We start from the raw sequence: 65893 nt of genomic DNA, 5'->3' as shown, positions 1-65893 counted from the left end.
TCAAAATGAATTTGCATGAAATATAACTATGTCATACGAGAAAGATCATCATTCAATGTAGACACCTCATTACTGGTGAGAATATTTAACTTAGTAGCTTCAAACTTAGACAGGAGACCCATCAAGAAACTCATAATTTGTTGTGTTTTTATGTCATCACTGAATGGCATTGGTTTATTAAGAGCTCTGTACATTTTCTTAAAGTCTATATAGTAGACAGTAAAAGTCAAATCATTTCTTGCAAACATCATACATACGACTATACGAGTAATATTCCACTCCACAGAATACAAGTATTCCAAATAATCCATCATTCCTTACTTAAGTCATAGTGATTGATTAGTCTAATATTTTCATCATTAATGGAATTTCATAATTTGTATTTGTAAAAACAAACGTGCATCATCTTGTACCCGAGTTTTATTAGAGACAAAAAACATAAACTCAAACCTGAAGTCGTATGAGATCAAACTAACCTGTCACAGTAGACCTTCACGGGAGAAGTTATGGTCCAAATGAAGTCTAGAACTCATACTACTCGGGAACAGTTAACGGGAAATTTTTTTTTTTTTTTTTCCCGCTGGTAGTTGAACCTCACGTGCTAGTGTTTAAATCGGTAACATCAAGTAGCGATGGCACGTGAGCTTCACATGCGCGTCTGTTGGTGACAAAACTCTCTAGAATGACTCGTTGGCTGCTAGCAACCTCTCTTAGCTCAGTTGAGTGGTGATAACAGGAAATGTATACCCAAGCGAGTTTGAGCATGGTAGCTCGTAGTTCGAAAGAAAAATAGACGAGAGAAAAAATAATCCAAATTGTTGAATAGTAGGGACTCAAAGTTAGGGAATTTATTTTAGGAAAAAAGGAGAGATTGGTGGTGATTTACAGTTTCTCCTACGACTCTGCCTATAATCACCCAAAGAAGAAAAGATAAGGAGTTAGAGCATGGGTTACAACCAACATGTGACCAAGGCATTGACTCAATTTCAAGCCCACCTGAAGAAAACATGGGTTTAGATAGGGTTGGAGAATTACCCAATCCTAGTATAGATGACTCTAACATACCAATTGCATTGAGGAAGGGTGTTAGGAGATGTACAAGTCATCCAATTGGGAATTATGTTACTTATGTGGGGTTGTCACCATCTTACAAAGCATTTGCTATCTCCCTTGATGATATTTAGATTCCCAAAACAATACAAGAGGCATTACGAAATTTAGAATGGAAGAAAGCAATACAAGATGAGATTTATGAACCTGAGAAGAATGGAACATGACTGATTTGCCAGTTGGGAAAAGGCCCATGGGGTGCAAGCGGATTTTCACCATAAAGTATAAACCCCTCAAGGAATGGCATTATTGTTTCTCAAAGGAAATACATTTTAGCTCTTCTTAAGGAGAATGACATGTTTGGATGTAAGCTAGTTGATACTCCTATGGGTTGTCAAAAGAAACTTGGCACTAATTGCTACTGAGAAAGAAAGTACACTTGCAATGACTTGTTGGACGCTTGATTTATCTTCATACACTCAACCAGATATTGGTTTTGCCGTGACTGTTGTGAGTCAATTCATGCACAACCTTAAAGAGAGACACATGGAGGTAGTCTACAAAATTCTTCGATACTTGAAGATGATACCATGGAAAGGCTTATTTTTCAGAAAGACTGAGAATCATGACATTGAGATGTACTCAGATGTTGATTGGGCAGAAGACATCACTTATAAGCGGTTAACTTCTGGGTATTATTCTTTTGTTTGGGGTAATCTTGCTACATGGAGGAGTAAGAAGCAATCAGTGGTAGCTAGAAGTAGTGTATAAGCCGAGTACAGAGTACTAGCACAAGGAATTTGTTTCCTTGTGAAGGGATTTGGATAAAGGGTTCAAGTGAGTTCATCTCCTATTCTAATGATGTGTGACAATTAGGCAACTATTAGCATAACAAAATATACTGTTCATCATGATTGGACTAAGCACGTTGAAATCGATTGACACTTCGTCACCTTTTGGTGAGACTATTAAATTGAACCACATTCCTACCAAGCAACAAATTGCAGACATCCTCACCAAAGCTCTACCAAGAGTCCAAGACCTAACTTTGAAGAATTAATTTGCAAGCTGGGATTACATGATATATATTCTTCAACTTGAGGCTGAGTGTTGAATAGTAGGGAGTCAAAGTTAGGGAATTTATTTTAGGAATAAAGGAGAGATTGGTGGTAATTTTCAGTTTACTGATTTTGATGAAAGAATTAAGCTAATTAGTTCTTTTATTTATTAGAGTAGTTTGTATATATGCTACTGTAATCACCTTTTGTTTTAAGTACGAATTTTAGAACTTCTTCACAAACCCTAGGTCTTTGACTCTGATACCATGTAAACGTAGGATTTGAAAAGATATTTTGTTTTCACAAAGTAAAAGGAGGTCTTATTATATACATGAGAGGATCCCTAAATAAGGTAAAGAAATAAATACGAATTCCTATAATCACGGACATAAGTCCTACGTTACTATATTAGTAACAACATATATATGTATAATGTATGTATGTATGTATTATTTGAGCGAAACAAACCTACCTAATCTTCAATTTTTCACATCAGTCCATCACTTGGCCACATCACGCTTCATTGCTTTAATTGCACAATTGCATTTCATAGCAAGCCAACAATCCTTCCCCCATAGCTTTGTCATTGTTCGCTACTTGTTGCACAATTGTCACCGACTCGCCGATCACCGTCACAACTGTTGCATGATCAGAAAAGTTGTCTTTCCCTTCTTCGAGTTCTCGATCTCACTAGCTTGCAACAGTCGTTTCTCGCTACCTAGCATCTCAGTCTCTCAGTCTTGCCCACCCTAATAGGTAGAGAGTCCTAAACCCTAAATTGAAGAAGACCAAAAGTTTACAAGGAAGAATTGAAGAAAAATGTATTTATGTTTAATTTGTTTATGATTTTTTTTTTTTTGGGTTTTTTTGTGTTTTTTTCTTTGTTTTTTGTTTTTTGTTTTTTGTTTTGTTTTTTTTTGTTTTTTTTTTTTTTTTTTGTTTTTCTAAATAGTGTAAACAAGGTAGGTTTGTTTGTTTTTTTTCTTTTTAAGTTGGTCGCCCATAATCAACACTGGTTTTACCATTGCATATTTGCATCAAATATTAGGCATTTTCATACACTAATTTTCAGTTTTCTAACTGCAATAATGACCTGTAGTAATTATGCGTATTTTGTTATTTTGATACTCATGTCTTTAGTTGAGTAGTTTCATAGAGGAAGAGAAGTTGATGTAAGCCCAAATTGATGACTAAAGGAACAATTTTGGTTGAATAGAAGGCATGCTGACAGCTGATATTAGTTTAATTTTGACCATTTATGAAAGTAATCCAGGATATCCAAAATTGGGGGAATATTAGGGCAAACTATATAGTGAGTGAATTTTAGTTTTACTTTTTAAATTGCTTCTTATTTGTTATGCAAATAGGTTAAGCATCCTTGAAAAAGTTCAGAAACGCTTAGCTAAATTGGATGAACTTCGACAAGCAGCCAAAATTGCAGTAGAAATGCGTTTTGTGAAACAGCGCGATGAGCTGGGTAGTAAAGTTGAGTCACGTGTGCACCAAGCAGAGGTAAATCGGATGCTTCTTCTTAAAGCTCTTTGGCAGCGAAGGGCTGTAAAGAAAGAAAGGACTGCTCAGTTGTTAAGGAAAAGAATAATTAAAGAGAGAAAGTATAAAGAAAGTATCCAGGCTGCTATTTATAGGAAGCGTGCTGCAGCTGAGAAGAAACGATTGGGGTTTTTGGAAGCAGACAGATCTAGGGCACGTGCAAGGGTATTACAAGTTCGGCAAGTGGCACACCATGTTTACAGTCGTCGGGAAATTGAGAGGACCAAGCTGAAAGACCAACTAGCAGTTCGGCTTCGTAAGGTATGTTTACTAAAAAGCAGCTGAACAAAATAACAAGATTTTCCCCTTGCTATCATTGTTCTATTGTTAGTGCATTTGTAATACTGACAGTATTATTTAAAAAGCAGCCAATGAAATAAAGTTCCTGATATGTTTGTTATTACCAGGCTCAATTGCTGAGAGCAGAGTATTTGAAGCACAGGAGAAATATGCATAGTCCAGATCAAGTCTGTTCAAGAATAACTGATCACAGAAAACTTCTGTTCAATAAACTAGCAAGGTAAATAAGCCATTCTTGGAATTTCTGTGATATTTTCATTTCTGTTTGGAGATTTCTTTCTTTAGTAGTACATAATTGAAGATTTTATGAACTATTCTTTTTGGAAAGTAATCTTCTTGAGTTGAACTATGCCATTTTCTGTTTAATGGAGAGAATGGTTTGACAGTCACACATACATGTGTCCTTAGATTTTGGTTAGTTGGTTCACATGAACTTTTTCTGTTGTTTAAGGAGGTTAGTGCTTTAGATCTAATAACATGAAGAGAGTGCTCATATTTAAGTTCATGATTGAATATAAGAGGCTAGCAAGGTATGTAAGCCACCCTCTGGAACTGAAACAATGCCATTTTCCATAAACTACTGGTAGAGAGAAAGATTTGACAGTCACATATATTTTGTTCAAATAAAATTTTTTGTTCATTTACAATTTTTTGCTGCCTAGAAGCTTAGAGCCTTGGGTTCTACAACATGAAGAGAATGTTCATAGTTAATTGCATACATATAATATAATTTGGGATGCATGAAAGCTGTTGCTTGATCTTCAGTCAGACATACCAAGAATTTATTGCAAGATATTATGCCCATCTTTGAGGTTAATTGGATATTCTTATAAAAATCAATGATTTTTTTTTTTAAATTGAAATTTTCCCTCTTTTAGTCCTGGTCTAAAATCTGGTGACCAACAGCCAGAATGTGTCTTTTTCAAGTAAATATGTCCTTTCTTAACCTCCTCTCTCTTCCAGCTTCATTTATTCTAATTCCTTTATATTTATATTTATATGTTTTAAAATAGCCTTGAGCGTATTCTTTAAGAATAAAAGAAAAATTACGACACACCATGGACAAGAAGTGACCACCATGAAGTATTTTACTCATCCAAATTCCCAGATGACCATAAGGCCATAACACAAAGCTACTTGCGTCTCTAATTAATACACAAAATCCTAAGCAATCTCAGGCCTACAATTATCAAAGACTCTTTGTAATTAACTCAATTAAAACCAAATCTGAGATTAAAATAAATAATAGTGTTCCATAAAACCAAATCTACGAAAAAATTCTTTTAATCCTCTTGACAGCCATGGCATATATTTTTTGGTCGGGGTGTGCTGTGTGGGCTCAATTGCAGCTGTCAGTTTTCGGCCATACTAGGTTTCCTGATTTTATTTTTATTTTTTTCTTGAAGTAAAAGATGAAGGGTTTTAACTGGAAAAAATAAATTAAAAAAAGAAAGAAAAAAGAAAGGAAAAGCTGAATGGGGTTAAGAAAGGGTTGTATTTACTACTGAAAAAGACACAATCCTACTGTTGGTCAAAAGAAGAACCAAAAGTGGCAAGAATTTTGAAGTCGTGCACCAAAAGTGGAATAACATTTGTGGAATCAAAATTCAAAAGTAGAATTTTCTTTTGTTTACTATCTTCCAACTCTAGTATAAGATGGTCTTGTTTTGTTGTGAATGTATGTCTTTTGCTTTAGAGGAATGTGTGCTCTTTAAAGTGCCTTTACACACACACACACACACACACACACACACACACACATATAGGCTAATATTCAAGTGCGTCCACTTGTTCCTGTTCACGTAGCTTGGGCAAATTGCACACAATCTAGTTTGTGTGCATTCGTGTGGTAGCTTGTGTGAATTTATGAAGGGTCTCACACTCTCACGGGACTCACGGGAAAAGGTGGTCTCATTTGATTATTTCTCTCTCTCTCTCTCTCTCTATATATATATATATATATATATATATATATATATAGGCTTGCGTTCATATGAGAACCATGCCTTAGGTGAGAACCTGCGAACTACTGCATGTCTGCATGAGACCATGAGTGCACGCAATCTATTACATGAATACACAAAATTTACTCCTAGGCATGCCTGGATGACGGTGGAGACCCTGGAGTAGCCACGAGTGCATTCGTGTAGTAGATTGTGTTCACTCATGCAGTTCTCACATTTTCACCTAAGGCATGGTTCTCATATGATCCTCAATCTATATACGAGGACGATTTACTCCCAAAGAAGTGGACCAAACTGAGAGCCTGCAGCCTTAGCCAGTGCATGGGCTACACGGTTCGCTAATCTCAAAATGTGATGAACAATAATAAAACCCATTGATTGAACTAGAGCAATACAATCTTTCACCGCAAAACCAGCATAAGACAAATCCAATACCTTAAGTTGATACTTTGACACAGATTTAGGTAGTCTGTCTCCAAGAATACGTTGTTTAAGCATCAGTCTTTAATCCAGGATAGAGCCTCCCCACACGCAAGAGCCTTGGCTTGATACTGATCCTGGATAGAACAGAGTAATCCATTCTTTGTGCCAATGAGTTCTCCTTTCTCTGAAAACAAGCAGATAACCTGGGGGAGGGGGATTGGTGGGGGGTGGGGGGGGGGGTGGCAACTACATTTGATGTGTTGGCTTGCAATCCTGTTGCTGGGGATTGGGGAATCACATCTGCAAGCTTCCACCCGATTCTCTAGTTGGACAGTAGCTGACACTGCAATTTTCTCCAATTCCAGGTTTTTACCATCCTACAACAGAGCGTTTCGAGCGTGCCAAAGCTCCCAGAATGAAGACAATCTTTATCACTTTGTCACCTTAATTACCTGTTAAGATCTCTACTAAACCCTGTGCAAACGTAGTCTCAGAGTTTATAAGATTCCCATGACAAAAAAGTTGCCAGACTTGCATTGCTTTTCTGCAGTGTAGAAAAACATAGTTTACTGATTCTTCACTCTCATCACAGTTTATTCCACTCAAAGCTAGACTGATTCTGTTGTTGTGTCCCTAGTTCACCAAGGCTTCTATAACCATTACTTACCGAGTACTGGCCTCCCAAATCTCCCTTCCAATACCAACTATCCTTGTAAAGGGGACTAATAGGGGTTTTGAGAATGAGATTAAGATCTCGGGGCTAAAAAATGTCTCTTAAAAGGTCCTCATCCCATGTGTGATCATCCATGTTTACTAGGGAAGAGACAGTAGAGTTGGTAAGCCCTGGCAGTGGTTCAGTTTCAATGTAGGGGTTGTTGGTATCTGGGAGCCAAGGTTGAGCCCAAATATTTATCTGCTTTCCATCCGTTATTCTTCTTGCTGCTCCCGCACTGAGGATGTTTTGGCTAGCATGGATACCGGGTTGCTGCCTATAGTTGCCTCGAGAAATGAGCATCTTGGAAAATAATGATCTTTAAAAATACGGGTAACCAATGATGTGGGATTGTGATACATACTAGGGCCATGATTATTTAGGAAGTCTTATTTTTTTTACAATTACATTACATAGTTTGGATATTAAGAAACTACTAAATAGTTATTTAGAAACTACTGAATAGTTATTTAACTTATTACTCTTAGTCTTCAAATTACTTTAAGAAGTTTAATTATTTTAAAACTACCAAATAATTAATCATTCTTAGTTTAGGAATCTTTGTGGAGTGCTATTTAGAATAATAGAAAGGAGAAATTCAAACCCAAAAAGGGTCTAAGGGAGTTTTGGGTCTCAAGTAAACCCAGTGTTTTCTTCTTTTCCTTTTCCAACTATTATTCTTTGTTCTTTTTTCCTTATGTTTTTTTGCCCGTGACGTGAGCATATAAAAGATTAGTCAAGAACCGCCAACCCTGTTTGCCCAAGAGGGCTAAGTTGAACTTGTGCACTCGCTTAAAGCCAAGGCCCCCAAACTGCTTTGGGACACTTAGTCTGTCCCAAGCCATCCACCGTATCCCATTCCCGTACTGCCCATCACTACCCCACCAATATTTATTTATTCATGAGTCTTTCTAGCCTAGGTTCTCACAGAAGGTTTTCAGCAGTAAAAAAACACTAATGGAATAAGTTGGCATAGGTTGAGCAACACTCTTCAACAGGACCTCTTTGCCTGCCCATAACAGAGTGAAAACTCTAGCTTGGTTGTATGCAGAGTGGTCCGAATTAATGGTATCCAGAATAGACTTATATTTACTTCTTGTTCTCATACTCCTTTCCTCTAATTTCTCTCTCATATATGCTATGGAGTTAATATGTTGTATGTTTATCAGGTGTTGGATGCAATTTGTCAGACAAAGAGGAACAACATTTGCATTAGCTAAGGCATATGCAGACTTAAAAATCAATGGACAGTTGGTCAAAAGGATGACATTTGAGCAGATTGCCTCAGAGATTGAGTCTGTTTCAATCATTCAAACGACAAAAGCTTTGCTTGATAGACTTGAGAATCGCATCATTATCAGCCAGGAGGTTCATGGTGCCAGTCGAGTGTTTAGTTTAGGAAACATTGATCATCTGCTCAAATGTGTTACCTTTCCAAGTAAAGGGGTCAATGTAGATAAAACAACACAGAAATGCAGCAGGTCTGGAAAAGAGAAGATTGACACAGTCAAGCTACCAAGGTATCCAGTGAGGGTAGTTCTCTGTGCTTACATGATTTTTGGTCATCCAGATATGGTTTTCATTGGAAATGGACAGGATGAGAATGCTCTTGCTGAGTCTGCAGGAATCTTTGTGAAAGAGTTTGATTTATTGATTAAAGTTATTTTGGAATGGTCCATTCAGTCCCAATTCGGGGAGACTGTCCATCCTTCTTCAGACTGTCTAACTTTTAGATCTCAGCTGGAAGCTTTTGATAAAGCATGGTGTTCTTTTCTATATAGCTTTGTGATGTGGAAGGTCAAGGATGCCAAGATTTTAGAAAAAAAATTGGTGAGAGCTACTTGTGAGCTGGAGCATTCAATGTTACAAGCTTGCAAGCAGTCTGGTGATCATATGCCTGAAATGAAGGCTTTGCAAAAACAGGTGTGCTGTACAAAATCTTTTTTTTTTTTTTTTTTGTAACCATATTGAATAATTTATATGGTGGTTAATATTTTTGTGGATTACCTTTTCTTGTTAGGTTGCTGAAAACCAAAAAGTTCTGCGGGGAAAATTGCAGCAACTTGCTGGTGAGGGTGGAATCAAGCGTTTAGAACACGCACTTCATGAGACACGGTCAAGATTTGCTGACAAAACTGAATCTAGTAGTTTATTATCCTCTTCATATCCTCATACTCCTAGTTCAGGTGGTTTGATAGACAGCTCTGCATCCAGTGATGCCAAGAAGTGTGATGTTGTAGAAGATTTTCCGAGCGTCCAGCATGATGGTGCCTCTTTATTGAAGCTCCATAGTTCCTCAAGCAATCAAAATGGTTCCTTGACTCCTAAGAGAACTCAAAATTTTTCCAAGACTGCAACAATGCCGACAGAGAATGAAATACTTGTGAATGAAATTTTCCATGAACCTCCTGGCTTCGACATTATTAAGCATGGCTTCGACATTATTAGTCACTACCAGACACACATTAAGGTAACAACTGACATTCTATTCTATAGGTCTTGTATCAGTTTTCTTTTATGTATTCATCAAACCGAATTTCATGCTTCCTTGATATGCAGACAAAAGTGAGGCGCACAATGGACAAGGCTTTCTGGGATGGAGTCATTGACTCAATGAAACAGAATGAGCCTGATTATAGCTGGGTTCTTAAGCTCATCAAAGAAGTTCAAGATGAACTGTGCAAGATGTCTCCTAGTTGGAGACAAGATATTGTTGAAAGAATTGATATTGATATTCTCTCACAGGTACTCACCTTTTAAATCCTATATTTTATAGGTCCGCAACTCTGTTTCTTAGTGATTGACCTGATCTTGTCCTCTTTGTCCCTTCATCAGATGCTAAATGCTGGAATATTAGACATTGATTATCTAGGAAGGATCTTGGAATATTCGTTATTGACGCTGCAGAAACTCTGTGCTCCTGATGATAAGGATGAACTGAAATGTGCTCATCAGAAATTATTACAGGAACTAGCTGATATTCCACAAGCTGCAGATAAATCTAACACTAAATTTGCTCTTGTCGTAGTCCAGGGCCTGCGCTTTGTTTTACAACAAATTCAGGTGGGCATTTGAAGCCTTAATTATTCTCTCTGCTACTTTGAATTCTCATTTTTAAAGTTGACGTAATAGGGGTGTTAAAGTAGTGTAGCTTATAGTTTTTTTAGGAATTCATAGCACTAAGCTATTGGTTTTTCATGGAAAGAAATTTGTCAAACTCCAATCTTGTATGAGCATGTCAACATAGTGAAATAATTGGAGTTATCTGTTTTCTTCCAAAAAGTTTTCTTAAGTTTTCGAATTCTTGGTCTTTCATTAACTATACCATTCATGTCAAGACTTGAAGGAATGAGAAGAAAGGTAGTAAAGTACTCTTATAACAGCAACCTGTACATTGAGATGTGTGCTTGATAGTCATGGATAACACTTGCTTTTATTTGTAAGAAACATAAAAACATTTTGGTATGCAAATTTATCGCATACAGGTTCCTATTTGATTTTGCAGTATGGCTCCCTATATTCATCTTTTTGACAAGGTACAAAATCTTAATGAGAATGTCTGCAAATTTTCAGAGACTCAAGCGAAGTAGAACTAAAACACGCATCAGAGGGTTGGAACCTTATATCAAGGGGCCTGCTGGTGTTGAATACCTCAGAAATGCTTTTTCCAACCGTTATGGACCTCCTTCTAAGGCATCTGCCTCTCTGCCTCTGGTAAAGGAGTTGCTTTCTGCTTTGATTTCAGAGTTCGAGAATGATTGGAATGATCATTTGAATTCTCTATCGGCATTGGGGTTAAGCAATGAGAGGTACTCTCGGGATGAGGCTCCCTCCACCCTTCGTGCTGGAGGTGATATTTTTAGGGAACCAAAAAATAAAGTTATAACCTCAACTACTGCAGGTTAGCTTTTGATAATACTAAAATTAGCCAATTCCCTAAATTTTCATTTTTTTCTTAATTCATTATATAAATTGTCCAATGTCCATTATTGATTTAGGAGTTGAACAGCCGGAATGCAAGGGAGATAAAGTTGATCTCTTGGTGAGGCTTGGGTTATTGAAGCTTGTAACTGAGATTGAGGGTTTAACAGCAGAAAAACTGCCTGAGACTTTGAAGTTAAGTTTCTACAGATTGCAAGCTGCTCAATCTGAGCTCCATAAAATCATTGTCATCTGTATCAGGTGGGTTCATATTCTGGCTCCTCTATACCCTGACTTGTACACAACGTACATATCATTGGGACTCATAGACATTGTTTGTGCTTTGACTCTTTGAGCAAAGATGGTGCTCTATGGAATTAAATGTACATATCACTATATTTCTGGTTGTGCCTTGACCTTTGTTGGTTATTACGTGATTATCGGCTACTTGCTGACCTATTGACTTTAGGTGGTACTAGTAGACTAGTTATGAGGGAAATCCATAAACTGTTTTCTGTGTCATTTAACTGTACCCAGCCTACGTCAAGTAACACGACTGTACCAAGCCTGTATTGGTGGTTGGCATCATAGCGCCTTAAGTTCTAGTATTACTCAACCTTTGGTATTAGTCACTCGAGAATCGGTATTAACCTTTCCTTGTGCAATTGGTATACCTGCCTTCTATAATTTTGGCATTGCATGCTGTGTTGCTTTCTCCAAGCCTGTTTTCAGATAACTAACAATATTAACGGTACTAAGGAAGTATTTGCAAGAAGAATTATAAAAGATTCACAGTTATAGGGTTAGAAAAGGAGAAAACAGGTACTTGTACTGCTTTTGTTTTTAATTATGTGGTGGCTTCTTCTGATGTCTTTGCAGTATATTGGTCCTGCGGCAAACCCTTCTTACTGAGCACCTCGTATCCAGTGCTGAGGACATGGAAACTCTGATAGGCAAATGTGTTACGCAGCTGTATGAGCTGGTGGATAATACTGAGGATGCAGGCATATCAGAACTCGTAGAATCAATGAGCTCTTGTCTGGAATCTGATGAGACAGAGAAGTCCCAAGCAAGGAAGGAGGTAGTGACAAATATGCTGAGGAAGAGCTTGCGAGCTGAAGACACAGTCTTCCAACGGATTTCACATGCTATCCGCTTGGCAACCAGAGGAGTTTTACTAGGCGGAAGTGGTTCCAAGGGTAAGAAACTAGCAGAAAATGCCCTTAAACGAGTTGGCGCCTCTGTTCTTACAGAAAAGTTGGTGGAAACCGGGGAGAAATTGTTAGTCGTTGCAGTTGCTTCTGCCAGTATTCATAGAGCATGGTATGCAGAAGTCCTTAGAAACCTTTGATTCTGGTGATCAGTAACTAATAAAGAAGTGAACCAATGCATTTCTATCTTTGATTTGTAGATTGTTTAAATTCATAGATTGTTTAGTATCCAGTGTGAGGATTCTAATAGTTAAGATCTTTCATGATTAAATGTATTGTATGCTAATCTGAGTCTGAGTTTATTATACTGTTTCATATATGGTTGAATATAGGTAGGGAAATGAATGAATATAGGTACTTGTTCAATTGTTCATCAATGAACTGGAACATGAACATGCCTAAATTACACTCATTTCCTTTCCATTTTATATTTGTTTTTGGTTCAATTACTAATGGTTGATCTTACTTGTTTATAATTTAATTTTTAATATTAAATAATTTAATGTTTAGTGAATAAAAATGTATATATTTAGATTGTTTATAATTTAATTTTTAATATTAAATAATTTAATGTTTAGTGAATAAAAATGTATATATTTAGAAAGAGTAAATTTTTATTTTCATTTGCTTCACACAATTAATCTTCAATTATTGGTATATATATATATTTGGATGATGAGAGTTACTGTTTGCAGTAACTATTTGAGGGTGTACACGAGATAAATTTTGTTTGTGTAATAGATTGTAAATTACATCAAAGAGGTAAATTGAATTATGAAGATCTTGTGCAACGGACTCGATCAAAAAGTGTTGAGTACGAGGCAATTTGAGACAATAGCTTTTATAGTTTTTTTTTTTTTAAAAAAAAAATCTCTTGTGGAGTCGATGTGGGATTATATCATTATTTATTTGTTGAGTTTTTCATTGATACGACATTAACTCCACCACAAAAATTAATTCATGAGTGAAAATTTAACTTCAACTTAAGCACCAATATATAATCTCTTGTGGACCAATGTGAAATTAGTCTCATTTAGAGCTTCACTTTCGAGGGCAATAATTGAAGAGATTATCAAAGATAATCACTTGAAAGGCAATTAATCCATATATATTATATTAGACTTGAACGAGGTTGAGTTAAGTTAATAATGAAAGCTGAAAAACACATACTAAAGACCAAAAGAAGTGCACTAACACAGGTAAGCGAATTACAGTTTAAATGACATTATTATCGCATGCTATAAATTATTAAAATACTAATTAAAACTAATCAATAAATTTTTATTTTAAATATGCTATTCAGCACACTTTAGGGGTGCGTGACAAATAGCTAATAGCTAATTATGTTAGTTGTTTTGACCCACTAATAGTATTAGTTAGTTGTAGAAAATGTGTTTGGTAATTAATTGTTTATTATTTGTTGGTTACATGTAAAATGACTTATAATGAGATGAGGTCGGACATGTATGACTATCCGAGCTTTCATATTGATCTCTCTCATACATATCAAAGTTATTTTATTATAAATTTTTGGAAGCTTGGTTAATATTTGTAAATAGATAATTCTACTTTTTAGCAAAAATTTAAAGTTTAACAAGTTTATCATATTTAGCACCAGCAGTAGTTTTAAGGTTTTTAAAAGGATCTTTAAACTCCCGTAGAAACACCTTTGCTCTGCCTCACATTTAGCATAGATTTGTAAGTTTCTATCCAAACTTAAAATGTTATGAGCCTTGTTTAACTATGCTCAATAGACCCTTTTAAAGTTTCATTCAAGGTTCCGTTTAAGACTTTAAGTATGTCATGTTTCAACCGAACCTTTAAAGTTCCACTCAAAATTCTGTTCAAGTGTGAATATGCTAAGCAGAACCTTTAAAATTTCATTCAAGGTTTCGTTTTAAGTGTGATTATGTTGAACAAAACTTTAAAAGTTTTGTTCAAAGGCTAAAGAAGAGAAATGCAATAAGTTGATGAGGAACGCGGATCAAAGTAGTATTTTGCAAATCAACTGATTGCGCCAATATATTATGTTAATAAACTATTTTACTAAACATCAATTTAAAATTATATTGATTGATAAGCCATTTTCCAAGCATTCCCTTTATAAATTATATTATAGATTATAGTATGAGTAAATGACAGGCTAGCTAAGGTCCTCCGAGTTTGGTAGTTTCGTCACTTTTAGTTCTAAACTTTCAAATCAACCATCCGTGGTCTTTCGAGTTTTGAATTCGACCTGCCGTATTCCTTACGTTAATATATGTCTTCTGCGCCGTGAAAAATAAGGACAAAATAGTCTTTTTATTTTAGCCCCAACCAAAACAATTCATTTCTGTCAAAAATTAAAATTAGCCCTAATCTCCTCCCATCGAACTTTTTCTCCAATAATTCTCAATTACGCAAACACCTTTCTTTGGCGAGCCAAAATCGCAATTTCAATCCGAAAATTTCAAAATTGTGGATTCCTTCCTGACAAATAAAGCTCTTTTTTTAGGGAAATGATTTGTTTTGGCTTGGGTTGAAATAAAAAGACTGTTTTGACCTTACTTTTCACGGCGCAGACGACAACAGTTAATGGAAGGACTACGGCATGTCGAATTCGAAACTTGACAGACCACTTGTGATCGATTTGAAAATTTAGAACTAAATATGACAAAATCACCAAATTCGAAGGACATTGGCTGCCATTTACTCGTTATAGTATAGATGGCATATAGGAGTAAATTAAACCCATTGGAGTTTTTTTTTGTTTTTTAGCTGACAGAATCTCCCTCCCCATCAAAAAATAAAAAAATAAAAAATAAAAAAATCACAAATTAAACCAATAAGTTTGCTCTAGCCTCTAAGTGCATGTCGGCAACAAAATTCAACAAATCTTATTATAGACTGATTGATGGCTGGTGTGAATTTAAAGCAAATTATGTGTTGAACTTGTGACGAGATTTAATTGGATTAAAGCTTAATCTCATCCAGAAATCTGATGGATGGGTTATCCATAACATAATGTTCAATTCTTTCTTCTTTTGTGTCTGCTTTTTAGTGTTGATTGAAAGGTGACTACAAGATAAACTACTCATGCCAAATTAGAAATGAATTAACGGTGAATACTCCTAAGTCCTAAAGTTATCATCAGTTTCTTACAACTTTTACTCTATTTATTTAATTTTGTTTCTTGATGTGATCGATTGATATTAACACTAACGGGTTCATTTTTTTCACTCAATTATTTTAATAAAAGCAGTCTATTTAATTTACCTTTTTGGTTTAAATCGGGATTTATTCAATACACATCCTCATATCGTGAATATGAATTTTCCTAGTCACTTAAAAAAATAGATATAAATTGTTAAGATAAGTAGCATTTTTTTTATTCTAGTGTACGTGGTATATCATATCACATGCATTTTCAAATATGTTGGTCACTCGTAAATGATGACAAACTATGTAATGCGAATGGAATGAGTAATACAATTATTGGCGACAATAAAAAAGATTGGTTATTAATATAATGTATCATAATTTATTTCAAATAGATAGTCTTTTATTTGATAAAAATCAATTATAATGTGGTGACTCTCGTTAAGGATTGTATTCATTTGTGAAAGAAGTTCAAGGCTATTCGTTTTTTCTCACATAGCTAGAGAAACGAATAGATGTGCATATTTTCTCGCCAATTTGGTTCAAGGGATGGATTGGAGTACTGCAATTCATGATCAGGTCTTGATTGGTGCGGAACATTTCCTCTCAACGGATAATGTCAATGGTGTTGGAACGGCTAGAGTTAGATAACGTTTTTAATTTGTGTCTCAAAATTATTTTTTTAAAAAAATAATGTAACATTTGAATGAAATTTTACAATTTGAGTAACTCAAGCATTTTTTTTTTTTTTCATACAATTAACACTATGGTACTCTAATATGAAATATAAAATTAAAAGAAGCTAGTATTGGGATCTTGATGAAGTGATTAGAATCTTGGGATTAAAACACTTGTCATGAGTTTAATTATCCTCATAGAAGTTCCATTTAATATGACCCATTATAATTAATTAATTATTCAATTTGAAAAAAAAAATTATTTTTTTTTATATTTCTTTATTTTCATTTTATAAATATTAAGGAAAGTTATACGGAGTATTTGCAAATCACCATCTTCATTTTCTAGCAAATTATATTGTAGACCATGATTCACGTTGTAAGATGAATCACTGATAAATATTCATTTTTAATATACTGAAATTTATTTTTTAGATAATCTACTAAAAATGAATTTGCAAAACATTAAAAATCAACATTAGTCTAAACTAAAAACAAAGGCATAGAAAGCACATGTCAAAGAAACAACACTTATGAGGTGGTTTTGAGAAGGCCAAAGTTATGGAGAGTGGGAGAGGGGAGAGAGTAAATAAGATTTGATTTGAAAGAACTTGATTTTTGTCTGTGGGCTACACCAAGAAAGAAACAAAGTCACGCCGCCTCGCGTGAGGCACAAATCTCGCGCCCAAATGGGCGTGTAAATCTTTATTTTTTTTTCTTTTCAGATTTTGTTTTTGTTTTGTTTTTTCTTTTTTTCTTTTCATCTCAAATTTTCTTTCCTAGTCACACTTGTAAAAATTCTTTAAAAACTACAACTATTGGGATACTCTTAGGAACAATGCAAATCAAGTTAGGGTGTGTTTGGTTCGCACATAGGAATCGGAATAGGTATCAAATACTTGGTAATGGTAATGAGTTTTGGTGAAAGTATTTAGCATGTTTGGTAGTAGGGTGGAATGAGAATGGTTACTAATAGTAGTGCTTGAGAATGAATAAGGGAATGAAACCCTTATTTTATTTGGGTATGAGTTTTTCAATTGATGGGATATTTGAAACCTATAGTAGTATTCTAAAAACCTATCAACCAAACAACAACAATCACTTTCATACATATTCCTATAAGAAAAACCTACCAACCAAACACTCCCTTAGTCAGATTGTGAATTTGGTAACAATAAAGTTATAAATTTAAGGGAAAAGGGTCAAATAGACCCTTAAACTATAGGTAAAAGAGCAATTAGGCCCTTCAACTTTGAAAAGGTGCAATTAGGCCCTTCAACTTGTTGTTTTGAGTCAAACAAACCCAATAGCAGGCTTTTCACCTGGAATAACCGGTCAAAAAATTCCGGCGATATTTCCGACCATATTTCCGGCGACAACAAATTTAAAAAAAAAAAAAACAACTTGCGGGAGAAGACAACCTCGGTTGTCTTCTCCGGTGGAGAAGGCGACCAGATCAGGTCGCCTTCTCCATTGGAGAGGACGACCAGTCTGGTCGTCCTCTCCAGTGGAGAAGGCGACCAGATCTGGCCGCCCTCTCCAGTGGAGAGGACGACCAGTCCGGTCGCCTTCTCCACTGGAGAAGGCGGCCAGATCTGGTCGTCCTCTCCACTCCTTTCCAAGGGAGAGGACTGTGGAGAGGACGACCAGATCTGGCCGCCCTCTCAAGTGGAGAAGGCGACCTGATCTGGTCGCCTTCTCCACCGGAGAAGACAACCGAACGGTTGTCTTCTCCGGCAAGTTTTTTTTTTTTTTTTTTTTTTGTCGCCGGAAACAAGGTCGGGAATTTCGCCGGAATTTTTAACCAGTTATTCCAGGTGAAAAACCTGCTATTGGGTTTATTTGACTCAAAATAACAAGTTGAAGGGTCTAATTGCACCTTGTCAAAGTTGAAAGGTCTAATTGTTCTTTTGCCTATAGTTTAAGGGTCTATTTGACCCTTTTTCCTAAATTTAATTATTGATGGGAGTGATTTATTGACAGAATTTAAGTAACAATTACAAAAAATAGCAATTGCTGCAACTAATGATTTACTTTTCAACGTGGATCATGGGTACACACTACACAGTAGAAGGATTGTCATTTTCTTGTTATATCAATCATTCCCTTATTGGACGGTATTGGGAGGGCGGATCGTCACGTCACTTTTTTAGACTCCGCAGCATGCATACACGTGGCGTTGGGTTGGCGATTTGACAGCTTGGCCTCATATTTACTTTAAATATATACCTCAACAAAACGCAAACGTGCTCAAATCTAAATGCCAACCATGGTCCACGGATTTGCTTTTGGCATAGGGTCACAGGGCGTTTGGTAATTTCATTGTAATTGAATTGTAATTCAATGAATGCCTTAATTACATTGTTTGATTGGAGGGAATTGCAATTCTACAGAATTATAATTCTTTCTTTTTATTGAATTATAATTCATGGAGTGCAATTCAATAAATTTAAGAAAGGAAAAACAAATGAAATGACACTACTACTATCAGTTATTAGTATTATTATTACACAAGGGTATTTAGTATTTTTATCTTTATACCACTTCTTTCCTTCTCAACTCCAAAATTCTATTTCTCCATACCAAACAACGTAATTTGAATTCCTACTTTATTCTCACCTTATTCTTTTCTTACCGAATTACAGTTTCTTTTTCCTATAATTCCTTCCTTCCGACCAAGCAGCAGAGTGGAGCAACCTCTCAAAGTGAGGGGGCTCCTTGTGCGCAGTGAGCAAAGGTCTAGCCTATATGGTTCATGTTCAGTTGAGTCACCATGATTTATATCCTCCCATCTGCTCTGTCGGCCGGGGTGTGGGGGCCCTTAGGGTTGGGGTTCAACCTTTTGGAAGAATATAATAATTCCGGTAAATGTCAAAAAGTTTAGCACTCGGTGACTGAGAGATTGTTGGGCGGAGGCTGATAAAAAAATTAAAAGGCCAAGTCCAGAACCAACATCTTGAAAATGTGATGACAATCTATTAAAACTAAAGGTGTATCTTCGCTATAATTATAGTTTTTGACTTCTGGTAAATGCTTAAGCCTAACATTACCAATATATTTTCCAAACATCAGATATATAAACTTTTAGAGAACATCGTATATTAAAATTTGATCAGCCCTAGAAGAAATTATCTTTTGAAATATGAATTAGAACAAAGAAGATTAATTATTCTTCTCAATAAACAAAACGATCAGATAACCAACATTCTTGATCTACAAATAATAAAATTCTTACCAACTTAAAATAATATATTTACACCACAACATCAAAATATTATTTAAGTTGCTGATAGTATTATCTTAAACTTTTAAGTACTCCATTAATATATAAATCTCCAGCTTGATGAGAATGAACAAAATCGATCCTCATCCATGTTGCATGGGCAGTTTGCGGCCCCAAATCTTTCGCCAAATGCAATAACCTTCAGGCTTTCATTAGTTCAATGGGTTGGATCCAACTTCCAAGACTAATAGTTCAATATTCTAATGGTATAAGGATCAAATAGGTCACTCCAGTGGCGGAGCCAAGATTTTTTTTCAGCGGGGCAAAGAAGCAAAGCAAAAGGAAAATAAATTTAAAAAGTTCAAGATTCAAATACAAATCAAATAAGATTGTTAAAAAACAAATACATTATAAATTACAATATAAGGTTTATGATAAACTACAGGATAATACGTCACTAAACAATGTTGAAATCGTGGTAGAACTGATTCATTTGCAACTTGATCAAAAATATCCTTTTCAACATACGACACTAAACAATCATTTAATAAATCATGACTAAACTAATTACTAATCAAGTTAATAAATTAAGTAATTAGAAATTAACTAGGGATATAATCCACACTAATTAACAGTTAGCAAAAACTAACAGTAACTAATTAACAACAAAAACTATAACACTAGTAATTAATTAATTAACAGTAATTAACAGTTAATAATTAATAAATTAAATAGTAATTTTAACTAGTAAACTTAAAAATTAGCCATTAGTCATTAGTAACTAACAATAGTAACTAACATATATAATTTTGGGCAGTGGGGGCAGTTATGCTCCCTCCGCCACTGGGTCACTCAACTGCACACCAAATTACAATGGATCATCAAACTAAAAAAAATATATGTGTAATTGAATCCCTAAATAACCAAACTCATGCAATTAAACTCAAAATGACTTGTTTACCTGAAAATAGGGTGACATGACGGTTACCGAATTTAAAAATATTTTTAGATAAATTTTTAAAAAAAAAAGAAAAAAAAAACTCCTTCGTTTCCGGTCAGATACGAAGGGGCCGTCTCCCCGACCATGGAGACCACCGGAGACGAAGAAGGATGTTTTTTTTTTTTTTTTAATATTTTAAAAAATATTTTTAAATTAGATAACCGCAATGTCAGCATGTTTTCAGATAAACAAGTCATTTTAGGTTAAATTGCATGAGTTTGCGTTGTCCAGAAACCCAATTTTATTTTTTTGAGTTTGATGGCCAAATTACAATTTGGTGTGCAATTGAGTGGCGTATTTGACTCTTATTCCTATTCTAATTATCAATTGTCACCTAGTAAAGTGGGTGGCCAATATCAAACCTTCAAAAGAGGGAGAGGATTTGGCTAGGAACATTATTCAACATGACAAGAGAAATTTGAAAGATTATTTTGGTTGTTTATATTAGGACTCTATGTATACCAAGGAAATACTTCTTCGGTGCAATAGTTCTGGGGGACTATACACACTTCCATTACCTAGTTCGTCTCCGTCAGCGTTTCTTTCCGTTCGTGCCTCGGCTTCCACTTGGCACAATCGTCTGGGTCATCCTCATAACCGTATTCTTAGCCATATACTTCGATCTTGTTTAGTTAGTGGATCTCGTGATAATATTCGTTGTACTAATTTTTTATGCAATGCGTGTCAATTAGGCAAATCTGCCCGTTTTCCCTTCCCTCGTATTGCTTCCTCTAGTTCTCATGTACTAGATCTTATTTACACAGACATTTGGGGTCCTGCGGCCACTTTATCTACATCTGGCTTCCGTTACTTTGTGATCTTTGTGGATGACTATTCCCGTTATACATGGTTCTTCCCTATGAAATTAAAGTCTGATCTCTATGGCATCTTTGATAAATTTCGTACTCTTGTTGAACGGTCCTTTAATTGCAAAATAAAGGTCATTCAGTCTGATTTAGGTGCTGAGTACAAAAAGTTGCATTTTTCGTTTGTTCAATTAGGAATTCAACATAGACAATCCTATGCCTATACACATGAACAGAATGGTCGTGTTGAATGAAAACATCGTCACATTGTTGAAACTGGTCTGGCTCTTCTAGCTCATGCCTCTGTTCCTTTGAAATTTTGGGATTTTGCCTTTGAGACTGCTGTCTATTTAATTAACAGAATGCCATCTTCTGTATTAAATAACTCCAGTCCTCATCTCCTGTTACATAAATCCGCCTCCTTCCTATCTTTTTCTTCGTGTCTTTGGGTGTTTATGTTACCCTCATCTTCGACCATATAATCGTCATAAGATGTCATACAGGTCTTCTCCATGTGTCTTCCTAGGTTATCCTGAGTCATTTAGGGGGTACAGATGCATGGACTTACATACTAATAAGATTTACACATGCAGGCATGTCAGATTTGATGAAGAAGTTTTCCCCTTTGCTACTAAAACTTCTTTGCAGGATCTATCTATTCCGTTTTCTGGACCTTGGGCGGAATCTGTTCTCAGTCACAGCACACCTATTCCTGTCGTGTCCAATGATGAGCCGCCAGAACCGCCGCTACCTGTTTCATTCGAACCAGCCGTAGATCCCGGACATGCTGCTTCGTCGGGTGATCCTGTGGAGCCTGTTGTTCGCCGGCGAGGCCGTCCACGTGGGCGGTCCATCAGGCCCAATGTCCGTACTCACTCTATGGCCACTCGCAGCAACGCAGATGCTCCTCTTTTTGCTCTAGCAGCTCAGGTGCATCCCACGGAACCCGCATGTCACTCTCAAGTTGTCAAATATCCTGAGTGGCATGAAGCCATGGACCAAGAATTCAATGCTCTCCTGCATAACCACACATGGTCTCTAGTTCCACCCACTGCAGGTATGAATATTATTGGCTGTAAATGGGTGTTTTGTACGAAGAGAAAGGCTGATGGTGCTATTGAAAGGCATAAAGCCAGGCTGGTTGCGAAAGGTTTTAATCAGGTTCCAGGTCAGGACTTTTTACACTTTTAGTCCAGTGGTAAAGCCTACGACTGTAAGACTCCTTCTATCTCTAGCTTTATCATCTGGGTGGTCTATCAAACAGCTAGATGTTCATAATGCTTTTCTGAATGGTAATCTAGCTGAAACAGTTTATATGAAGCAACCCCCTGGTTATATTGATGCTAACTTCCCGAATCATGTTTGTTTGTTAAAAAGATCTCTGTATGTGTTAAAACAAGCTCTCAGAGCTTGGTTTAATCGACTACATACGTTCTTACTATCGGTTGGCTTTCAAGCATCCAAGACATATGTCTCTCTGTTCTATTACTCTAAAGACTCTGCTTTGGTTTATCTATTGGTGTACGTGGATGACATTCTTGTAATGGGAAGTGATCAGGGTATTATGTCTCAGCTCTTGTCCAAACTGTCTGCTACATTCAAAATCAGAGATCTTGGTGAACCAAATTTCTTTCTGGGTATTGAAACAGTTAAGAGTGACAATGAGATTATTTTATCTCAACAACGGTATATGAATGATATTTTAAAACAGGCTGGAATGTCTGAATGCAAACCCCTTTCTACACCTATCTCTGTCTCGAAAACTGTCCCCTTCAATTCAGATCTATATGATGATCCCACACAGTACAGGAGTCTAGCTGGAGCACTGCAATATCTCACTGTTACACGACCTGACCTATCCTTTGCAGTTAATTTGTTATGCCAGCATATGCAAGCTCCTACCATATCACACTGGGAGCAGCTCAAACGGGTACTCAGGTATGTTAAGGGAACAGTTGATCATGGTTTACGCATACGACGGTGCTCATCTAGAGACATTCATGCTTTCTCTGATTCTGATTGGGCTGGTTGTCCTGACGATCGAAAATCCACGAGTGGTTTTGCTGTTTTCTTGGGGAGTAATCTTATATCATGGGTTTGCAAGAAACAGAAAACTGTTGCCAGGTCATCCACTGAGGCTGAATACAAAGCTCTTGCAGATGTTTGTGCTGAGGTTCTATGGATTATGTCATTACTGCGTGAGATACAGATTCCGGGTATTTCCATTCCAAATTTATGGTGTGATAATCTAGGAGCTACATATATGAGTGTCAATCCAATCCTTCATGCGCGCACCAAGCATGTGGAATTGATTATCATTTTGTTCGTGATCGAGTAGCTTCGGGCGATATCCAAGTCAACTTCATCTCCACAAAAGATCAACTTGCTGATATCTTCACCAAAGCTCTGCCTGGACCTAGATTTTCATCCTTAAGGGACAAGCTACAGGTTACTAGTATACACTGTGCTTGAGGGGGAGTATTAGGACTCTATGTATATGAGTCTGTTTAGAACTTCTTATCCTTGTCACACTGTGACTCTCTACTTCTTATCATTGTCACACTGTGACTCTCTATTCTATATATTCACATCATCTGATCTCATTGTAATCAAGTTCAGTAAATACAATAAAATCAGTTCTCATCGTTTAAAGAGGTAGGATTTTTCACGATTTTAAATTGAAAGTTATAGTTTTTACACTTATAATAATGACCAATGAAAATGATGAAAAAAATCTAGAAATTCTAGCATTGTCTTTATAGTTGACCAGAAAGCTAATTGGAGGACTAAATCATGTAACATATGCATAATCAAGAACTTTATTTAGTCCGATTGAAAGTTGAAGACAGGGCCGGATTTTAGGCTGTGCAAGCTGGGCTACCGCACAGGGCCCCCAATTTTAGAGGGGCCCCAAATTTTAGAGGCCCAATATTTAATATTTACCTAGCTAGTTTAGAAATAAAAATTAAAAGTTTACAATTAATCTTAAAAGGTTCTATGAAGAGATGGTTGAAATATGTATTTATTGTCTTTTAACTTAGAGGTCAAAGGTTCGAAACTCGTATATGTTAGTTTTAAAAATCATGATTTTGGAGGGCCTCAGTTATTTACCAGAACAGGGCCACAAAAATCTAAAATCCGGCCCTGGTTGAAGACCAATTATGGTATGACAATGGAGTATATTTTGAGTTGTTTTAATTAATAAGTTGTTATAAACATTCTAGCATTGTCTTTTGTTTTAATATTTATATTAATAATATAATGAGATGTGTAATTTATAAGGTGGTTTATATTTGAATCATTTTATATCAAAGTAATTATGTTTCATATTTTGTTATGATTATTTTTTTTTATAAAGTTTTGATGTATTTTTTATTTTTCGTCCCTGTCCAACAATATATATGGATATGCTTCATAAGTATTTTATTATTACATAGTATTATTTTTTTTAACTATCTTTTTTGTTTTAATATTTGCCTTCTGAATTTTTTTGTTATGGGTTCATCCATCATCCATGGGTGAGATGGTAACATATGAATATGGGTAGAGATTTGAATAATTAAGTTGGTAAACTATAGTGTGAATTTAATCAAGTATCTTTATGTTTAGCCATTTTCAAATTTCACGGGTCACAATTAATCTTGATGAAAGACACATCAAAGTTTGGATGCTTAATAATTATAACTCATGTGCAATACTATTATAATAGTATTTTTATCAACTCAGTAACTCACCATACCAAACCATTGTGTATATAAAGGGATCATCAAAGCAATACTAGGTTGTATAGCCACTTCTCAATCTTCCCCATTATTCTCAGCTCTCTCCAACTCTTGCTTTAGTCTCTTGCAAAATCAACAACAATAATGGCTCCAATCCCCGGTGTAATGCCAATTGGTAACTACGTCCCTCTGTATGTAATGCTCCCGGTAAGCCAACATTATCATATTCGATCAATTCTATATTAGAATTTATAAAATTATAAGTTAAACTGAATTCAATTTTTTCTTAAGATGTGTTTGGAAACTCGAAAAGTTCCCGGGTTTTCAGTGTTTCGAAAGGAAGAAAATTTAAAATTAATGAAAAATAATATTTTGGTCAATGAAAAATAGATATGTCTTTCAGGAAAATGAGGTCTTTTTTTTTTGAGAAAGTCATTTTCTATGCCTTTCTCTACCAACATACCACACCTCTCTACCAACGTACCATGCCGGAAACCAGTTGGCCAGACTGGTTTTGCTTCGGAAACCATAGACACCAGAGTTATCTGTTCTCTTTTTCTATGGTTGAGTTGTGATTATCTGTTCTCTTTTTTCAATTGTTATTATAAATGTTGTTATATCTAAACAAAATAATTAAAATGTTTAATTATACAATTCTACTCATTTCCAGAAACATAATACAATGAAAAGTTTGAAAAAAAATGACTCATCTTCTATAAAACATTTTTCATAAATCATTTTCTTGATTTCCAAACACACCCTAAAGTGTAATTTGGTTCATGTAAATTACTGCTAATCTAGTACACTTATCATTGTTTCTGTGGTGGCCGGAAAAGTTGGGAGTTGTGAATGCAGAGAATGTTTTCCCGGACAAAGAGAAGGTGGAAGGCGAGCTGAAGCAGGTGAAAGCAGCGGGGTGCGACGGGGTAATGGTGGATGTGTGGTGGGGGATCATCGAGGCCAAAGCCCCAAAGCAGTACGATTGGTCTGCCTACACCGAATTACAGGGCCGTATTTTAAGTTTTGGTGGCCCTGTTCTAGTAAATAAATGTGGCCCTACCAAAATCATAATTTTTAAAACTAATACATGCAAGTTTCGAACCTTTGACCTCCAAGTTAAAATACAATAAATACACATTCTTACCATCTCTTCATGAAACCTTTAAAGTTTAATTGAAAACTTTTTAATTTTTATTTTTAAACTAGCTAGGTAAAAATTAAATATTGAACCTCTAAAATTTGGGGCCCCTCTAAAATTGGGGGCCCTGTGCGGTAGCCCAGCTTGCACAGCCTAAAATCCGGCCCTGCCGAATTATTCCAGCTGGTTAAGAAATGTGGACTCAAAATCCAGGCCATCATGTCTTTCCACCAATGCGGCGGCAACGTCGGCGACGCCGTCTTCATCCCCATCCCTCAATGGATACTCCAAATCGGCGACAAAAACCCCGACATCTTCTACACCAACCGGGCCGGTAACCGAAACAAGGAGTACCTCTCTCTCGGCGTCGACAATCAACGTCTCTTCCAGGGCCGCACCGCTCTCGAGGTACGTAACTGTAGTAGTCTTATTATCCGTTTCAACTTTACTTAAAATGGTCCTGACTATAGCGAAATTATTAATTTAGTCTTTGATTATTTTTTTTAACTAATTAAGTTTCTTAACTTTAAAAATCTTAATTAATTTGGTCCTCCGTTTATTTGACCGTTAGTCAATCGTTAACTTGAGACTAAATTGATAATTTCGTTATAGTCAAGGGACCATTTTGGTAATTAACTTTAGAGGTGGGCATTTCGATTTAGATTTCTCAAATCGAATCGAACCGTACCAAACTGAACCGAACTAGTTTGGTTAGGTAATATACCGAACAACCGAACGCTATTGAATTCTTGTATACCGAATGGTTCGATAAAAAATCGACCCGATCCGAATTGTTCGGCAAAAAATTAAATTGAATCGAATACCGTTTGATTTTTTTTTTTTAAATATAATAATAATAATAATAAAATAAATAAATAAATAAATAAGTAAATCCAAACCCTTTGCTGCTTGCTCTGCTGTTCAGCTCATATTCTCACGGATATCTCTCGTAAATGTTTTATTTGATTTCTTTATGGTTTGTTATCAAAAGTTCTATATTATGTGTTATGGTATTTACATAGTCCATATCCAACTTAAAGTCTAATATAATATATAACAAAATAGCAATCCAAAGTTCAAACGATATTCGGTTCGATTCGGTTTTTACCGAACAATTCAGTTCGTTTCGAATTTTTACCGAACCGTTTGATATATAAGAATTTATTACTGTTCGATTGTTCAATATATTACCGAATCTAATTAGTTTGGTACGGTTCGATTCGAGAAAACTGAACCGAATTGTCCACCCTTAAAATTAATTGCCAAAATGGTCCATTGACTATAGCGAATTACCAATTTGGTCCCAAATTAACTGTTGACTAATGGTCAAACAAACGGAGGACCAAATTGGTTAAGATTTTTAAAGTTGGGGGACTTAATTGGTCAAAAAAATAGTCAATGACCAAATTGGTAATTTCATTATAACCAAGGGACCATTTATGTAATTAACTCCAATTTTTATTTCAGACACAAAATCTTGATGTATTTATATTGAGATCCACATTAATATATATATATATATAGAGTTAATACCCAAAATGGTCCCTCGACTATGTCATAATTACCAATTTGGTCCTCAACTACCATTCTTATCCAATTAAGTCCTCAACTATGTAACTTTTACTCAATTAAGTCCTCAACTATACAATTCTTACCCAATTTAGTCCTCAACTATACAATTTTTACCCAATTTAGTCCTCTGTATTAATTTGACTGTTTGTTGACTGTCAAAAGTCGGGATAAAATTATAATTTTACAAGATTTCTCCTTCCTCTCCATTTAGCAGCGCCAAATCATGCAGCAATACACTCCTATCAGATTTCGATCGTCAAAAAATCGTTGGAAATAAAATTCATGGGCTATCCGATGCATAACCACTACTTCGATACTGACAGGTTTAGAACCCAACCGGAGCTTATTGCTACATGGTTTGGCGCTGTTAAATGAAGAGGAAGGAGAAAACTTGTAAAATTACAACTTTATTTCCACTTTTGACAGTCAACAAACAGTCAAATTGACAAAGGACTAAATTGGGTAAAAATTGTATAGTTGAGGACTTAATTGGGTAAAAATAATAGTCAAGGACCAAATTGATAATTACGACATAGTCGAGGGACTATTTTGGGTATTAACTCATATATATATATATATATATATATATATATATATATATATATATATATATATATATATATATATATCGTTTGTCAGGGAGTAAAATTTAAAAGTATATGAACTGTTATAAAAAGTGTGTACTGAATAGACCCGTATCTTGTCACTCTAGCAGACAAAGGCTAAATAAACTTATGATGAATAGATTATTTCAGTTGAATTGTTATACTTTCTGGTTGCCAAATTAATCGTGGTTGAGATGTACTTGTAGATGTACAGGGACTTCATGGAAAGTTTCAGAGATAATATGGCAGAGTTTTTGAAGGGTGGAGATATTGTAGACATTGAAGTAGGGTGTGGGGCTGCCGGAGAGCTTCGGTATCCCTCGTATCCCGAGACTCAAGGATGGGTTTACCCCGGCATCGGAGAATTTCAGGTCAGTTTTGATTTGAATTAGACTTTACTATACAACAATGGCGGATCGGATGGGAGATCAGAATTGAATTGTATTTGAATTTGCAGTGCTATGACAAGTACATGGTGGCAGACTGGAAGGAGGCTGTGAAGCAGGCGGGGCATGCGGATTGGGAGATGCCGGGAAACGCCGGAACTTACAACGACACGCCGGACAAGACGGGATTCTTCAAGCCAAACGGGACTTACAAGACGGATTTCGGAAAGTTCTTCTTGACATGGTACTCCAACAACCTCATCATCCATGGCGATCAAGTCCTTGAACAAGCCAACAAAGTTTTCGTTGGCTTCCGCGTCAACATAGCTGCCAAAGTTTCTGGAATTCACTGGTGGTACAATCATGTCAGCCATGCGGCGGAGCTCACCGCCGGATTCTACAATGTGGCGGGAAGAGACGGTTATCGCCCTATTGCCAGGATGCTGGCAAGGCACCATGCCACTCTCAACTTCACTTGTCTTGAGATGAGAGACTCCGAACAGCCCGCCGAGGCCAAGAGTGCTCCTCAAGAACTCGTTCGAGAGGTACCATAACCAAAATTTTACAATATCAAAACACAGTCACAACCACAGTCAATCCATCTGACTAAAAGTCTAAGGTGGGTTCCAAGCAGCGAATTTATGACCTTTAGTCTAGTTTTGATATCAAATTGAATCATGTGCTCCATCTCAACTCAAAGCTTAAGCTGATAGTTGGATTGCACATTAATAGTTACATGCTATACGTTTTAGTTTGGGTACATGTTAATTAAAGTTGAGTTGAATAATGATTGTGCAGGTGTTGAGCAATGGATGGAAAGAGTATATTGATGTGGCAGGTGAGAATGCACTGCCAAGATATGATGCCACGGCATACAACCAAATGCTTCTGAACGTCAGGCCAAACGGCGTCAATCTTAACGGCCCTCCCAAGCTCAAGATGTCTGGCTTGACATACCTCCGTTTGTCTGACGATCTGTTACAGACAGACAACTTCGAACTCTTCAAGAAATTCGTCAAGAAGATGCACGCTGATCTGGTCAGCATTATTTTATTTGTTTAAATCTCCAAAAACAAAATTTAATCAAAATACTAATTAAATTTAATCTGGAATAACAATAATAATAATAATAATAATAATAATAATATTGTTAAATATTCTATCAGGATCCGTCCCCGAACGCTATCTCTCCGGCGGTGTTGGAGAGATCAAACTCGGCGATCTCCATTGATGAACTGATGGAAGCCACGAAAGGAAGCAGGCCATTCCCGTGGTATGACGTCACAGACATGCCGGTGGATGGCTCAAACCCGTTTGATTGATTAGGATGACATCACCCTCCTCCCTGCTGAACTACTGCATGTATTGTGGATTGTGGAACAATAAATTAATTAATAAATATTATGAATAAATGAATCCAGCTTAGCTTTCAGTGCTGAAGGTGAAGGAGGAGCAGAGAAGGTAGTGTTTGGATAATGTTGAGGAATTAATAAAAAAAAAATGGACTTGAGATGTTGTGCAAGCCATTCATTAGTACGTAGCTTCTTATATGAATTATATGAAGCTAAGAATGTTGTCCAATAATAATGATAATAATATGTTAAGTAACTTGTGATCAGACGGCATTATTGTTATAGATATTATACTAATATATTAGAATGTATCTAAAAATGATTATTTTCTATTTTACATGTAATTTGAGAACAAAATCACATGTTCGACTGAGTATATGAAACGTCCAAACAGAACTTATAGAGGAATGTCATAGTAACTCAACTGAATACAATGGCTAAACCTTTGAGAAGTTATTCTCACACTCGAGCGATGAGACTCGTATCATTATTTCCAAATTTCACCTTCTGTTATATCATATATGACCAGAGCTGTCCATGCGGGCCCACATATTATTATTATTGTTGATACGGGAAAGAATTGGCACCACATTTCTAACGGCTCAACAGTCATCACTCACCAAGAAGCTTTGAGAATTGGGATTGCAGCGAGAGTGCAAAAGCATGATTAATGTCTACTTATCTCTTCACAGACCTCTCCAATTGAATTCTTGTTTGCCCTACTTTAATCCTACCGCAAGAAGAAGGAGACAATCCTGCACTATTCCATCTCACCCACTGCTCCTCGCTCTTTCCGCGCGGCAAAAATTTGCACACTTTCAGTTTGCTAGGAAACGACGTCGCTTCATTACTTTTGCATCCACCTTGGAGCTCCCACTTCTTCCCTTTCCTATAGACCAGGTAATTGATCTTATTTTCAATTATTATTAATGGAAATCCCATTTCTTGAATTTTGTGTGTGGGGGGGGATAATGTATGATTGTTGTAACTTGAACTTTCTTCCCTTGTGCAGACACTTATCCCTTCAGAGACCAAGTCACTTCACTTGTATGAAGCCAGATACCTAGCTCTGCTAGATGAGGTTATGCTTCTACATTCATCTAACTGTGGTTAGTTATGGGCTTATGGTTAATTGTGTTGGCTTAGTATTTTTTTTTTATGAGGAGGCAACCCCAGTCACTATCTGAGGTTGTGCACCGAGTAAACTCGGATTTGTGACCCTAGTTGGCAAAGAACTACTAAACTAGGTTGCCCATAGCTGTCTGACTTAGTGGCTTTAATCAAGAAGATCAATAAGCCGCTCCAATTGGGAGTTGAACTTGTAACCTTGTGTTTACTAAGTCAACAGCCTAACCACCTTGATTGGGGTTGCCCACTTTGGCTTAGGCCCTGTTTGGTAACATAGTTAGCTTATCAGCCAATTTTGGCTTATTTGACCACTATTAGTTGTTTGACCTGATTAAACATTCAATATAAGTGTTTTGTTAATTAGCTTTTTGTAACAGCTTATTGCTCCAAAATGCTAAAATTCAAAAAGCTGCTCAAAGCAGTTTTTTAGATTAGCTTTTTGAGAAAGTCATTTTGCATATAATCAGCTATCAGCTAACAGCTAATTTACCAAACATCTTTTTACAATCAGCCAATACTATCAACTAATCAAACCCATTAACCCAATCAGCTAACAGCTATCAGCCAACAGCTATTTACCAAACACTCCCTAGTATTTGTTGGTAGTACCCAATTCTGTTTATTTGATCTAACTGAGCATGGGGTTTGCTGTGCTCAATAGAAGTAATTGGGAACCCAAACTCTGCATTAAATTGAATGTAAAGATAATAGCACATGATGGGTGATAAAGGTGTAATCCTTGATTTATTTTAGGAAAGGTGATTGTTTAATTTTGCTTCTTACTGTATCTAACCAAAAAGGGCTCTTCTCTACACTTTTTTTTGCAGTCTCTATTTAGGAAAGAGAAGCTATTTGTACACTTTGTGTTGGATCCTATTGCGATTAATGATACATCTGGAGAAGCATCATTTGCAGCCAGATATTGTTGCTTAGTTGTTATAGAGAAAGTAAGCTTCGACACTTATATAGACGATGATGAAACTAAGAAATGATACTGATAAATTATCAATTCCTGTCACTGCTTTTCAGGTTGAGCGCTTAGATGTTGGCGCGTTTGTCTCTATAAGAGGCATAGGCCGTGTCAAGATTGTGCATTTTGTGCAGGTGAATTATCATTGCTTGATTTATACATTGTTTGTTTAAGCTGAATAATAGAATTTTAAAGTTGAAAGTATGCCCGATTGTTTGGCATGTCTGAACTTTTTTGTCAAGGTGTGAATTTATTTATTCTCAATGAATGATTTTTAAGAACTCGAAGTTTCATGAACTAATGGCCTGTTTGGTTGAGCGTAATTTGGCTGTAGTTGAATTGCAATTCAGTGGAAGCCACAATTACACCGTTTGGTTGGAGGGAATTGCAATTCCACAGAATTGCAATTCCCCCCTTTTGCTGAATTGCAATTCATGAGCACCCCCTATGAATTGCAATTCGGTGGTTGGGGGAAAAGGAAAAAGGGATGAAATGACAAAAGTACCCTTAATTATTACTACTATTATTATTACACACGGACATTTTAATATTTATATCTCTTCTTTCATTCCCTACCCAATAATTCTATTCATCCCTACCAAACAATGTAATTTGAATTCCTACTTTATTCCCACCTTATTCTTTTCACACCGAATTACAATTCCTTTCCACCCTAATTCCTTACTCCCAACCAAACGTCCTGTAAAGGGATATGGCAGCCAGGTAATTGTAGCAGTTCTAAACACTGTATGGATGGAAATGAAGCTAGCACCAAGATAGTAAATGACGGGAACAATGTCTTGAGTATAATTGTGATTTTTATGTTATCATGAAGTTATTTTGCTTACAATCATAATATCTATACAGGTCTTTGTTTTGGCATAATTTGTAGGCAGAACCATACTTGAGGGGCATGGTCATACCATTTCAAGATAACATTCCACTCACGGTTACAGATATAAGTTCCAAAGTTTCAGAGTTGAAGGAATCCATTTGCAGTTTGAATAGTTTAGAAATAAAGCTGAAGGTAAAAATCCAACCTCTACATTGTCCCTTAAGTTTTTTTTTTTTAAAAACATTCAAGTGAAACAAGATATGGTCACTTTTCTCATTCTTATTTAAATTCTCTTACTTGTTGAGTGACGAGGAAAACCCATAGCCTCTACTCGAGGGTGTGTACTGGGTAAACCCCGCCTTGTGGCCCTAGCTGGCAAAGGACCACAAGGAGGTAAACTAGCTTAGGTTGTCCATAGCTGACCGGTTCAAACCAAGAAGGCCAATAGGCCGCTCCCGTTGGGAGTCGAATTTGTAACTTTGTGGTTACCAAGTTAACAGGCGGACCAACTTGACTAGGTAACTAAGTTAAGTTGTACTATTATAGGCCCCTAAAGAAGAATTGTTGCAAACAATGACTGCCAACTCTATAGGGTGGGTGAAGAAGGCATCTTTACTCGATTGTGACAGCAATTTCATTCCATCCATGGCTGAGCTTGTGTCCTTTGCAGCACTCCAACCTGTTTCAGGTATGTTGCTTGCTAGCTTTTGGAGTTTCTCGTTCTCTATTAAATAGCACTCCAACGAGTACGTCTTAATATGTAGTAACTCCGTTTTTTTTTTGTCCTGGTATAACAGGAGCAACCCGATCCGATGTGGTGAAATTGCAGAAGGAGAAGCTAAGAGCAATGCACATGAAAGACACAATGGAGAGGCTAGACTTGTCGTCCAGATACGTGAGAGATAATATTTCCCTGGTCGCTGCAAAACTCGCGATTCAATCTTTAGATGCCCCCTAGCCCCCCCTCTTCATGTGTGGATTCAATGCCTGCCTGCAAAAATCACCCACCAATCTCAGCTACACTATTTGAGAAAGAGAGAAATGTTGCAAGCAAGATTGGAATTGTTAAGGAAAGAACATTTGATTATTTGTTGAACATTATTTATAATATTGTTTACATTTTTCCACAAATGTACAAGTTGTAATAAGTGATAAAGTATGCATATCTTGCATTAAATGATACATTAGCACATCAAATTCTATTATTCTAATTCATAAAGTACACTATCTTACTTCAGAAGTTTCATTATTCTAACACATAATTTATATTATTTTAACACATAGAGTACATTATTCTAACGCATAAAATTCAACGACGTAGCTTTGGACCGTGGTCAACACAGACTATTAAGCATTACATATTTACATCGTAAATGTTTCTATAATTCTATTCATATTAATAAATATTATTATTATTTGAGGCCCAAAATCTTGAAGGAAGAGATATTTTTTGAGGAGATATTTTGGCATGCAACTAGAAGTAGGAAATTCTGTTATTGTTGTGTGTGTTGTCATCAAGGTAAAGACTTTCACAACGAACTCAAAACATTGGAGAATAACAAAAATGGCTATGGCGGCCATGGGGTCGGCTCCTTTGTTCACTGCTCCTGAAACTATAAAACCGCCATTTCTAAAACCACTTCCTACCCCGCCAGCTCTTTCGCTCTCTGTACGTTTTCCTTTTTTGCTCTGTTTTTTTTTTTTTTTTTTTTTTTTTAATTTATATTCTCGTTCAATTATATGCAGTTATATAGGCTAACCCTAATGAGGCTTTGCTTACTTGTTTGATTTATGGATTAACTGTTAAATTTCTCATTGAAATCTCCGTTTTCGTCTTGTATTCAAGTCCAATTTGCTGTCTGTTTTCTGGAATCTCCATTTTTGTTGTGCTTATCGGTAGAATTTCTCCCAGAAAAATGCTATTTGTACCAAAAATCCATTCTTAGATAAGGAGAACCTTTGCTAAAGTATCTAGATTCTGGCTTTCCCATATGGTGTTAAAATCTGGATTGTTTTAATTTTACTGTGAATCAAGTTATGGCGATATGCTATCAACTTCAGAACTTTTGAGCTTAAATTTTACTGCAATATCTCAAGCTTCAGTTATTGAGAAGCAATGGCAAATTTACTGCAATATCTCTTTCTAAAAATGAGAAAGAAAAAAAAAAGATGTTGTAGTGATATTAATTAAATTGCTTCTCATATTTGCAGTAATATGTTCATATGCATGCTATTCTTCTTTGGCAATGGCAACTTCTGACTCTCAAGCTTCAGTTATTGTCCAGAGAAGCAATGTAAACTGTTGGGGCGCGTCTTTGTCTTTCACAAAGACTAAGAAACATAATGTGTGTTGTTGCCAAGTAAAAGTAGAGGACGAGGCTTGTGAACTAGTCAATGGAGTGGAGCTGTCGATAGGGGATGAAGGTGATAGCATCGACGCTTATCTTTTGACGGCTGTCAAGAACAACAATGGGACTGGCATATTGCTTTTATCTGATGTTTTTGGGTTTGAAGACTCGTTTACCAGAGATTTTGCATACCGTGTTGCTTGCAATGGTTACAAGTAAGCCCGCCCTTCTCGTTATATCTCTACTTGGACCACTTATCTAAGTTTTTTTTTTATGGCAGTGTCCTAGTGCCGGACTTGTTTCGTGGAGATCCATGGGGAAAGGACCGCCCAGCTGCATCATTTGAACAGTGGATTGGTAAACAAGACAGAAATCGGGTTATACAGGACACTTTTACATCAGTAGAATGGATGGTCAATGAATTTGTAGCTGCAGGGATTTCAAAGAAGCTTGGTGTGATTGGATTTTGCTATGGGGGCGGCCTAACATTAGACATTCTTGCAAAAGACCAGGGCTCCTCTTTCGGTGCTGGGATCTCATTCTACGGCACAAGGATAAACACCTCTCTCTCTACTAAAATAAAATCACCGCTGCTGCTAATCTCCGGCAATGATGATCCACTTTGCCCGGTTAGTGTACTGAACAATGTAGCTAAAGATGTTGAGAAGAGTAAGGTGGTGGTTTTTAAGGGAAGGGGTCATGGTTTTGTCCACAGGCCTCAGTCTCCTGAAGAAGACAGAGATGCAGAAGAGGCTTTTGTGATCATGAGAAGTTGGCTCAATGATTTCTTGCCTGAACAAAATTGACAATGGCAGTTATTTGTTACCTAAGGAATAATATATTCCTTTCCTTTGTGAATTCTTGGTTTATTATATCTTTTGGTACCCAAAAAGAAATGCATGAAGAAGATGTCTTTCCAAAGCCTCTAAGGGGCCAATGAAGAAATTATTAACTTTACCTATTGAACTTTGGTTGGTAAATAGAATTACAGACAAAAAAGCCAGAGGCGTTTATGATGAGTAGCTTTGTGGCTTTGAACAATCTAATTAACCTTTCAAAATAATCCTGCAATAATGAAAGGCGAGAGCCACTGAACAGACAAGGGTGAACAACAATCTCATCAAGTTTGAAAAAACTGGTATGTGAAACCCGTGAAGGAAGAGGACTTCATTCCTGCTCGGTACTCACCTGCACCATAAGGAAGATATTAACATGATTGCATACCAAAGCAAAACAATGCAAGAGCAGACAGTAAAAACAACACAAAAGGCAAAGTATTCAATTCTGAGATCATAATAGAACCATGCATCGTAAATAAAGGTTTAGAAACAACCGGCACACAACTATGAATTTATTGCGTTTAAGAAACCTTGTAAGCCATTCTACAAAAAATATGATTCAAAATTTTGCATTTTTGCACAGTAAGACTAAGAGAACGGTGAACCTTCTAGATGGTTAATAGTATTTCTACTCCAGACTCCAACTAATCTTTCACATTTATTCAGGTGCAAAGGAGAAGAGATGTTATTTGATTATGAGCTACAAGGGATCGGAAGAACGTAAAAATAAAAGATTTTCAACTCCACAAAAGTTCTAGCAACCCTTGCCATACTCATGTGCCACACAAGTAGGGAAATTTTTATTCCCCATATATACACATTTATTTAAAGAAACCCTAGCCTCATTCCCTTCTTCGATGCCTCGCTTCTCTACTTATCTCTCTCTCTCTCAAAATCGACTTCTCTTTCTCAAATACTGAAAATCAACAGTACTTGCTCTCAAAACAACCTAATTTGATTTCTTCCCCAACTACAGCCATCTTGGTGTTCGACCCCCACGCCACCAATTCCAAGCTGGTAGATGTGGAGACTTTGGGCCTTGTAACACCATGAAGGCCAAGGCCCAAGGTGGAGGAGGTGATAGAAGTTACTTGGGAGAAGGGGATCCCTCTGTAACCCACCCTATCTCTCATACCAGATATGTCATTCTTTCCCTCCCACTTACCATCACCTTACATGCCACATTGCCACTGTCCTCAATTAGGGAGATTGATGGTAAAAAACTAGTCAACCACATCCAAGATCAGGTTTTCTGTTTTCTTTTTGCCTCTTTTTTTTGAGTCTGAATTTTTTTAATGCATTTATGTGTGTGTGTTTACACATCACAAACAAGTTCACCAGTAATTTTAACTGCACACAAAACATCAATGGACAAGAAACATATTCCATCGGTTGAAAGTTAAGATAATATTTCATTTGGTAGAAACATGATAACTATTCTTTGTACACACACTTAAAACTATTTTCGCCATCAAATTAAGTTCTGTAAAGAGGTAAGCACCAAAGCTTTGAAAGACTATGGGTTAGTATTAAATACTAGTAGAAATGTGGAATTCTAACATAGTAGTGATGTTACATCACTACTAGCACGTTGACGATAGATGGAAAGCACGATCTCCTATGGTGCAGGGTGATACACCCCATGCATGTTGCCTAGTTACAGTTCATCTCTTTGCAAGGAAGTAACCAGAAGTACCTGTAACATTACCTTTGAAGCATTAGAAACATGTGGAACTGGTAAACCTCCATCTTTTGCAAATTTGTAAGAGCATTCTGAGTATGCAGATCCAAGACCTGCTCCAGCACCAAAAGCTATAGCAGCCCAACGTGCTGCAGGACTCCCTGAAAAGACAGATCAAGCAAAGTTAAGAACCTTCTCTTTTAATAAGCCAAGTTTCCATTAAAGAGTGTGCAAATAAATTGAAGCAAGAATGGGATTCAGAAGTCCTTTTCTTAAAGCAAAAGATGCAAATTACTTAGGTTATTGAAGAAACTGCAGTTAATAACTAGCAGGACAGGGTTCCACCACCATTTATATCAACTACAATCAATGAACATGTCAATTCCACCAAATATTGTAGATTAATTGCTCATACATCGCTTACCAATGCCTGAGATTATGTACCAGTTGGAACAGTTAGGTGTCCTTCTATTTTAATATCGTATACAAATCAGGAATCCATAAAATCCCCCATCATCGAAATAGAGACACAGAATCTAAACGTGCAACCAAAAGGCATTCACCTAATCACATTAAGCTAGTATATAAGCAGAACTTACCATTGCATTCAAACCAAAAAATAAAAAAAAAATAAAAATTCATAGAAAAATATAGTTAATAGGCCTACCATTCAGCCATAAATACAAAGATCCTACCATCAGAATAAAATATTTCAAAGCATTTCCATAGAAAACCAAATAATTTTAAAAATTCTGGAAAAAATAAGGAGGTCAAAATGGAGGATGTGTTGAACAAAACTCACTGAATAAGAGGAGGCCACCAAAAGCACCGACGAAGGAGTAGTAGACGCCGCGGCGGAGGGTCAAATCGAGGCATGCGTCCCATTTAGCGTTCAAATCGTACACCGGTGGCGGTACGTATTCCTTGTGCGCGTTGCTCTCTTCCGCCATTGCTGCAATTCGAAGCTCTCTGCCTCTAGATTGAAAGAGGATTTGTCTCTCCGATTCTAGTTTTCTCTTTCTTCGATTTGATCTTTTACTTTTCCGTTCGTTCTCCCTAGGCAGAATCAACCAAGCTACGCTTTGTGTCTCCGTACGATAATGTAGAACTCGTTGGACGTTGGTTTGCTCATTTGGGCTGCTAGTGGGCCTATGTACCATTACATGCCTCACATTTTATTGGGCCTTCCTTTTTAACAAAAAAATTAAAGGCCCAATATTTTGTTGAACAAAAAAATAATGTAGAATTTGGGCCTTCTATTTTTTGTTTCCTTGTTTTATATTTCCATACTATATAAATTATGATTAACTCACATATATATGGATTTCATATCTTTAGCACATTTCTAAGTGGCATTAGAGTTCTCAGATTTAGTATCACGAAGTGACTCTCTCAAATGAGAGGTTCATAGTTTGAACTTTTCAGTAGGACTTTGTGCTTTAGTAGATTGAAAAAGTAGCTACAGAATTAGGACTTATGAATATGATGTTATGATTCTTATATACTTGTCGGTCTATTTTATGTATTTGGTTCGATTCATTAGGCTTGACTGAAATTATTTTGAATTTAATTTTTCATTACACTAAATTTAGTATTAATATATAAAATTTTAATTATTTAGAAACTAATTAAAAATAGTGTCAAACACAAAATTTTAAATTAAAAAAAAAATACTTGAGAACTAATAAAGAAAATAAGTAAATAAGAAATACTCTATCCGTCCTATTTTATGTCTCGTTCAGTTAATTAGGCTTGATTGAAGTTATTTGTAATTCAATTTTTCATAATATTAAGTTTAGTATTAATATACAAAATTTATATATTTAAAAAAAAACAATAAAAGTATTATTAAAAACAAAAAAATAAATTTAAAAATAAGTGAAAAATACTAAAAAAAAAAAAAACAAAGAAGAAAGAATTGGTTTGATCAGTAAATAGTAAGTAAGACAGATAAAATGGGACATAGGAAACTGATTTATTTTACCAATAAATATTAAACAAGTAAAATGAGACAAAAAATATTTTTCTTCTTAATTTAGGTGATCAGATTTTTTATTTTATTTTAGAGTTACGTTATTGCAGAGGTAAATAGGGTGTTGCTATTTGCACCACCCTTTGACTAAAATGAAGTATAAAGTACATTAAAAGTATAAAAAGGTGGTAATTTATAATAAATATATAGGTGGTGCAAATAACCAAATGGGTGATCAAAATGCTATTTGCACCACCTTAATAAAACTGCATTTATTGAATTTAAGTAATAATTAATTAATTCAAAATGTAATTCATTAAAAAAAAAAAAAAAAAAAAAAAAAAAAAAAACAATGAAACGTCGCCTTCTCCGGTGAGAAGGCGAACTGCCTTCTCACCGGAGAAGGCGACCGGAGAAGGTGACGGATCTCTTCTTCTTCTTTTTTTTTTTTTTTTTTTTTTTTTAATGTTGATTTGTTTAAAAAAAAATAATAAATATTACTTTTTGACCACATTTATTAATGGTGGTCAAATAGCACTTTGATATTTGCACCACCTATAAAGTTATTTGACCTATTATATAGGTGGTGCAAATAGCAAAATAGGTGGTGTGAATAGAATTTCCCGGTAAATATTCTTTAAAACATGACATGATTTCGATGAAAGGGTTTATGGATTATTATGTGGAAAAACATTGTTTTGTAATTAATAAGAGGAGAAAAATCATTTTCTTAAGTTGGTGTGCATTTAATGAAGGGTACAATGCTTTATAGTAATGTGTAAATGTTGAGTAAGACAAACCGACATGGCGACATTGACGCTTGTTCACCGAATAAGTAGCTAGTGTAGGTGCTGTATTATTTTATTTTATTTTATATTATTTGGACCGTTTTGGAACTATATTAGACTGAGATATACTACGGAGTAATAATCAATTAGAAGTATACCGTGTAATACAATTCAACCCTCGTGGGTGTTTTTTGTTTTTTTATTTTTTTATTTTTTTATCTGATCACATGTGTTTTCATTCAGTTAATTAACAACCATAAAATTAATTATATTCATATATTAAATTAAAAATATATATGTTATTTCAATTGAAATTTTAAATTAAAAGTTGAAGTGTATACATTTCTATTTTATACCCATATGTTATATGTTGAAGACTTAATTTGATTATACACATAATGGGTTGAAGCACCTACTGATATGGATGTGATTGTCGTCTACCCATGAATTTAGTAAAATTTTGACAATTTTCAACCCTATTGTCATTTCCATTTCATACTTGGTCAGAAAGCTAAGTAAATGGGTTACATTCTTTTGTAGTTTGCCTATCCAATGCCAAAACTATATTATTGGCCTAAATAAATGGCTTAATGTCTTCAAATATTCGTATTGTTTTTCTTTTTTCTTTTTCAATCAAAAGTTACAAAATATTTATTTAATTTGTAAATTTTGGTAGTTTTGATCTTTTGACAAATTGAAATATGGATTATTTTCTTCAATATTAGTCATTGTATCCAAAATCTAACATTTGAAGTTTTGAAAACACCAATAAAAAATATTTAAATTTTAATACATTTTTACTTTTCTTTGTTAAAAGTTAAAATTCCCATACTCTTGCAAAGTTGAATAATAAAGACCAAAACAACAAATAATTTTGACAATTTTTGGATTTCTCGCAATGGTTTGCATAACTTAAAATAGCAATAGTTATACTGTGCAACCGAATGCACCATGCGCATGGTGCATACGATGCAAAACGACGTCGTTTTGATTAAAAATGCGCGTCCCACTTAAAAAAAAAAATTCAGGTTAGATTATCGGCAATAGCATTATTGTGGATCTATAGTTATGAATTTATGGATATTTAGTTCATTCATTGTAGATATTTACTTCATTCATTCACTGTGGATATATAGTTATGAATTTATGGATATATAGTTATGAATTTCTGGATATATAGTTATGAATTTATGGATATTTAGTTCATTCATTGTAGATTTTTACTTCATTCATTAACTGTGGATATATAGTTATGAATCTGTGGACATATAGTTATGAATTTATGGATATAAAAATGTTATTGTCGAGAATCGAACCTGATTTCTTTTTTAAGTGGGGTGCGCGTTTTTAACCAAAACAACGTCATTTTACATCATATGCACCATGCACATGGTGTATTCGGTTGCACAGCATAATTTGCGTTAAAATAGGGCGTGGTTGGGCTTAAATTTTTCTTGATCACTTTTATTTGGTAATCAATTTCGGACAATAATTGAAAAAACTAAAAAAAAAAAAAAAGAAGTAAAAACATCTAAATTTCACATTGTGTGTGAATAACGGAGGAATAAAAAATAATGTTAATAAAATAATATTCCATTTGTCACATTTTAATTTACTTGTACTGTTTGCTATTAATTTGTCAAACTACATTTTTTTTCTTTGTTTATTTTTATTAGTATTTTCTTATAATTTCTTTTTATTTTATGTGTGTATAATATTACTTTAAATGTAATTTATAAAATATAAATTTTATATAATAATTCTAAATTGTATATTATGAAAAATATGAATTGTACTGTAAATAACTTCAATCAAGTTAATCCAAACAAATACATAAAATATGATGGAGAGAGTACTATGGCAAATTATGCTGTGAATGGTGCATACAGATGCAAAAACGACGTCGTTTTATTAAAAACGCGCGTTTTCCCTTAAAATAAAAATTCAGGTTCGATTCCCAGTAACAACATATGAACTAAAATTCCAGAATCGATGAACTATAATTCCATAATCGATGAACTATAATTCCAGAATCTAATCTATGAACTAAAAATTGCAGAATGAATGAACTAAAATTTCAGAATCTATGAACTAAAATTTCAGAATCTATGAATTACAATTCCATAATCGATGAACTATCATTCCAGAATCAATGAACTAAAATTCCATAATCTATGAACTAAAATTCCATAATAAATGAACAACATAATGTTGTTGCTGTGAATCGAACCTGAATTTTTTTTTTTTTAAGGGGAGACACGCGTTTTTAATAAAATGACGTCGTTTTTGCATCTGCATGGTGCATACGGATGCACAGTATAACTACTCGAGTACTATATACACATGTTTATGAGCCAAACTTGCGAGGTTGGTTAGATAGCCCGATTAGTTTGATATCACATGCAATAAAAGAGGAAGAGAGCAACTCGAGGTTGCACGCTACAGAGTCAATCGACTAACATAGCTGATCAATATAGAAAGGCACGTGGAGGTATGTTAGTGGACCAACTAAGCTTAGAACTGGCTCTATGTGTATAAATAAGTTGTCCAATCCTCACTCATGAGATCATATTGTGCTCATATGTGTTACTCATTTCTAATGGAGTAATATTATCAGACCGCGCTTGTAATATTAGATTGATTGAGCCGAAACTTTTCCTTATTCACTCTATCACACTTACTAACATGAATATGCACCAATTGACGTGGATTGACTTTATTTATACTACACTAAATACCTTTAGTATAGTAAAATAATACTCAGGTATTTGTATTTATAAAGATAAGATAATCTCATATTATCTATAACACCAAATAATCTTGGAATTATTTGAGAAATTAATATAAAGAGAATTAAAACATGTGTTCTATTGCAATTGAAAGTCAAAGTTAATAGTTGGTATGCACATTTATATTTATATATTATATATTATATACTCAATATGTCGCTTCACGTGTACAGATGAATTACTTTTTTATGAGTTTCAAGCAACACAAATTATAGTCTATTTTGTTATTAGGTGACACAGAAACTTGAATGAGATATCAAATCTAAAGTGATGGTTGAATTGCATATTTATATTTATATTTATGAGTTTTTTGCACTTTTGGTCCCACAACTATAGTGGCACTAGCAGAATTGATCCACGACTTTTGAATCTTGCAATTTTAGTCCACGACTATTGATTTTTTTGCAAAAGTGGTCATTCAGGCCACTTTTCTGTCAAAATTCCACCGAAAAAAAAAATCTCCATTTTAACAGGGCTAAAATTGACATTTTACTTATCTCAACAAAAAAATATATATAAGCGATTGCATTTGAGAATCTCCGCCGTTTCTCTCGCCGAAAATCTATACAGCGAAACTTTTCCGATGTCTTCGAATGATCCGGCAGGCGTGCTGGCTCCGCCTCCAATGCTGCTGCCGGATAACCCAACTAGCCCGGGGAACACCACGGCCGCTCCGCCGCTTACTGACAGCCCTGCTTGCTTCATGAACTCTGCCGCCTGGGGCAGTAGTATGTAGCCCAGTAATATTGTATGTAGTCAAATGTCAATTTTTTTCTTTTATTTTTTGAGATAAGTAAAATGTCAATTTTAGCCCTGTTAAAAATGGAGAATTTTTTTTCTGGTGGAATTTTGACGGAAAAGTGGCCGGAAGGACCATTTTTGCAAAAAAATCAATAATCGTGGACTAAAATTACAAGGTTCAAAAGTAGTGGATCAATTCTGCTAGTACCATTATAGTCGTAGGACCAAAAGTGCAAGAAACTCTTATATTTATTATATGCTCAACAAAGGGAACAATATTGCCCGCAGAGTTGAGGTGTAGACACCGACTATGAGAAAGAAAACAAGAGGGTGTAATTATGAAGAATGTAACAATGAAAAGAGTTTGCAAAAAGAAAAAAAAAAAAAGTTTGAAAAAAGTCACAAAAAGATAAGAAAGGAAGGCATTGGACTTTGGATTCTCTCACTCATAGTCCAAACAACGGTCGATCGTGTCAAACTCCGACGTTAACACTTCACCCTCTCCATCACTGACAAAAAAACAACAAATCTCTCTATCTCTCTCTCTAGAATGAACTTTCACAACTATTCTGCTTTTTAGCTCTCTCTACTTCTACTACGTACTAAAAGTGGCCACTTTTTCTCCTGCTATATTCTTCTCTCTTTTCATCTACTCCGTTGCCCAAAATGGCCGACGAATCCACCCAACCACCGCCGCCCGCGCCTGAGGTAGAAGCTCCGCCGCCGCCGCTGCCGGAGGAGGAGCCGCCTCTTGCTTCGGTGGAGATACCGCCTCCTGCGGCGAAGGAGGAGCATCATGCCGTTGTTGCCGTGGTTGAGAAAGAGGCCCCTCTAGCTTCCTTTTCGCCGCCGCCGCCGCCGGAGGAGCATGTTTCCGTTACGGTGCCTGCGGCGGCAGCGGGGGTGCAAGAAGAGGGCGCTGCCGAATCGGAGGAGTCGAAGGCGGCTGAAGTGAAGAAGGCGCCGGAAGCGTTGGGTTCGTTCAAGGAAGAGAGCAACGTCGTCTCAGATCTCTCCGAATCGGAGCGAAAAGCGTTGGAGGAATTCAAAACCTTAGTTCAAGAAGCTCTTAAAAACAACATTTTTAACCCCACCCAAGCCCCCAAAACCACCGAAGAACCCTCATCGGAAATCTCGAATTCGCCTCAAGAACCATCAATCTGGGGAATCCCACTCCTGAAAGACGACCGGAGCGACGTGATTCTACTGAAATACCTCCGCGCTCGCGATTTCAAGGTGAAGGAATCATTCGCGATGCTAAAGAACACTCTACGCTGGAGGAAAGAATTCAACATTGACGAGCTAGTAGACGAGGAACTCGGAGACCACCTCGAAAAGGTTGTCTTTATGCATGGACACGACAAGGAAAGCCACCCTGTCTGCTACAACGTGTACGGGGAGTTTCAGAACAAGGAGCTATACAACAAAACATTCGCAGATGAGGAGAAGAGGTCAAGGTTCCTGCGATGGCGGATTCAGTTCTTGGAGAAGAGTATCAGGAAACTGGATTTCAATCCTGGTGGCACTAACACTATCTTTCAAGTTAGTGATCTTAAGAATTCACCTGGACCTGGGAAACGGGAGCTCCGGATTGCCACCAAACAGGCCCTCCATCTTCTTCAAGATAATTACCCTGAATTTGTGGCAAAGCAGGTACCTTTTTTGTTTTTTTATGTCGTTATAATCACTGTGTTCTGATGGTGAGTTGCAGATTTGTTTAATTGGCTGTTTACAAATGTGGGTTTCTCTTAGATTCATTTGGAGATTGAGTTGCTTGTTTAGTTCTAGCTTTGACAGTGATTAACTAGTTTGATAATATAGTTTATGGTAGACCTGATTTTTTTTTAGAGTAACTAGGGAAACTGAATCCACTCCTCGAAAGCTCGAAAGTGTGCATGGGATAAACTCGGTCTTGTGACCCTGGACCACAAGGAGGTATTCGGGTATACTGAATAAACTCCGTCTTATAACCCTGCCTTTGCCGGCATAAGGAGGTATTCGGGTACACGGGATAAATCCCGTATTGTAACCTTGCCTTTGACCTTAGCCGGCAAAGGAACACAAGAAGGTAAACCTGTCTAAGGTTGTCTAAACCTGATTTGTGGGATGTAAACATTGTGCATATGAGTAGATCGAATTCATGTTATTGTATAGGTGGTATGTGTTGTGTACAGGCTGCCTCTGTTATTAAAGTGTGCTCTAAATGTGTATCTATTCTTGATGGCTGAAGGTGTTCATCAATGTTCCGTGGTGGTATTTGGCTTTCTATACGATGATCGGTCCATTCTTGACACAGAGGACCAAAAGCAAGTTTGTGTTTGCCAGCCCTGCAAAGACTGCCGAAACTCTTTTCAAGTACGTAATGGTTTGCTAAACTGCCAGTTATTAGTGGGCTAGAGCCAGAATTGAGATGAGTTGTGTTGTTTACATATCAGGTATATTTCTCCAGAGCACGTGCCAATTCAATATGGTGGCCTTAGTGTCGATTATTGTGAATGCAACCCGGAGTTCACTGTTGATCATCCAGCTACCGAGATTATCGTTAAACCTGCCACAAAACAAACTGTGGAAATCATTGTGAACGAGGTGAAGTTAGGGAGCAATTTATAAATTCGTTTATTAGTTGATTATTATCACGACTAAAAGATTTTGATTGAATTTGCAGAAGTGCATCATCGTTTGGGAGCTACGTGTACTGGGGTGGGAGGTAACTTATAGCGCCGAATTTGTGCCAAATACTGAAGGCAGCTACACCATAAACATACAAAAGCCGAGGAAGATGGCACCAACTGACGAACCCGTAGTTTCCAGCAGCTTCAAAATAAGCGAGCTTGGTAAGATTCTGCTCACGATCGACAACCCTACATCAAAGAAGAAGAAGCTTCTTTACAGGTTCAAGGACATCGCTTACTGTGATTGAGATCGAGGATCTTTGTTCGTTAAAGGTGGATGATCTTAACTCGATAACCCGATTATGGAGGAAGTGCCAACATTCCTATGATGTTTTGGAACCAAGACGAATGATGTTTTGGACAGCAGGTACATAGACTGAGAGAAGGTTGTTTCATTGTTTGTACAACAGTGTGGTGTATGTTTGGTTGTGTTATGATGAATATTTTGTTTATTCAATGTCTTTTTGTAACCTTTGACACTTACACATCCTAGTTTTGAGTGGGCAATATACATTGAATTTTTCTAGTGTTATTTCAATATAATTCATCATGATTGGTGTTTTAGGTGACAATTCTTATCATGCGCATTCTAGATCTTATCTAGATTATGTATATGCACTTAACATATTATGTATCTTTAGTTAATAAATGATGTATATATTGCAGTTATCGTATTATGTATTTGTAGTTAATATATTATATACTTTTAATTTATTTACTGGTACATAATATATTAACTGAAAGTATATAATATGTTAATTGCATACATATAATTGGGATTAAGGTTTAGGGTCACAATGCATATGGTAGATGTTGTGACTTGTAAAGAGGTGAAGAGTCACCTTATAGTGGCCTGGCATTTTCAGTATTTTAGGGTTTAGGTGTTTTAACACAATTTTTAAACTCCTTTGACTCATCTTTTGGTATAGCTTTATCAACTTTTTGCCAGCTCCCTGGCCTATGGGCTCAAGAGATTCCTTCCATGTTATTATTCTATCTTAATTTATTGATTTGCAGTTGTAAATTAAAGGTGATGCATGCCTGAATGATTGCCTTTTTTGATAAGATATGCTTTAAAGACATTGTAGCTTAGCAGTGAGCTGATTGGGTGGGAATGACATTTTTCATTGAGGTTGTCTATTGGTAATTATGATGCTTTTAGATAGAATCAACATAAATGGGGATTGCTTTCTTAGCACAATATGGAGGACTTATAACTTACTCCCTCCGTCCCTTATTTAGAAGATTATATTTAATGTATCGGCAAAGAAGCAATGAGACAGCCGTTGGACTCCTTGCCTGACTTCTATTAAGCTTTCGATATACTCAATTGGTTTATCAATTCAAAAAAATTTACTCCGTAATATATTTTATTCTGCGGGTAATTGTTGAGTGTAGGGTTCAAATGAGATTTAGTTTTAGGTCAAAATGCCTGGAAAAGTGAAAATGAATCCTTGTATATAATTATTATACTGTCATGCCTGATCAGATACAAATTTATAGATTATGATCGGGAGTAATCTCATAGCATATGACTCTATATCCGTAGGTATACTCTGTATCTCATGAGGAACATTGCCCGATATGAATTGACCCCATTTTGGTTTATCTGACCCAAGTTGAGATACAAAGTTACCTTTTCAGATTATTATTTATTGGGCATCGACTTATGAAATCGGATCCGACCTTAGTGCTTGAGCCGGGTCTCCTCAATCGAATGCTTACGCAAGAGGATTTTTGGATTTTCTCATTTACAATACATCTTAACTCAGGAATGTCTTACCCACTGTCTAAGTATCTCGAGCTCATCGTCAACCTACCCTTCAAGGACACATAGGTGTATTCATAGATCGCGGTATACTTACCACATCATATTATATTTAGTTCATTGGCTTTTAAAGTATAGTTTAACTAGTTGATCAATTTAAAGAGTTAATAATTTTATTTCGCTGAGAGTATATTATATTAAATTCATTGAGCTTTTAGAGTATAGTTTAACTAGTTGATTAATTCAAAATGTTTTTTTTTTTCTTTGAAAATTCAAAAAGAGTCGATAATTTTATTAGATCAATTGAAGTTCATATGGAGGGTTCAATTGAAGTTGAGTTCCAAAGTCAAAATGTCTGGAAAAGTTAGAATGCGTTTAACCTATCATTAGATCAAATCATGAAACTAAGGCATAACTAGGTTACAATAGCACGTACCATTTCTTCTAGATTGACACAAAATGAACATATATGCAATGATCTGCCAAAGATTGACACACTTTTATGGCCATGTTAACGGATGTTCGAGGAGTCTACCATTATTATTATTTTCTAATTAACTCAATTACCCTTAACTCGGGAGTAGAAGGGTTGGTGACATAATATTAAAATTAGTTATTTAAATTTAATTTGGACCCGAGATTAGAGCAATGAGTAACGAACCGTTGCTTAGCATTTAATATAGTGTCATTTTACTTATTAGAGCATCGCTTTATTAAGGAGCAACAATTATAATGGGTAATTACATTTATGAATGAGAGTGCTGCAATTATTAGAAGATCGTTGTATGTAGCAAGAAATTATTGTCCATTTTCAACAGGTGGAGAGAAAATTGTTTTTGCACCAGGTTCCACCAACAATTTCAAATTAGTCATTTTTCAATAGTTATGCTGTGCAACTGAATGTACCATGCGCATGGTGCATACAGTTCAAAACGACGTCGTTTTGATTAAAAACGCGCATCCCACTTAAAAAAAAAAATCAGGTTCGACTCTCAGCAATAGCATTATTGTGGATATATGGTTATGAAATTGTGGATATATAGTTATGAATTTATGGATATTTAGTTCATTCATTGTGGATATTTAGTTCAATCATATATTGTGGATATTTAGTTCATTCATTGTGGATTTTTACTTCATTCATTCATTCATTGTGGATTTTTACTTCATTCATTCACTGTGGATATATAATTATGAAATTGTGGATATATAGTTATGAAATTGTGGTTATATAGTTATGAATTTCTGGATATATAAAAATGCTATTGCCGGGAATCGAACCTGATTTCTTCTTTAAGTGGGACGCACGTTTTTTTAACCAAAACGGCGCCGTTTTGCAACCGTATGCACCTTGCAAGGTGCATTCGGTTGCACAGCATAATTTGCGGTCATTTTTGGTATAGGCCAGCATGAACTTTTGTATAATGGACAAAAAACCTACACAACAGGTCCATTTTTGGGTGGACAACAATCAGGGAATTTTCAGCCACGATTGTGATTTAATTAATAATCTGCTTGGTGGCAGGACGACCCATGGTCATGAAAACGAACTTCCTTTTGGTGTTCTCAGTCAACAATGGACTGATCATCTTGGTGAGACCCAAATACCACTTGGGGGAATTTATGAACACCAATATTAAGATTTAAGAGCCCTAAATCACAATTTGATTAGCCACCACAGAGTGGCAAATTATACCGTGCACGAGGGCGCACAATAGCCCAAAACAGCGTTGTTTTATATTTTTTCACGTGTCTGCTGTTAATTCTTAAAAAACAAAATTCATGTTTCGAATGTACATAATTATATAATAGAATACACATAATTTTATACCTGAATACACAATCTTTTTTGAAAGGATAATACACATAATCTAACATAATACATAATATACATAAACTCTCAACATAATACACATAAACTCTTAACTCTTTAAAAAAAATCCATGTTTCAAATGTACAGAATTATATAATAGAATGTACAGAATTTTATACTTGAAAACACAGAATTTTATAACTGAAAATTCCCATGTTTCGAATATACAGAATTACATAATAGAATTCACATAATTTTATATCTGAAATTAACAAAACGACGTCTTTTGGGAAGCGTGGGGCGCACATTGCTATGTATAATGATTGCCACAGAGTGGTATTGGAGCAATCATTATTGTGTGAATTCTAAAAATTATTGTATTGGAGCCCAAAATATGTATTAATTCTTTTGTGGGCAACAACGTGCAACATTTGAACCCTACTCTACTAGCTAACATTCTGCGATTTACTCCTCTAATCAACCACGCAACGGCAAGAAGCTAGTGGCCATTGGGGTTCAACTCAAACTTTTTATTTATTTTTTTGGTTACTAATATATAGCCTAGACAACAAATGGCATGGATTGTCCTTTTGAACATTGAATAGTGGCAAAGAAAAAATGGTGCACATGGCTCCCCCAACAAATTCTGTACATCAAGCAACAAAAATGTGAGTAGTGGGTACAAATGAGACTTTGACTAAACAGGAAGCCAGGAATGGATGGGGGTAGGAAGGGCTGTTGGGAAGGCATGCCAATTGGCAACACACATGTTCCCTCTCGTCTTCACTAATTTCAAGCTTAATTAGCTTCCAATTTTGGTCCACTCCCAAGTCCTATCTATATATATAGTCCACCGATTTAATTTAAACATCCGCCGTTCTGCACATGCACGGCCCCAGCCGGACAACCACTGCCAACGTTGTTTTTCATTAAAAATTATGGGTTAGGCAATATATATTTTACCCACCAGTATCGAATTGTACATTTCTTTATGAAAGTTAGTTTCGAGACTCGAACTCTTAACGTTTTTAATAAGATTAATCAAATTCTACTCTGTCACGATACGAGAAATTGTCAAACATTCACTACTACCAACCCAAAAGGTGTCATTGCCGTGATAAACATCATATTCCATCAAACTAGCCCTCGAAGGAGTCACGTGGTGTGTCGCTCCAATATCTGGAAACCAGGAGAGAGAAGGTTCACTTGCTACTAATGTGGAGGCCAAATTAACTTGCGGTGTTGACAGAGAGTCCGAATACAGCCGCCGGTAACAATGTGCAGCGGTGTGCCCATGGCTTTTACAAATTTGGCAAATGTGTAGGTGAAAGTGACATTAAATTGAAGGATAAATTTAGTGTACCAACCAAAGTCGTAAATATAATGTCATTTTCATGCATTTGCTAACGGAAAATCATATATTGTCATTTTTTAATACTCAAAGGACATTTACTAATCACTTTTTGATACTTAGACATATGCTAATCATATTATATTCAAAGAACGTTTAGTGGTAATAGGGCAATAGTTGAACGACCATTGAAGGTATTCTATCATACATGGTGAACTTTTCCTTGTTTATTTATTTTGTTTGTCACCTTTTCCACTTAATTACGTACTTCAATGCAACGGATATATATACACAAACTGGCACTGTCGCACACTCATTTAGGCTGCGGCATAAAGGAATCCCATGGAAGAGATCATTGGCGTGTAAATAAAATAAAATAAGAAGGCTAGGGTAACAGAATTTACACTGATCCAAAATAGAAACAAACAAATAAATAAATACAGTATATATATAAACATTTTGTTAAAGTCAGGTACTTGTTAGTATTTCTCTTAAAATAAAATAAAATTACAACTCCTTGAAATGTTTTTTTTATCTTAGACTCATCCTCCATTCTATTTTACATATTTAACATAAAAAGATATATATATATATATATATATATATATATATATATATATATATATATATATATATATATATATATATATATATATATATATATCTGTGTGTGTGTGTGTGTGTGTGTGTGTGTGTGTGTGTGAGAGAGAGAGAGAGAGAGAGAGATTGAATTGAAATTAAAAAAAAAATAGTTAAAGACTCAGAGTTGAAGTATTATTATTTTATTTATTTTAAAAGATTTTTTTTTCTTTTTTTGAATTTTCTTCCTATGTGGCTTTTATTCATTGATTGTCTATAAATTGGTTAAACCTCACCATTGATTAAAAGAAATTGTATATAATTAAATACTGAAAAGTCTATGAAGAAAATGTAATGTTATGAGGGTAGATTGGATGAAAAATATAAGAGAATTAGATAGCATTACTCATTTTAAAAATGATAAAAATATCTTAAACAATATATATAAATCCTATTTGAAATAAGTGCAACTTGTTAACTGTCAAATTAAGAATAGTTTTAATAGAATAATTAATCAAGTAATTAGTTATAAAGTGTAATCCCAAACCAAATTATTACCCTTTATTTTGAACATATAACTCATTGGATGATTACTTTGGTTGCTTAGTTTTGTCACATCTATATTAATAACTTTATGTATTATAATTTTCTTGTGTCTTTTTTTTTTTTTTTTTTTTTTTGAGAGAGAGAGATTCTCGTAAGTATGTCGTCACCCTAAGTTATTCTAGGACTATGCTAACAAATTAATGGAGTAAAGAACATTAAATGAATTAATTAAGCCAAAAGTTATTAAAGTGGCACAAATTCTAGTATTCTACCCTGTCTGCAAGTATGAATCCTATGCTTATCTAATAGCCAGCTAGCAGGTATATTACATCTTTTCTAGTACCCATAACTAAACAAGTTGTGTAACCTAAGTATATAAATATAAAATAGGAAAAAGTTTAAAGTTGGCTCTCGAAGTTTAATGAATAGTATAATTGAGTTTCTTAATTTTTATTTTTTTTAAAGTTTTAACCAGATTTTCTAAACTAGTAAAATAGTGCAATTAATTAAGCCAAAATTTTGCCTATACTGCCGGTTACTATTGATATGGTGTTGATTAGACTAACACATGACATTCTAAGTTTAATTGGATGTTGAGTGTACTGTTTTTTTTTTTTAAATATTAACTAATTAATTTATTTTAAGTAACCACCTTCTATAATTTATTGTTTTTATTTTTGATTTTAAAAAAAAATTAACTGGTCTTCTTCTGTTGACGGACAATCAGTAGGATTGTCTGTAAACAAATATGAGATAAAGGGTCCTCTGAAGGCAACCGCAACAATGGTAACTTGTAGATTAGGTAAACTTAGGGCATAATTGTATTATTTTACCGATTAAGGGGATCTTGTTTAAACTTTTTTTTTAGATAGGTGACTCTATTATACTATTCGTTGGACTTATGGTACCAATTTGACACTTTTTCCTATAAAACAATGTATTTTTTTAAAAAAAATAACATAAAAGTTCTTGTAATAATGAAAGTGATAAATATTAAATTTCTTTAAATGATTTTTTAATCATATGCACTAATATTTATATCTCGTGATGAGACTAATCCAGTTGAATCTCAATTGAACCCGATTCGGTGACAACTCCTCGTATGACAATTCTACATATATATAAGCCCAAAGCCTAACATCGTACCTACATTTGATGATTCTATAAAAATATAATAACACTAAAATTTCATTCTCAACAAATAATACACAGACATTTCTCGTAAAATATTTGTTTTTCTCAATTAAAATATGATGTTTAATACAAATATACAATAGGCTACAGCTCATACATTGCCGCAATCAGAGGTAGAAAGATTTCAACATCACAAGAAAAATTCTCAACATAATTTAATATTTTATACAACATGATATTTTCCTAATGCCAAACATTATTGGTGGGGTTCTTTTCACAAAAATAAATAAATAACAATTAATTTTATTTTTTTTTTTTAAAAAAAAAAAACTTTATTGGTGGGGACAGTTGTACAAGCCTTAGGAATTGGAATCACAGCCTAAACCAGACTTGATTTTGAGGTAACAACAACAAATGTAGACTTTTGCTTGAATAAGGTTGGTGGGCAGAATGATTAGCAGCACACACTTAACCTTATCACTTCTCCTCTTTTGCAGGTTTTTACCAATAAAAATTTACTTTTATCAAGAATCTTAAATTACTATTTTAATTTTTTTTAAAGGACAGGGAAAACAGACAAAAGTTTAATACAAATTGTTGCTTTTTTCTGGTTCACCCTAAAGTTTTATTTTTATTTTTTATGTTTTGAAACAAAAGTACTCCTGCCTTCCTTTATTTAAATAATTTTTAAAAATACTATTTGTACAAGGTAATGTTTTATAGATTAATTTATCTTCAATTTTGTACCATGTGACAGTGACTTTTATGATTAATTGACAATACAGTCAATTAATTCATAAATATTTTGTTTCAAAAAATTCATTAATTGCTAGAGGCTTGGGGAACATTTATGTTCACCATGTAAAGAGGTCAGCGAATGTAGTGGCTCATGCACTCGCTCAGAAAACTAATTCTATGTATGTTCTGGGATCGTGGTATGTGATCCCTCCTGCATGTATTTCTGAGTTGTTAAATCATTAATGAAGTTTGTTGTTTCAAAAAAAAAAATTTCATAAATATTTTAATAAAAATGAAAAATTATAATTGTTGTCGTGAATTATTGGTACAAAAGTTTGGTTCAAATAATTTTTTGTAATAAGGTTCAAATAAGCCCTTGAATTATTTAAGAAAGTGCAATTAAGCTATTAAATAGAAGAAAAAAAAAACTCCAATTAAATACATGAACTTATATATATATATATATATATATATATATATATATATATATATATATATATAGGCGGGTTCAGGTGCGGCAGTGTCTTACGGTGCGGTTATTTCTTACGGTGCGGCAACACCAATAGTTCAACAAATATGCACCATCAACGTTAGAAAAATACACCACACAAAACAGAGTCCTGCATCACCAAACACACACCATTAGGTGTGAGTAAAAACACCATACACTGTTCGGAAATACACCATTGGGGGTGGTGAGTTATATAGTGTATTTTTTTGAGTCTGTTGTGTATTTTGTGATGTTTTATTGCATTTCATTGTGGTGTGTTTTTATTACACTGTTGGTGCATATTGTTAGCACTGTTGGTGTATTCTGGAATTTGACCGCACCGCCGCACGGTAAGACCCCGCCGCATATGAGCGCTCTTCTATATATATATATATATATATATATATATATATATATATATATATATATATATATATATATATATAAGTACAATTAACCCATTTTGACTTGTTATTGTAGGTGAACTCCAAGTTAAAGGTGACTGAAATGCTATATCGTTATATTTTGCTAACTTGAATGTCTAACAACAACAACAACAACTCTAACAACAACAACAACAACAATAATAATAATAATAATAATAATAATAATAATAACAACAATATATTATTATTATTATTAAAAATTAAAATATTTTTTTTTGGAAAATTTTAAAATAATTTCATCGCAATGGCAGCTCACTACCATTGCGGCTAAGCTATTTTATCTTTTTTAAAAAATATTTTAATTATTTATAATAATAAAAAATACTTTAATTATTTATAATAATAAAAATAAATATTTAATAATAATAATAATTATTATTATTATTATTATTAGACATCTAAGATAGCAAAATATAATGATATGGCATCACACTAAACTTTAATTTGGAGTTTACCTACAATAAGATGTCAAAATAGACTAATTGCATTTTTTTTCTAAGTTTAGTATCTAATTAGAGATTATTTTTTTAGTTTAAGAATATAATTAAACTTTTCTGAATAGTTTACGAGCTTATTTAACCTCTATCCCTATTTTTGTTCTATTTATATCAACTTATATGACTTTAAAATGCCTCAACCCTTTACCCTTCGTATTTACTGGTTATTGTAAATTAACGGATGGCCAGTTACAAATTAATTTAATGAAGACACATCATTTGGAACAAGTAACCTTAATAACCTACTTTATATTTCAACAAAATTCAGATTCTTTTCTTAATTTAAGATATCTCTTTCATTAAGATAACTACTTTGGAGGTGAAAGTTACACCTGCAATATTTATTTCCTATATTTTATTGGAAAAATTCAGATTTGGTTTTTTGTTTACAGTAAAATATACTTTAGTATTGTCCCTTGCATCAATGAAGCTTCATCTTTCCTTTAGTATTGTGTAGTGATTTATACTTTAATTTATGAAAAAATCCATAATGTTAATGTATACCTTAAGGGGTGTTTGGTTCAAGTTATATAAGATAATTAAGGTTATATTTACTTGGAAATATAAGATTTCTATATTTGGTTCAAGTTATGTAATTTTCTCAGTAATTTCACATTTTTTGTCTTATTACTAATTTTGGTCTTTTGACATTTTAATCAATTTGTCTTGTTACAGTTTTCTCAGCAATCTAACATTTAATCTAACATTCCGTGAACCAAACGCTTCCTAAGGGAAGTTAATTTTGTGACTCGACCATGCCTTTTGATTGCAAGGAGAGTATTAACTAAGTTACACGCATGGGCAGCTCAGTTGGTCACAGAGGTGAAATTTGAGAACAATGACCCAAAATCGAGTCTCAAGCCTTTTGATTGCAAGGAGAGTATCAACTAAGTTACACGTATAGGCAACTAAGTTGGTCATAGAGGCAAAATTTGATAACAATGACCTGAAATCGAGTCTCACCAACGACTGTGTGGAATCAGCATTTCAAGATGAAAGGCTCACCATAATTTACATCCTCCCTCCCAGATACCCTAATGTCCGAACTGATGCTCTGTCGGGCCAGGGCGAGAGGCCTCAAGGCTGGGAATTCAACCTTATTTGGGAACAATAAAAAACAAAAAGCTGGAAGACAGGAATGGTGTTGTTAAGGAAGCATTAATTAACCATCAATCAATGCACAAAAAGCAAGAACAACAAAAACAACATAAGCTGTACACAAGAATTTCCCAGAAAAAAAAGTATGAACTAAAATATCAAAAAGTTCTGTCCACATTAACACAACCCTGTATACACTGTCACTGATGTTCTCCTTTCACCCAGCCATTCTCCTTGCTTTTTCCCATTATATCAAAAGACCACACAAACAGTCAAAACACCAACAATTGTTCACAAAAAAAATCCCAACAAATATTAAATAAATATCCCAAACTCTTAACCACTAAATTTAATATGAAACAGGGGGGTAAAAATCTATAAATGAACAAATTATTGTGCAGTCCAGTTGTACTGTGATTGAGCTTGAAGAGCCACAAGAAATTGTCCCTTTCTTCAATCAGAGCCCTTGGTCTTGGACCTATAGAGAAGCTTCTTCCTCTTGGAAGTTTGGTTGTCAAATGTGAGCACCACCTTTCCTGCACAATCTGTTTTGTAGCTGTTGCTGATTATCGTCTCATCAGCCGGTCCAATTTTCCGCGATTTCTCTACGATGATCGTGTACGCGCCTTCAGCAGCAGGCACGAACTCGGACCCATAGGCCACGTCCCAACCTATCACCCTCGCCTCCCAAACCAATGTGCACTTCTGAAAAAACCCAACGACTCGCATTAAAATCACATAATGTGCAGGCAGGCAATTGAAGCATGTGCTCCATCGAACACGTGGACCGTAGTCGCTTATCGGGTGACGTAGAGATCTGAACCCATGACCTTTGTCTAGTTCCATCTCAACTAAAAGCCTAAGCTAAGCTGATAGTTGGATTGCACATTAATGCGAAATCGACTGACAGTGTCACTTAATGCTTACCTCAGTAACCGGGAACTCAATAGTGTGCTTGGAAGTTGGCTTGATAGTGTCCTCGGTTGCAGGGTCACCAGTGGTGAACTCATAATCGCCCTCTCTGCTAAGCCCGCCATACTGAACAGGTACTTGCTCCGGGGCGATATACCTGGTTTTTCACCATTGTTAAGAAACAATATAACCGAATCGAAAGAATCATATCAATCAACGAAAGAGTGCACTAACTTGAAGAGTGTCTCGGCGCATTTGGAAGGGCCTGCAAAGACAAACTTGCTCTTTGTCCTTGTGGTGAAAAGTGCATTGATCATCTTATAATAGGCCGGATACCACCAAGGAACATTAATGAATACCTTAACACCAACAACCAACCTCAATTAACATTAAACCATACAATTAAAACACCATCTAGGAATCAACTATTATGTTTACCTTAATAGTATCTATGAATTAAATACAGACAACTCTATTTCCAGTAAAACCAATCAACGTTAATTAAGACCAAAATCTAGTGCAAAAGGACAAGATTAGAAACAAGACAAGTGAAATTCAAGATTCAAATTTCCAGAAAAACTGAAGATGGGTAATAGGGGAAACAACAAAAGATTGAAACTTTAGAGGATGGATCATGCGAATATACCTGTTTGGCAACAAATTCAGGATAATTGTCTTGGAGGAGCTGGAGGGCCCGGTTGGTGGCCTGTCGGAACTCTTTCTTGAAGAAGAAAAGTCCGGGAGAGTTCTTGAGATCAATGACCTGAACAAAGGTGTTGATTCCTTCAGGGGTGAAATCAAGATTCCTGATGGATTTCTCCATGAATTGAATCCTCCATCGCAGGAAATTGTTGAGCTTTTCCTTGTCAGCGAAGGTGCTTTGGTACAATTCTTTGTCCTGAAACTCTGCGAAGGCATTGTAGCAGATTGGGTGGCCTTCTTTGTCGACGCCGTGCATGTAGACAACCTTGTCTAGGCCGTGTCCCAGCTCGGATTCTTCTAGGAGGTCGTCGGATTTGAATTGCTTGCGCCATGCGACGACGCTTTTGAGCATGGCGAAGGCGTCCTTTACCTTGAAATCGCGAGCCCGGAGAAATTTGAGGAGGATTACGTCGCTGCGTTCGTCGGCGAGGAGAGGGATTCCCCAGATGGAGACCTCTTCTGGAACCGGCGGCGGCGGCGGAGGGGCGACTTCTTCGGTCTTTGGTTCTTCCTTGGGCTCGACGGTGGAGGGTTCCTCCGTTGCGGCCACCTCGACGATGGTCTCCTTGATTACCTCGGCCGGAGTTGCGGCCTTTTCTTCGAGTTTCTCGACAACCACCGAAGGCTCGGCGGACGGCGCCTCCGTGGGTGGCGGTGGAATCTCTTTCTCTGTTTCTTTCACCTCCTCCTTTTTCTCCTCCTCCGCCTTGGGCGGCGCTTCCGCGTCTTTCTTCTCTTCCGACACAGGCGCTTCCTTGGTCGGCTCCGGCGCAGCCTCGGATTCTTTCTTATCCTCCTCCGGCTTGGGTTGCTCTTCCGCAACCGGAGCGGCGGCGGCGGCGGGTTTCTTCTCCTCCTCCTTAGGCTTAGCGGTAAAGTCGTGGTTGTTCAAAGCCTCCTGAACCAACGCCTTAAACTCATCCAACGCCTTCTTCTCCGGGTTGGGAAGCTCCTCCACCTTGTTGCTCTCCTCCTTAAACGAACCCGACTCCGTAACCGCAGCCTTCTCCTTCTCCTCCTCAGCCGTCTTCTCAGGCTCCGGCTCCGGCGTCGCCTCCTTCTCCACAACCTCAGCTGCGGCCTCCGGCACCGGCGCCGTCGCCGGCGCCACTTCTTGTGCCGGCGTCTCTTGAGCGGGTGCCTTAGTTTCTTCCGCCATATATACCAAGTATCGAATACCCAAAAGGAAAACGATAAATTCGAAGAGAAATTAATAAAACTCTGCGAAGAAGAAGAGTGGGTTTGTATGAGAGTATAGAGAGAGGGGTTTTAAGGTGTGGAGGGAGGGGTGGAAACAGTCTGTCTATAGTTGCCAGCTCGTTTCCGCATTCACAGTGGGCTCCATCTCCACCTCAAACCCCTAATTTTCCATTTTCAAAGCTGTATTTTCCGAGTTCTTCCCTGTATTAACATAATTGGCCTCCCTCATAAATTAAATTTCATGATAACAATATTACATAGAATCAGAGATTAATAATTACAAACTTCTAAGTTTCGAGAATTGTTTATTACTTATTTTTATTTAAGTCAGTTAATAATGAACAATTTAAATTAATTTTATTTTTAGGAGCCTTTGATTCACAGCATGTTATATTATCTTAGAAAATATTAGATTGTTGAAAATGTTAAATTACTAGGTTATAATGGTATTAATTAACTATTCACTTACCAACTATCTCAGACTATTAAGTTAATATAAATTAATCTTTAAAATTATAAAGTTGCAAGTTATTTTGATAAATCTTAGGAATTTAGAATTATAGAGTTGCAAGTTATTTTGACAAATTTTAGGAATATTTAGATGATCTGTTCTAACAAATTAAGGTTGTATTTACTTAAATTCTTCAGTTTTTCTTTAGTAGTTTTCTATTTTATCAAATTTCTATTTTTCATTATTTATTGTTGAAAATTAGAGAACTATAAGTCTTTAATCAGAGACTTGATAATAATGCAATTACCTTAAAACACATAAACAAAATTAGTCTAGTTTATATTTTTCCTTTCTTCAATTTTGCCATTTCAATTATTCTAAACAATTAAAAAAAAAAAAAAAAGTAAATGCACCCTAAAGTGGAATGAAAGATGCTTTTTGTCATGTATTCGAAATATTGCGTCAAACAAATTAACGAAGGATACAAATAAACGAATTAATTAATAAGGGTGTTATCATATTTGAAGATCATAAGTTTAACTATTGTTAATATTTTTTTGATTGAGCCCGTTGCATACATATTCTTAATATGATTTACCTCTTTTGTGTGACAGTGATCATAGTTGTAGATTTTCTCGTCACAAAATAAAAGAATTAATTATTAATTAATGTTTAATGAAGTTAGGGGTTAATATGGAAAATTCCGAAACCAATCAACGACTGAGACGTCAATTTCAATAAATATATGTCCTCTATCACTTGTGCACAACGACGTGGTAGTCGTGTATCTATGTAATGTATTCTTTATGCCATATTTTACAGATATTTATTATTTGATTATAACATTAATTCTTTTCATTTAATTGTTTTAAAATTTCTCCTAAAATTTTAATTTGTTTTTTAAGAAAAAATTACGCTTTTGATGTTTCAACTATTTTTTATTTTGAAATATAGCTATTCAATTTGCAAGTGAAGAAATTGACCATTTCTCTGTATGGACAGCTCAGTTGGTCACATGGATAAAGTTTGAAAATAATGACTCGGGATCGAGTTTCACTAGCGACAGTGTAAGAGCAACTCAACTTCTTGTGTGCAGTAAGCAAATGTCAAGCAACATTAATTTTTTGTGTGCAGTAAATAAATGTTTAGCCTTTTATCTGAGAGGTCATCGGAATTGGAGATTCAACTTGTATGGAACAAGGAATGGATCCCTTAATTTTTGTTCATGTTATCAAATTAGTCAGCAGCTGTTGGGTAGTTCCATTCGATGGGACAATAAATTCACAACTTTGGGAGAAGAATAAATTGACAACTTAAATAAAACTTAGTGGATTACATTTGTTGACTTAGGAATTGAGGAACCAATTTTCAAAATAAAAAATAATTAAATGATAAAAATGCATCGTTACTAATTTGCTATAAAACTCACAATTACTTAGAGTTCTTAGTTTGAAAATCTTAAAAATTTCCTTCTATTATCGATCACTCATTAAAAAACTTGATTAATTTAATGTCAAACTTGTTTCCTTAATTTTTGAACATTTATGTTCAGAAATCAATTTAAAATATATATATATATATTTGTTGAAAGATTTTCTGCCAATTATGGCAAATTTGTTTATGTTAAAAGACAAAACCTCAGATGGCAAGAAATTAGAAACCCTCATAGAAACTAGAAGGGTTTCTACTTTCTAGTTTCTACTGTCGGGCAAAATTAAGAACTAAAAATAAAAAAGGAAGTTTCTGGATAAAATCATTGGCCTCTACCTCCTCCTTTTTTTTTTTTTTTTTTTTTTTTTTTTTTTTTTGAAAGGTCCTTTATTTCTTTGTTTTTTCTTCTCATTTCTTATTTCTTTTTGTCTTTCTTCCATATATAGGAGAATTAGAATTTTTTAATTTTAGATTAATCATCAAAATTGTCTAATCATTAAAAAAAAAAAAGTGGTTGAAATTAAAATTAAGATTTTTCTAACGTTTTCTACTTTTTTTTTAATCATCTTTAATTGATGAATGGTGAAAAATTATGACAACCTCGACAAATGTTGAAAAAGTTATAGAATTCGCTAATATCCAACCAATTTTTGTTGACTAGTAATAATGAGTTTTTTTTGTAATAAATTTTATTATATATATTGAATTAAACCCTAATTTTAAAATATGTAAATTATATTTAATAATATTAATGTGCTAGAAAGTACATCTATTGAACTGATAATTAACGTGTCATGTGCCTTTGGATTCTTCATATTCATCGAGGTTGAGAATCTAGTCACGGAGGTCATGCATTGTGCATGGTAATTTCAATTTTTTCGATCATCTTTAATTAATCGATAGTTAAAAATTATGACAACCTCAGACAAGTGTCAAAAAAATTAAAAATTCACTAATATTGAACTACTTTTGTTGACTAGTAATAATGAGTTTTTTGGTAGTAGATTTTATTGTCTTTTTTTTTTTTTTTTCAAAATATTGAATTGAATACTAATTTTATTAATGTGCTAGAAAGTACATCTATTGAACTGATAATTAACGTGTCATGTGCCTTTGGATTCTTCATATTCATCGAGGTTGAGAATCTAGTCACGAAGGTCATGCGTTGTGCATGGTAATTTCAATTTTTTCGATCATCTTTAATTAATCGATAGTTAAAAATTATGACAACCTAAGACAAGTGTCGAAAAAATTAAAAATTCACTAATATTGAACTACTTTTTTTGACTAGTAATAATGACTTTTTCGGTAGTAGATTTTATTGTCTTTTTTTTTTTAATATTGAATTTAATACTAATTTTATTAATGTGCTAGAAAGTACATCTATTGAACTGTTGAACTGATAATTAACGTGTCATGTGCCTTTGGATTCTTCTTATTCATCGAGGTTGAGAATCTAGTCACGAAGGTCATGCGTTGTGCATGGTAATTTCAACTTTTTCGATCATCTTTAATTAATCGATAGTTAAAAATTATGACCACCTCAGACAAGTGTCGAAAAATTTATGAATTCACTAATATTGAACTACTTTTGTTGACTAGTAATAATGAATTTTTCGATAGTTGATTTTATTCTTTTTTTTTTTAAAATATTGAATTGAATACTAATTTTAATATAATTTAAAATATGTAAACTGTAATAATAATATTAATTAAATAATATAATGGGTTATAAAGTAACTCTATTGAACCGATAATTAAGGTGTCATGTGCTTTTGCATTGGACTTTTCCTGGTCATAGAAGTCGAGAATCTAGTCATGAAGGTCATGCGCAATGTATGAAAAATGTCAATTTTTTTGTAACATTTTCAATCATCACATTACTTATAACCACGTGTCATGACCGACTAAGTGCCCAACCAGGGAACGCCGTGACAAATTCATCAATTACTTACCATCATGCATGATGTTTTCTACACCTCCAATATAAACAGTGTTTGTTAGGTTCATGATGTTTTCTACACCTCCAATATAAATAGTATTGTCGGGTGTCGGGATTCAATTTTTTTTTTTTTTTTTTAGTGCTGCGCTACTGACTTTGTCACAATGTAGTATCTGTTAATAACTATTTTCTCAACCTACTGAAGCACAAAAAGCTAAATAATCCGCCTCAATTGACTCCGTCACAATGTAGTATCTATTCATAACTATTTTCTCAACCTACTGAAGCACAAAAAGGCAATTAATCCACCTCAATTGACTCTGTCACAATGTAATATCTATTCATAACTACTTTCTCAACCTACTGAAGCACAAAGAGCCGAATAATCCGCCTCAACTGAAGCTCAATCCCACAACCTCCCACGTAAGAAAGCAATAATTTTAATTTACTTAAAATTGTCGAAATGAGAACTTTCCAACTTACTGGTTACATTTGTATAAACATCAACTTGTACGCAATCTAAATATTCAATACATACTGTATTTATATTTTATTTTATTTTTTTAAAAAAAAATCCTATAGATTATACAAATCCATATTCGCGAACAAAATTAAATTATACTTAAAATGATTTTATTTGATTAACTCAAAAAAAATTAATTAGATTACTACTACCCAAATAACAATCTTATTTTATTAATCTTGAAAAAATTGCAATTACCTGATAATATTCTTGTAATAAAAATAATCCGCCACTAGTCAATTCCATTATTATCATCGCAACATATATATCTCAATGTCACAATCGCATATTAAATTATTAATAAATTACATGAAAAGAAATTTCGCCCAAAAAAAATAAAAAGACTCTTAAAACTCCAAAGAAATTTCAACTTAAACTTTGGGATATCAAAGGATAAGATTAGGTGAATAATTTGCAAGTCTATTTCCTAAATCATCATCCAATATTTTTAAACTGTGGGCGTTTGTCAATTTCATTGACATAAAACCAACCAACGAAAGTGAAATTATACAAGTATCACACAAAATCCTAGTTATATATACCTTATATTGACCTTCTCAATTTGAAACGATTGGCTATAGCTAACATAGACTAGTTTATATTCATGTGATCTTTTTATCAGTTAAACGTGTTTCACAGAGAGCACACACTCAGTTAGTAATCGCAAATTTTTATATAAATCAAAGGTCCAGTTTAGTTCGACTCGAAGCTTGATGGTATAAAATGAACTTTATGAAACTCTATAAATAGTTCTCATTAACTGTAACAAATTTTTAAAGAATATATATATATATATATATATATATATATATATATATATATATATATATATATATATATATAACACATTGAATTTGAAAATTTGAATATTGTAAATAAAAAATGTGAAATTTGAAAATTGTTGAAAATTAAATAAAAATGATTCGAACTAGAACCACACATTTTTCATGAAGTTCAAGTTTTGATTCCAGCTATTCTTAATTAAATTGTAGATTATTATTATTTTTTTAATATTATTGACTTTGTTACAATGTAGTATATGTTCATAACTAACACAAAAAATCAATATTACCCCTACTAAGAATCAAACTCATGATCTCTCATTTGAAAGAGTCACTTTGTATCACTAGACCATAAGAACATTCGCTGTATTTTTTTATGTTAGATATTGAGAATTCAATGAAAGGTAAGACTTCAAATAAATGCACCCACAGAGATTTGAGTATCACGGGAAATCATTTGGATAAGGAATATATTAAATTTATTTTGTAAAATTAATAGTTTTTATTTAGACAAATTTAATTGATAATGTATTTTTTATCAAGAGAGAGAAACAACAGAAAATAAAAAAAATTCGGATTTGATGAAGCTTCTGACAAGTGTAACTATGAACATCCTTGTCATTGGATCCAGATAACAGGCTGTCAAATGATGAAGAGGAGATTGTTTCTAAAATTCCTTGACAACTTCTTCACTTCTTTGTCATCTCTTTTTTTTTTTTTTTTTTTTTTTTTGGAAAATCTTCTTTGTCATCTTTAAGTCGGCTCTTTATTCTATTATCAAATCCAAAAAATAATACTATAGTGTATTGTCTAATAAGATAAGCATTGTTTGACAAAAATGATTATTTTTATTATCTGTATATTTTTCTTGTCAAAATAAAAATTTTCAAACAAATTTTATATAATTTAAATTACTCT

The 65893-nt window shown here is 34.8% G+C and overlaps 7 protein-coding genes across 9 annotated transcripts in view; 5 read left to right on the top strand and 2 right to left on the bottom strand.

Moving 5' to 3' along the window:
- Positions 1 to 12636, top strand: part of LOC109175489 — a 15759-nt gene extending 3123 nt beyond the window's left edge. The window contains exons 3-11 of the mRNA XM_019324747.1: positions 3476 to 3920; positions 4067 to 4179; positions 8228 to 8981; positions 9079 to 9528; positions 9618 to 9803; positions 9894 to 10121; positions 10632 to 10959; positions 11057 to 11240; positions 11859 to 12636. Coding sequence (XP_019180292.1) covers positions 3476 to 3920; positions 4067 to 4179; positions 8228 to 8981; positions 9079 to 9528; positions 9618 to 9803; positions 9894 to 10121; positions 10632 to 10959; positions 11057 to 11240; positions 11859 to 12330 — 3160 coding nt within the window. The 3' untranslated portion in view covers positions 12331 to 12636. The remainder of the gene's footprint in view (positions 1 to 3475; positions 3921 to 4066; positions 4180 to 8227; positions 8982 to 9078; positions 9529 to 9617; positions 9804 to 9893; positions 10122 to 10631; positions 10960 to 11056; positions 11241 to 11858) is intronic.
- A 12165-nt stretch (positions 12637 to 24801) lies between these two features.
- On the top strand, positions 24802 to 30027 carry LOC109175858 (beta-amylase). The gene is made up of 7 exons (XM_019325224.1): positions 24802 to 24963; positions 25593 to 25752; positions 26064 to 26302; positions 28278 to 28442; positions 28529 to 29002; positions 29256 to 29495; positions 29624 to 30027. The coding sequence occupies exons 1-7, from the start codon at positions 24901 to 24903 to the stop codon at positions 29777 to 29779; spliced, it is 1497 nt and encodes a 498-aa protein (XP_019180769.1). The 5' UTR covers positions 24802 to 24900; the 3' UTR covers positions 29780 to 30027.
- A 303-nt stretch (positions 30028 to 30330) lies between these two features.
- Positions 30331 to 33733, top strand: LOC109175862. Of its 2 annotated transcripts, none has more exons than XM_019325227.1 (7): positions 30331 to 30709; positions 30822 to 30890; positions 31765 to 31884; positions 31967 to 32041; positions 32800 to 32934; positions 33289 to 33430; positions 33540 to 33733. In XM_019325227.1, the coding sequence occupies exons 1-7, from the start codon at positions 30473 to 30475 to the stop codon at positions 33698 to 33700; spliced, it is 939 nt and encodes a 312-aa protein (XP_019180772.1). In that variant the 5' UTR covers positions 30331 to 30472; the 3' UTR covers positions 33701 to 33733. The 2 variants fall into 2 exon arrangements, with proteins under 2 accessions (XP_019180772.1, XP_019180773.1); XM_019325228.1 differs by having other exon boundaries at positions 33289 to 33443; positions 33475 to 33560.
- A 504-nt stretch (positions 33734 to 34237) lies between these two features.
- LOC109175859 (carboxymethylenebutenolidase homolog) lies at positions 34238 to 35962 on the top strand. Of its 2 annotated transcripts, none has more exons than XM_019325226.1 (3): positions 34238 to 34411; positions 34954 to 35305; positions 35371 to 35962. In XM_019325226.1, exons 2-3 carry the CDS (start codon positions 34989 to 34991, stop codon positions 35894 to 35896), a joined length of 843 nt encoding a protein of 280 aa, XP_019180771.1. In that variant the 5' UTR covers positions 34238 to 34411; positions 34954 to 34988; the 3' UTR covers positions 35897 to 35962. The 2 variants fall into 2 exon arrangements, with proteins under 2 accessions (XP_019180771.1, XP_019180770.1); XM_019325225.1 differs by having other exon boundaries at positions 34239 to 34411; positions 35028 to 35305.
- Positions 35963 to 36003: 41 nt separating this feature from the next.
- On the bottom strand, positions 36004 to 38716 carry LOC109175863 (MICOS complex subunit Mic10-like). Its single transcript, XM_019325229.1, has 3 exons — positions 38413 to 38716; positions 37638 to 37771; positions 36004 to 36278 (listed from the first exon to the last, which is right to left on the bottom strand). Exons 1-3 carry the CDS (start codon positions 38558 to 38560, stop codon positions 36258 to 36260), a joined length of 303 nt encoding a protein of 100 aa, XP_019180774.1. The 5' UTR covers positions 38561 to 38716; the 3' UTR covers positions 36004 to 36257.
- Positions 38717 to 44391: 5675 nt separating this feature from the next.
- Positions 44392 to 47122, top strand: LOC109175857 (patellin-3). The gene is made up of 4 exons (XM_019325223.1): positions 44392 to 45553; positions 46131 to 46255; positions 46336 to 46486; positions 46566 to 47122. Exons 1-4 carry the CDS (start codon positions 44567 to 44569, stop codon positions 46818 to 46820), a joined length of 1518 nt encoding a protein of 505 aa, XP_019180768.1. The 5' UTR covers positions 44392 to 44566; the 3' UTR covers positions 46821 to 47122.
- A 10037-nt stretch (positions 47123 to 57159) lies between these two features.
- On the bottom strand, positions 57160 to 59903 carry LOC109176056 (patellin-3-like). Its single transcript, XM_019325476.1, has 4 exons — positions 58591 to 59903; positions 58179 to 58303; positions 57960 to 58101; positions 57160 to 57737 (listed from the first exon to the last, which is right to left on the bottom strand). The coding sequence occupies exons 1-4, from the start codon at positions 59803 to 59805 to the stop codon at positions 57486 to 57488; spliced, it is 1734 nt and encodes a 577-aa protein (XP_019181021.1). The 5' UTR covers positions 59806 to 59903; the 3' UTR covers positions 57160 to 57485.
- Between the last annotated feature and the right edge of the window lie 5990 nt (positions 59904 to 65893).

The sequence above is a fragment of the Ipomoea nil genome, unplaced genomic scaffold (assembly GCF_001879475.1).
Source record: "Ipomoea nil cultivar Tokyo-kokei standard unplaced genomic scaffold, Asagao_1.1 scaffold0688, whole genome shotgun sequence".
NCBI lineage: Eukaryota > Viridiplantae > Streptophyta > Magnoliopsida > Solanales > Convolvulaceae > Ipomoea > Ipomoea nil.
The sequence above is the reverse complement of the archived record's forward strand: the minus strand, read 5'-3'. Positions and strand labels throughout refer to the sequence as shown.

What these genes read in the sequence shown, in the direction of transcription:
- LOC109175858 (XM_019325224.1), top strand. Translation starts at nt 24,901, where the DNA reads ATGGCTCCAATCCCCGGTGTAATGCCAATTGGTAACTACGTCCCTCTG. An exon ending in CTCAAGAACTCGTTCGAGAG is followed by an intron (nt 29,003 to 29,255) that starts GTACCATAACCA and finishes ATGATTGTGCAG; the next exon opens with GTGTTGAGCAATGGATGGAA. An exon ending in AGAAGATGCACGCTGATCTG is followed by an intron (nt 29,496 to 29,623) that starts GTCAGCATTATT and finishes ATATTCTATCAG; the next exon opens with GATCCGTCCCCGAACGCTAT.
- LOC109175862 (XM_019325227.1), top strand. Translation starts at nt 30,473, where the DNA reads ATGATTAATGTCTACTTATCTCTTCACAGACCTCTCCAATTGAATTCT. An exon ending in GTTTAGAAATAAAGCTGAAG is followed by an intron (nt 32,935 to 33,288) that starts GTAAAAATCCAA and finishes GTACTATTATAG; the next exon opens with GCCCCTAAAGAAGAATTGTT. An exon ending in AGCACTCCAACCTGTTTCAG is followed by an intron (nt 33,431 to 33,539) that starts GTATGTTGCTTG and finishes CTGGTATAACAG; the next exon opens with GAGCAACCCGATCCGATGTG.
- LOC109175859 (XM_019325225.1), top strand. Translation starts at nt 34,307, where the DNA reads ATGGCTATGGCGGCCATGGGGTCGGCTCCTTTGTTCACTGCTCCTGAA. An exon ending in CGCCAGCTCTTTCGCTCTCT is followed by an intron (nt 34,412 to 35,027) that starts GTACGTTTTCCT and finishes GTTATTGTCCAG; the next exon opens with AGAAGCAATGTAAACTGTTG. An exon ending in GTTGCTTGCAATGGTTACAA is followed by an intron (nt 35,306 to 35,370) that starts GTAAGCCCGCCC and finishes TTTTTATGGCAG; the next exon opens with TGTCCTAGTGCCGGACTTGT.
- LOC109175863 (XM_019325229.1), bottom strand. Translation starts at nt 38,560, where the DNA reads ATGGCGGAAGAGAGCAACGCGCACAAGGAATACGTACCGCCACCGGTG. An exon ending in TGGTGGCCTCCTCTTATTCA is followed by an intron (nt 37,772 to 38,412) that starts GTGAGTTTTGTT and finishes CTGTCTTTTCAG; the next exon opens with GGAGTCCTGCAGCACGTTGG. An exon ending in ATGTTTCTAATGCTTCAAAG is followed by an intron (nt 36,279 to 37,637) that starts GTAATGTTACAG and finishes CTTATGGTGCAG; the next exon opens with GTGAGTACCGAGCAGGAATG.
- LOC109175857 (XM_019325223.1), top strand. Translation starts at nt 44,567, where the DNA reads ATGGCCGACGAATCCACCCAACCACCGCCGCCCGCGCCTGAGGTAGAA. An exon ending in CTGAATTTGTGGCAAAGCAG is followed by an intron (nt 45,554 to 46,130) that starts GTACCTTTTTTG and finishes TGATGGCTGAAG; the next exon opens with GTGTTCATCAATGTTCCGTG. An exon ending in TGGAAATCATTGTGAACGAG is followed by an intron (nt 46,487 to 46,565) that starts GTGAAGTTAGGG and finishes TTGAATTTGCAG; the next exon opens with AAGTGCATCATCGTTTGGGA.
- LOC109176056 (XM_019325476.1), bottom strand. Translation starts at nt 59,805, where the DNA reads ATGGCGGAAGAAACTAAGGCACCCGCTCAAGAGACGCCGGCACAAGAA. An exon ending in CTGAATTTGTTGCCAAACAG is followed by an intron (nt 58,304 to 58,590) that starts GTATATTCGCAT and finishes GTTGGTGTTAAG; the next exon opens with GTATTCATTAATGTTCCTTG. An exon ending in TGCGCCGAGACACTCTTCAA is followed by an intron (nt 58,102 to 58,178) that starts GTTAGTGCACTC and finishes GTGAAAAACCAG; the next exon opens with GTATATCGCCCCGGAGCAAG.